The sequence below is a fragment of the Macrobrachium rosenbergii genome, chromosome 25, assembly GCF_040412425.1.
Source record: "Macrobrachium rosenbergii isolate ZJJX-2024 chromosome 25, ASM4041242v1, whole genome shotgun sequence".
In the NCBI taxonomy this organism is placed as follows: domain Eukaryota; kingdom Metazoa; phylum Arthropoda; class Malacostraca; order Decapoda; family Palaemonidae; genus Macrobrachium; species Macrobrachium rosenbergii.
The window spans coordinates 1,626,997-1,688,375 of record NC_089765.1 but is presented as its reverse complement, the minus strand read 5'-3'; the positions used below and the strand labels follow the sequence as shown (position 1 = coordinate 1,688,375).

Sequence of the window (61,379 nt, the reverse complement as noted above, 5' to 3'; positions counted from 1 at the left end):
AATCGTAGGAGTGATACAATTTCAACCAGGAAATTGTGCCTTGATGAAAAGGCTACTACAAAGAGGGAAATTTTGCGATCCATTGCATCTAATTATGATGTTTTCAACATAAATGGTCCTCTTCTTAACAGAGCTAGACTTTTTATGCAGGACTTGCAATGTGAGAGAACGCTCGGATGGGATGCACAACTTAGAGACTTTCAACAAAAGGAATGGAGAAATATTGCAAACCAAGTAAATTCTGCTCCTGTTTTTGAGCTTCAGAGATGTGTTGGTGAAAGGACAGATGAATATAAACTTGAGGCTTATGTTGATGCTAGCAAAAGAGTTTATGGAGTTGTTGTATATTTATGCAATATGAGAAGTGGTGAAAGAAGCTTTGTATTAGCGAAAAACAGACTCATTGGATCCAAATTGCATGAAAAGTCCATTCCTTCACTCGAATTACAGGCTATATGTTTGGGTACAGAGGTTTTGTTGATACCTATAATGAACTGAGTGGCACACAGTGCCTGGTGCCCATCAAAATAGTTGACTTGGGGCTATTCTCAGATAGTTTTGTTGCCCTGTCGTGGCTTAAGTCCTTTTCTCATAAGTTTGATAAAATGCAGAAAAGGTCAGTGTTCGTAATGAACAAACTGAATCATATAACAAAGCTATGTGAGGGGAGAAGTGTTGGATTCTCATTCGTGAGTGGAATGGACAACCCAGCTGACAAAATTACACGATGTCTGTCATTCAAAAGCTTAATGAAGTCTAATTACCATAAGGGTCCCAATATACATGATCTCGATCAAGCTAGTAAAAGTGACATTTTAGGTTTCAAGGTACCAATGGTCGAGATTTTAGAAATCATTGAGGCATATAGTGCATCAACCAGTATAAAAGAAAGCCAAACTGTAAAACTAGAGCACTTAATACCTCTAGATAGATATTCAAATATGGATAAGTTGATATCTATACTTGCGAAAGTTCTGGAATGCTGGGATCGATGGAAAGGGTTTATAAACAAGTCACATGGCTTTGATAAGAAGGACCTCCGCTCTAAGGCTTTGACTCAAATCATCTCTAGGGATCAACAAATAAATTTTCCAGATGTTATTGACTATTTAAGTAGCAACTCTAAAACCAAGATGGCTATGCCTAATTTGATATCACAGTTGAATTTGTATCCAGACACTCATAATTTAATAAGAGTGAATTGTAAATTTAATGAGAAGCGCAGTGTAACCAACCAAACTTATCCTATTCTTTTATCAAGAGAGAGTACTCTAACAAAACTTATTATATTGGATGAACATTTGCTTTTGAAACATGCTGGTTGCTATGCCCTTTTGACAGAATTACGCAGGAAATTCTGGATACCAAAATTCTTCTCTACAGTTAAGAGGATTCTGAAGGAATGTGTTGTATGTCGGAGATATAACCAAAGACCTGTCAAACTTAATCAATCAGCCTATAGGGAATTTAGATTGAGTCCATCTGATAAACCGTTTGTAATGTATATCTTGATTATTGTGGTCCATTTTATGTGAGACAAGGGAAAGATAAAGTCAAGATTTGGATCCTTGTTATTTCATGCATCTTCACACGAGCAATTAATCTTAAGATCTGTATGGATATGACAGTTGAAGAATTTTTGCGTGCTTTGTCACTGCATTCTTTTGAATATGGAGTTCCTCAGTTTATAGTAAGTGATTTGGGTACGCAAATAGTAGCAGGAGCCAATATTGTTCAGGATTTCCTGAAGGATGCTGAGACTGTTCAGTATTTAACTGATAATAATGTTGAGAATGTCCATTTTCAGCCGTACTATAAGGGTTGCAGTCAGCTTGGAGGATTCGTTGAGAGCGTAGTCAAAATGACCAAGCATATGATACGGAAGTCAATCAGAAATAATGTCATTGAATTTAGGGATTTTGAATATCTTGTTTGTCATGCTGTACATTTGATCAATAGAAGGCCTATTGCATTCAAGGAAGCATTAAGAGATTGTTCTAATAATGTACCAACCCCTATAACGCCAGAGGAACTTATTCATGGATATTCATTGGTCTCTTTGAATATTATTCCTGCATTACAAGCTGACCCTGATACTGATGAGGATTTTCAGGTTGATTTTGATGCTGTACATAAAATTAAAACATCTTATGAGAAGCTGAAACATGTTAGAACTAACTTGCTGGAAATCTATCATCGGGAATTCATGAACACTTTAATTAAACAAGCTACTGATAAGAAGGATAGATATGCTCCTGTAAACCATAAACAAATCAGTATCGGCGATATTGTGCTGATTAAGGATGATGGATATAAACCTGTTAATTATCATATGGGAATTGTCAAAGAAGTTTTCAAGAATATCAACGGAGAGGTAACTGCTGCAAAAGTTCTGAAGGGTAAAACCAATGAAAAACCAACTTCTTTAATAAATAAGTCTGAAATGCTGGCATGTTATGAGGATGCTTTGATGAATATGCTGTAGCATCACTTGATGATGAGGATGCTGTAGTCACATGATGATGGATGCTGTAGCATCATGATGATGATGAGGATGCTGTAGCATCGAAAGAAGAGACTCGGGCATGGACGTTTCTAGAAAACGTCCACTGAGAAAAGCTGCTGAGATATCACGGCAAAAATTCAAAAGCATTCTAAACGATGATATTTCAGACTAAATATATTTTTTTTTTCTTTATTTAATCAAATTTACATAATCCTTATGTAAAATTTGATTTCTTCCCCAGGAGTGTTGAAAAATAACACTAAGTTATTTTTTGTTTTCTGTTTCTTTTTTATAATATGGTAATTTGGTAAGTTTGTAAATGATTGTTTTAATTTTGACTTGCATTTTAAGTATTTAAATATTTTTGTTTACATAAAATGATGACAATTCCTTAATAACCTGTTAAAAATTAAGATGGTTTGGGTCGTTGAAGAGATTTGCTGCTCGTTATACATTTCTTACAGAAAGGAGAAGTGGACGGCTTTTAATGAAAATTAATGTAGTTCTTAGCCATCTTCACCAGTGACAACATTGGATTTATTTACCTCTTTATCGTCATGGTGAAAAAATAAGTGATTGGTACCATGGATCCGCATCTTACGTTGCCTTCTGCTTGGAAGCCTTATCAAGAGCCAGCACAGCAATTGTGATTTGTTGCATTTACAAACAGCATACACGGACAGTATGGGTTGTGAGGTGGTTATTCGTTCGGCCTTACTGTAATTTTGGCTTGTTGTATACAAGTAATATACTTAATACGCAAAGTGGACCATTGCCTTTAGGGGTTCTTGAAAATGGTAATTGGAAGTTGGAGATGCTTGACCATCGCTTTGACCTCCATTTAAGGCGATCATCTTCGACAGCAGCAACAACAGCATTGGTTTTAATTTGAGCAACAATACATGAAACCATTTTATTATATCTTATTCAATTTCTTAGTTGTTCTTTAATTAAAATTTTTAAAGTTCATAATTTTATGAAGGTTTCATTAAATTAAGAAAATTGCTCTTTGTGTTAATTTTCCAATTACGTAGTAAATTTTTCGAGAATATATATATATATATATATATATATATATATATATATATATTGTATATATACATATATATATATATATATATATATATATATATATATATATATATATATATATATATATATATATATATATATATATATATATATATATATATATATATATATATATATATATATACATATATATATACTGTATATATATATATATATATATATATATATATATATATATATATATATATATATATATATATATATATATATATATATATATATATATATATATATGTATACAGGGTGTTTCAAAATTAGAGGCCCCCCTCTACAGCATAAACTAAAATTGATATGGACAAAAACAAAAGTAATTCAGAACAGGTATTAATTATTTAAGTTTCTCTCTGAGTATTTAATATTTCGTGTGGCCTTCATCTGCCTGTAACACAGCCTGCATTCTTGAGGGGTATGATTTCAGCAAATTGCAAAAAAGCTGAGACTCAAACTCCATTTCCCTGAGCACTTCAGTCACCTCTCTTCGCAGGTCGTCGAGGCTTGGTATACCATCATAGTTCACTGTGTGCGCTTCAACACCATCCTTTAAGATACTACCAATGTTTTCACACACATTAAGGTCAGGGGAGCTACCTGGAAATTCAGTTGACGAGAAGAAATCAATACCACTGTTTCAAAGCAGCTCCTGTGTCTGAAGAGCCTTGAAACATGGTGCCTTATCATGCAAAAATGTGACTTCTTCAACAGATAACACATTTTCAGGATCTTTGAGGAAAGGAAATACTCCACCAGTAAGCACAGTTTCTCTGAAATATTTGTCATTCCATGACTGTCCTTTTTCGTTGATGATCCACATTAACCGTTTGGCTGTGAAACAGAGAAAAACTCCCAAACATTCAGGAAATTTCACAACTTGGCGATAGCGCACGTCATCACTGATATCCAACTTTGTGGCCCAAATGATGTCATTTTTATGATTTGGCTTCCTGACTGTGTAAATGAAGAATTCATCTGATGCAGCAACATGGAGAAAGTCACCTTCATGCCAATCTTTAAGAAATGAACCACAAAACCATGCACGGTCTTCTCTCTGTTGCTGAGTGATGTTGGGTTTGCTGATAACATGCAATGGCTTGATACCAGATTTTTAAACTCATGATATATAGTACTATAACTTCTCTTCTCTCCCCTTTTTGTTTCTAGTTCAAGCGCCAATTTACGTAAAGACTTTCTTGGTCTACCCACTGCCTCAGCTATGATGTCTTTTGACTCCTGAGAAAGAACTTCAGGCCTTCCAAGATTCTCACTTTTTTTGCGATGACAGGCTATGGATTTTTGTTCCAGTTCCTTTTAACAAAGGATTCATCTATTTTAATGTATTAAGCTATCCAGGAACGTGAAATGAAGGATGCGCCAGCATCTCTGGCCTCTCTGAAGGTTATAGCCTGGATTCGGTCAATCCATCTGATTTCCTCCGAGTCATTAGCCATGGCTGTATCTAACTCCGTCACTCAGCCTGAAAATACAAGAAATGTAAAATGAAAAATAGCTTAATAGAAACTTAAAATAATGTACTTGGAGATAGGTTATAGCAGAAAACTTCATAACTTTCCATTTGTTCTGTGGAGGAGGGCTCTAATTTGAAACACCTGGTGTATATATATATATATATATATATATATATATATATATATATATATATATATATATATATATATATATATATATATATATACATATATATATACATATATATATACATATATATATACATATATATATATATATATATATATATGTATATATATATATATATATATATATATATATATATATATATATATATATATATATATATATATATATATATATATATATATATATATATATATATATATATATATATATATATGTATATTATATATATATGTATATCATATATATATTTTTTTTTATGTATTTCCCTGGGTTTATGGTATTTTACAGGCCGGCAACGGAAACTTTATTTAATTGGCCTTGGAGTTCTGACTCGCGTAAAGGGAAATCGTAAAAAAATGAGAAAAAGGGGAGAATTTAGGAGCTGAAGGCTCTTACTACTGAAGGAAAATATTACGTAAACACGTGGGCAAACTTATAGGAGTGTATTTACATAAATAACATTAGTACGGGAAAGAGTAGATTATTGATCCTGAAGGGGATTCCTACGGGGGGAATGAAACTGGGGGGATTCCAGACACAGTCCAAGAAGATTCCACAATATAGGGTCCCTCTGAAATGAGAGATATGCCCATTATATGCCAGTAACGAAAACAAACAAAAGAATAATGAATTCGAAGCTGCACTGAGGGTGCCAAGGGGCTTCGATGAATTAATAATGGCTTAGCACTGCCGACACTCGAGGAGCATGGACATTTGACAAAAGATTCGGTGATTACTGGCACTCAAATTAAGTAAATGTTACGAGGAAAAGTGTGACTGAATGGGTGTCTTTACAGAGCACTTTACCGTAAGGCAGATTTGGTTCCAGCGCAGAAGGCGGTCCGTGGATGACTTGCGATTTCCGAGTGCGAGTGCGATCTTCCATGTGGTAGGATGCAGGGGCTTCAACGTAAAGGGCAAGACGATGGGAACTTCACGAAATGCTAAGCAAATGGAGTGGGTCCTCAGTCAGGCCAGCGTTGAAGGGAACACGTGGTTGGTGGTTGGAGTGTACGGAGGAAAAGTATACTTTGAAAATCAGAAATTATCTACTTAAAGGGAGTGGCCTACAATCTGTTTTAATCCCTTGTATTCTGACCATGCAAAATATCGATCGGCAGGCAAGAAGCAAAAGAAAAGGGAGCAATTTTCTAGCGAATTCTTGCTATTCTTAATAGCTCCCCACACAAGATGGTGTACACACCTTCATTCGGGTGTGAACATCGAAATACGCAAGAATGCGTGGAAAATTCTTTACTTTACTCTACATTCTGCCTTGCAATGGGCTTACTACTAAGGTATTTATAAAACTCTGGGTCACTACTGTGGATACCATACTGGAACAAATTACTTTAACAAGACATAAGAAAATTGTCAACACTTGCAAAGAGTAATTACTTTGGATTTGGTTACACATTGATAACTTCATAAAGTGACACGAACAATATGAATTAATTAGGATTATAAGACCACGGTATGTGAGGCTTGTGGCAAACAAATGAGAAGAAAGGTTAATGTTCAAGAATTAGAATACATGGTTACTTAATTCTAGATATCCCCTAAATGCATGTGGTTAGTTTGCCCTTTAACCCAACCCTTACTCTGGGGTGTTTTGACAGCTGTAGGTGAGCGAGAGTATTCGTGAGTTTTAATTCGCTAACCTTAAACTTTGCTAATTTTATGCGTCCACAGCTCACACTCGGGTACGAGCTATAAATAGACACTCAATGTTATGATGGGGTGAGCAGACAAAAGACGTGGGTCTAGGACAAACAGAGTTCTTAGAAGGAAGGGAAGGGGAAAAAGAAAAAAATAATAATAATAACAAAAGGAAAAATTAACTGGATGTTACGAAGGAAAACGTTACCGCATATGAAGGGCGGACACGTCTCTCGGAGCTTACGAAAGGGGCATTTAAAATCACAAGGGCAAGAGTCTATGACTCGTGATTCATGAAAAGATTAAGATAAATAAATAACTAAAAGAGTAATTGATATTGGCAGAATAGCTAAGGAAATAAAGTGAGGGTTTTATTGTGTTAGGCGAGAATTTATCGTCCTTCGCCTATAAATTAGGGCCCGGACTATCACTTCAGCCCCAGGGCGAGAAAAGTGCACCCAAAGGGCGCGACTCCTTCAGGAAGAGCTGACACGCACGCCCGGGTGCCAAGGTATGGGCGCAAGGGCGTGCCACTTCCCACTCTTATTCTTAATGATTTATACATCTGCGAGGAATGGTATCTCATACTTAATTGCCTCTTGTGGGGATAATTTAAGAAAAGGATTAAATAGGAAATAATAAGGGATAGAAGTTCCTGAGGAATGGAAGAAGATACTGGAGAGCCTGACATCCCCTTCTGGATTAGAGGTGCCAAGACCTTCGAAAAATGAAATGGTGGCACAGGTGCCAGGGGAGCTCCAGAGCTCTTTGTAAACTGCCTGGAAATTCCCACGCCTGTGGTAATTTCGCCTGAAACCTTTCTTAATGGGACAGTCGTCCTTGGCTGGGAAAGCAGATGGCCCGAGACCGGAGGGCGGCACGGAGTGCGACCTGGGCCTGCTGCTGCAACAGCTGACGCAGGAGGTTTCCGTGCTGGTCTTCCATGATCCGTCACAACTCTTGTGGTTCATCTGCCAAGCGAGAGATGGCAGAATCCTGACTTGCAATTGCGTCAGTGACAGACTGAGGCAGAGAGGAGGCGGTCGGGGGCGGCGTGAGCGGCTCGCAGGTATCAATGACCAGCTCAGGCATGGGTTGCGATGCCGCACCTTTAGGTGAGCTTCGGCGTTGGTCGAGAGGAACCATCTCTCTTACCGACGCTGGTAGCGGTGCCAGGCCAGGAGAGGAGAGGGGGTCCTGAGTTGGATCCCTTGAATGGAGATCATAGTAGTGCTCTGGTGCTGGCATTAGGGCAGAGTCAGGCACTATCAGAGGTTTCTTGGGCTCGTTGGTCAGGACGGACAAAGCTTGGCACTGCTCGGTGCATGCAAGTGGCACCAGCAGGAATTTGGCATCTCCGGGAGGGAGATCTGATTGGGGCCCTAGCACTGGCACTGAGGCAGGGTCGGGCACTGGAAAAGGATCGGAAACCGATCGAGGGGGCCACTGTACATCGTACTCAGATGGCACTGGTAGGGACTGCACGTCCTCCTGGTACCCAGGGGGCACCAGTCTTGACTGAGGGAGTAGTGGGGGAGGATTACTCGCGCCTGAGGAATGAGTTGGGGGATGTGGACCCCTAGATTTTCGTGATTTCTGTGGGGACTGAAAGTCCTGTCCTAGGATGACATCATAGCCTCCGGGGAGATGGCTTGCTACTGCAAGATTGCAAATTGTTGATTGGTGAGGTCTTGTGACTCTCAATTGGACCGTAGGGAGTATCATTTTAAACTGGTTTACTCCCTCGATCGTGACGAATTTTCGTCTATTGACGATAGCTCCATAGGGAACTCTGTCCCTTCGGATGAGGGAGATTTGCACGCCCGAGTCCTCAAATGCTGTGACTTGGCGCGCGGGGTAGCTGCTTCGTAGAGGGGCCACATATATGGGCCCTTCGGCGGGAGGGCCCAGTGACTTGGGGTCTGTGACGGCCAAGGCGACGGCAGGAATATTTGATTTATTATTGTTCAGGCATTTCACCCATGCGGGAGAATGGCCATAAACCTTGCACGCCGTGCAAAAGGTCTGGCTTAAGTCTTTCCGCGCTGCCCCTGTGGAGGGCGCAAGCGAGTTATTGGATGGTTTTCCGGGAGAGAGAGGTGCCGGTTTCTTGCTCCGGCACTGTTCGGAGGAATGCCCCGTTTTCTTGCAATAATGGCAAGTTAGGGGCTTGCCTGAGTTCCCATTCTTGTGGGAATTTGATCCTCCGAGGAGGGACGGGGATTTATCTTCCGCCCCATGGATCCTTCTTGAGGGTGGTGATTTTCCCACGTCTGCTATCTGGCAACACTCGGTGAGTGTTGCTGGGGCCTTTTCCACTACATGAGTGGCGAGGGCAGGAGGGGCGTAGCGCAGGAAATGCTGGAATTTAAATTTTTTGAGTACCTCGGCGGCGCTCATGGCTCCTTCGGACTCGAGCCATTTTCCTAACGCCAGCTCCGAATGGTACGCCCAATCAGACCAAGTCTGGCCTGCTTCTCTTGGCTGCTCTCTCCAACGTCTCCTCCACTGCTCGGGGGTAATCTCGTATGCCTTCGTAACCGCTTGGCGTACGGCTTCCCAGTTTCCCCTATCTTCTGCCGAAAGGGCGTGGTAGGCAACGAGGGCCTTTCTGCCCAGGAATTTAGTGAGAACAAGGGAGAGTTCCGTGGGGGAGGGGTCACAGCATTCCAGGACTTGTTCAGCCCTTTCAAGCCATACTTCAGGCTCGGACTCCGTCCATTTTGGCATGAACGAGTGAGCTTGGCTGAGGGCACTCATTCCCACTGCAGGAGGTGGGGTGGCGTTCTGTCGTTCTAACATCTAAGATTCCACGATATAGGGTCCCTCTGAAATGAGAGATATGCACATTATACGCCAGTAACGAAAACAGACAAAAGAATAATGAATTCTAAGCTGCACTGAGGGTGCCAAGGGGCTTCGATGAATTAATAATGGCTTAGCACTGCCGACACTCGAGGAGCACGGACATTTGACAAGAGATTCGGTGATTACTGGCACTCAAATTAAGTAAATGTTACGAGGAAAAGCGTGACTGAATGGATGTCTTTACAGAGAACTTTACCGTAAGGCAGATTTGGTTCCAGCGCAGAAGGCGGTCTGTGAATGACTTGCGATTTCCGAGTGCTAGTGCGATCTTCCACGTGGTATGATGCAGGGGCTTCAACGTAAAGGGCAAGACGATGGGAACTTCACAAAACACCAAGCAAATGGAGTGGGTCCTCGGTCAGGCCAGCGTTGAAGGGAACACGTGGTTGGCGGTTGGAGTGCACGGAGGAAAAGTATACTTTGAAAGGCCACGCGGTTAGGAGCTAAGGGCATCGTTGGGCCAGGCCATGGCGGTGATTGTGGTGTCGTCCTTACACCATCTCGTCCAGCGCGTGTCTGAGAGCGAGCCCTGGGCTGGTTGTTGCTTTTATCTCCTCCTATGGGGCAGGGGGGCACGTCCAGCACATAGGGAGTTGAGTCATGTTCAGCTGATGCCCGCAGGGGGGGGTTTGCCTGTAAAGAACAGCCAGACAGATTCACTTTTGCCTCGAAAACCAGAAATTATCTACTTAAAAGGAGTGGCCTACAATCGGTTTTAATCCCTTGTATTCTGACCGTGCGAAATATCGATCGGCAGGCAAGAAGCAAAAGAAAAGGGAGCAATTTTCTCATGAATTCTTGCTATTCTTAATATATATATATATATATATATATATATATATATATATATATATATATATATATATATATATTTCTATATTTCTAGAGAATTCTTGCTATTCTTAATATATATATATATATATATATATATATATATATATATATATATATATATATATATATAATCTTCATTTTAACATCCTTTTTTCCCATTTTTATATGGGGTAAGCACGATGCCTTCTTTTGAAGGGCTTTGATTTGGCGGTGGGGTAGGCCGTAGCCTCGATCGGCTGCCCTGCCTGACATCGCTAGACCCTGGTAACGAATATGTACAGTACATGTATTGTACCAAATCCCCAGCTCATATATATATATATATATATATATATATATATATATATATATATATATATATATATATATATATATACTGTATATATGCAGTTGTTTAATATGAACATCAGTTGATGTTTAGTAACCAAGTCTGGACTGACGCATTTGTTTAATATGAACATCAGTTGATGTTTAGTAACCAAGTCTGGACTGACCTACTTTTCTGTCTTTATAAAATGAGTAATTCATTTACCCTTACCTTTAAGAAAACGAGATCTACATAATGTATTCTGTGCTGTATGGCTACATCAACAGTACATGCAGTATAGTTAATCTGGGTTTTCTCATCCATGTGCATGTGTGATCATACAAGTAAATAGTTCAGATAATAATGAATACAATATGATCTGATAACACTTTAATTTTATACTGTGAATATAAGTAAGTAGCCTCTAGACAGTAGTGTAGCTGGCATACCATTAGTGGGAGGCCTAGGTGGGGCCAAGATCATTTTTTCTTAGGGAGACCAAAGAAAATTACACAACACTAATGTACCAATTCTGTAATTAGTAAAATATACTATTCTCGAAGGAATATATCCGTATGAATGAAGGAAAATAATAGAATTAGTAAACCTGTATTTGAAATTGTAGAGCTCTGTTTTCAATTAATTTTCAACTCTTACTATACGCAAATGTATCAAATATTGTAAGTGTTAAAGTTTAGCTACAGAGGAAATTTCAACTGGGGCGGGCAAGCATCTGACCCCGGGGGGCCAGGCCCCACTGGCCCCCCATAGCAACGCCAGTGCCTCTAGAATTCTTACCATCTTAGCCTTTCTCCATAATGATTGCTCAGAAATTGGTACTTTCTAATTATTATTATTATTCAGACGATGAACCCTATTAATGTGAGACAAACCCACAGAAGGGGCCATTGACTTGAAATTTAAGCTTCTAAAGAATATGGTGTTCACTAGAAAGAAACAACAAAAGTTAATGAGTGAATACAGAAAGAAGAGATCACTTATTAAAAAAGAAATAATAAATTAAAAAAAATTAGTAGATAAAATTAAGTAAATTACAAAAATACAAGAATTGTATTACGGGGATAATTCATTAACAACATTAACAGTAGTTATTTCTATAAGTATTAAATTGGGGTGAGAATGATCTCCCTGTATTAAGAACTGCAAAGGAGAATGGTTTATTGTTATCAAAGGCTTTTATCAGTTTCTGATCAAGTAACGCCATTATTTATTATTATTATCAAGATGAGCCCTATTCATATGGAACAACCCCACGAAAGTGGCCACTGACTTGAAATTTGAGCTTCCAAAGAATATAGTTCATTAAAAAAATATCTTAATAGTAAACCTAACATAGACTGAATATTTTGTTTCTGAAAGTATATATAATGTTCCATTCACGATCAAAAGTTGGAATGAAGCGAGGAAACTGAGGAAGGATAAGTTATGGATATTTTTTCTTTATAGTTACCCATAAGACATTACGTATTTAATGTCCGTTTTCTTTGTCAAGAAGTTATACAGAAAATTGTATGTTTATTTTGCATAATCAACCATAATGAGGAATATAGCTATCATTTCTTTTACCCATCTATAATATTTTTGGTAATTAAGACTTCTCACTTGTCAACACTTTCTTTTTAATGAAAATACCAACTTAAAAGATTGCATTCCTTTGACTGGAAGACAGTCTATTACGAAAATCGACTGCTGGGGAAAAATTACAATAGGTAAAGTATTTTTTGTATTAGATCAAGTGGTATTTCTTATTAGAATTAACAATTCTAGTATTATGTTTCAAATTTTTTGAAGAAAAATCTATAATATTGCATAGTTGTCCTCGCACCTAGCATTTAAACAGATTAGATAGAGCTTGGTGTCCATTTGTTCTCATTCGTCCAGTTTCTTATCGGGCTTAAGGCCGTATTAATAATTTTGTCGAGTCCAGTATTCGTTTGAATGCTGCTCCAATTGATTGCGATGGCGGGAACTACATTCGATTGAGTGATAGCCTTTAGATATAATTACGATAATAATTATAACACTGACATCCTTTATTTCAGCTTAAGGCCATATACATGGAATATACAAAGTAGAGACGATTAAATACACAATCTAGAAACACGAGATAACATGAAAAAAATTATAATTGGCAATATCCCCACAGTTGCTGGAGAAATATAAAAAAACAGTATTCGTAATAATGGTAATGACAGTAATCATATTAAGCATGATAGTAAAAAATAAAAAAAAAAAAAGATTCCATACAATTAATTTCCAGCTGGGGACCTTACGTGGTTGCAGAAGTCAGGTCCAGAAGGCTAAATACGAAAAGTGAAAAAAATAAAAACTCAATAATAATAATAACCACAGGAATAATAAAAATAATATTAATGAACGTAGAAATACACTAATACAGAGTCTCAGGCTACCTCTGTGTGAAGTGAGATAACGCCATTTATTGAACAGACGCCTCATTATCCCATCTTTCCCACAATTTAGATCTTGCCTCACTGCTTCGGATTCATCGCATACTGAAATTGCTGCTGTTTCCCAGGCAGATGATCAGAGTGGACATCATACACCCAACAATGATTTTCAAATGATCCAGGCGGTTTTCTGTGAACATCTGCGTGGTTGAGTGGTAGCGAGGTATGTTGGTGAGGCATCTCAGAATGTCCTTGTGAAGAACGGTGATATGTCTCATGGCTGATGTAAACAGAAAGCGCTAGGATCGCGCGCCAAGGGCACTGCTGCCAATGTGGGGCACCTTGAACATAGGGGCACATTGAGCCATTGGACTTTTCAGGCATAATTTTCTATTTGGCCACTAGATGTCACCCATGCAAGAACCCTCTGTTGATGACTCACTTTATCACCAGTATGGTGGTAGCCTACTTGGAGTGACCACGTGCCACAGGACATTTCTTGGATTTTTAACCTCCTATGTGAATATTCAGAGGTGAGTAACAATCCTCCTCATAGTATCGCTTTACCAGACAATTTCAGTCACATGACTGGTATATCTAATGGATGGGATAATGCTTCTTGTGAGATATTTGTTAGGTATCATTAGGCCTATACCAGTGGTTGATGTTCATGTTTTTCTAATGATTGAAAATGGGGCACGTTGAACCATTAAAAATGGGGCACATTGCACATATGGTTCAATGTACCTGCACTATGGTTCAAAGTACCCCATGCAATTTTTATAGTAAACTTGCTATAAAACTGGTTTTTATTCTATATAAATAAGTATAAGTGAATTATAAGACTAGTATAAGCTTGCAGATATTAAAATTGGTACCATTCTCCAACAGATGAAAACACATCTTCTAGTCACAGTTGTGATATAAATATTGGTGAAAGAGAGTTAAATCCATCAGATGAACCAGTAATGAACCATGACTTGTCGCAGCAGCATCAGACTAGCTTTGAAGAGTTAGTCGATTTAAGACCTATTCCTAAACGGAAATTGACGAATCTGTCAACAAGAAAAGTTTGCAAGAGGAAATCAGTTGGCACAAAGTTGATCACAAGCACTCCAGAAAAAGAGGAGGCAATGAGAAGGGAAAAGGAAAAATTGTTGAAGCAAAAAAACCTACCCATTACAGAAGAAAGTTCAGACGAGACAGGCGATGAAGATATGTCTCTTCATGGAGAATCAAGTGAATATGAAGAAGATTTTGATGAGGATTTGGCAGAACAATCAAGAAAGGAACCAGAGTCAGGAGATTTTGTGTTGGTCAAATTCAAGCCAGTTAATTCAAAGAATAAATGGCTATTCTACGTTGGTCAGATTGGTGATAAATTTACAGATAATGATGAAAAATGCTATGAAGTAGATTTTTACCGTCAATCAAAAAAATGTCCTGGCAAATTCATTAAGCCACCTTGTGAGGACAAGGCCAAAGTTTTGAGAAGTGATATACTGATGTGTCTCCCAAATCCAGTCAGCAGTGGTGGTACAAAAAGGATGCAGTCCATGATACACTTTAATGTGGACTTGGAGCAGTACAAATGTCAATAAGTTATTACAATGGCTTTTCTTTTATTTTCTTTTATTCTTTTTTAAATCTATATTTTAATTTGCTTTACTTTTCAGATTCTTTCTTTAATTTCAGATGAAATTGTGTCTCTCTGATGGATAGATAATTACTTTTGTACCATAATTGTTTAGTGATTTATCTCAAATGAGATTCATGAGCCAATTATTGCAGCTTCATGCCAAAGATTTGAGATTTATAAATCCCATTATAACATTTCATGCCAAAGACGGCATATTTAGCGAGCTCAATTATTGTAGAATGGCTTATCCATTAGGAACTAGCTTAATGAAGCCAAAGATAGTTATGTTAAGATTCTGTAAAACCAAAGAGGATATTTTATTTTCTATTTTCATATGAGGATCGAATTAATAGGCTTACTATATACAAATAAACAAACTATGTTTCAAATGAATAAAATTTGATATATTTCCTAACATCTTTGTTTATATTTCCTTTCATAAGTAACATGGATCAAGCTGCCCCTTTGCTATGTTCAATGTACCCCACCTATGGGGCAGATTGAACCAATATGGAAATTTTCGTTAACCTCAAATTACACCCCCAAAAAATTATCAGAACCCCATGTGCTTTACAGAACAATTAGTGTAATGGTTGAACTTTATGATGGTAAGTACAGGACCAAAGTGTTCCAGAAAAATTTTTGTAGAGAGAGAGAATTCCAAAAATATGTTCAACGTGCCCCACTCTCCCCTACATATATTTCTCTCTATAATAAATATAAGTCTGCTGTAGTCATTCAGGCTCTTATTCAGACAACAACATATTTCAACATGGTGGCAGCTTTACATTTACATGTCAGAGGATATATGCCAGGAACTTCTCCAGAAGATAAATGATGATTCCAGGATACCTGTTGTGAAAAGTTACACCTTTCACCACCTTGCTGGGCCCCTGGGTGCCAAAAACCACATGTTGTCTTTCCTGATTAGTGCAGCAGATTGCTGTAAAAATCGTTCAGATAGTGAAACAAGCATGAAATTTGGCACAAACATTCCTAAGACTACGCTCTCTTAGAAAAGGGCGCTGGCCACCTGAAAATCCAAGATGGCGGCTATTTTTCAAAATGGCCGCCATCTATGTTGAGATTCACTGGTTTGGGAGCATCTATTGGATGGAATATGCCAGTTTTTTTTTTTAAACCTCGACTTTTAGGTTATAAAAATGTTCCATACCACACATTTTATTGAAAACCCTTACTAAATGAATTGTAACCAAGATGGCGTACAAAATGGTTGCCATAAAAGTTTTTTTTTCTATCCACAGCGCTAGCAGACATAGAGACCAACTGTTTTTATTTAATGGTATATTCATGTGATCAGACAGTTTAACTAATATGCTATTTTCAACTGAAATAGTAATGGTATGGTCACATACAACATTGTGTCTAAGACTGTAACCATAAAAAGAAAAGAAGAGAAATACGGACTAAACACAACCAATCTATGTATAGGTCTCTCAACCTTGCTGACTCTCTCCAAGAATGTCTTCTGCGCATGAGGTGTTTGTTCATGGTGTGTTGTCTGCTCATTAGACTCCTTACTTTGAACCTCTGTTTCGTATGCAGACACCAAGCGGATGATCTCTGGGCCAGCCACCATCCATCTTCTGAGTGCTGACGGATCTTCAGTCAGCCCAATGGCTCCGCCATCAGCCTTTATAAAGGCATTGGTCTGCTCATGAGCTTGGTCAAGAGCCATTGCTGAGAACTGGCGACTGGTCTTGTGCACAACAAAGTTGCCAGCCTTGAACTCCTTGTGCAACTCTGGGTGTGAACTCTCTAGGGTAAGCATGTCCCTGAGGTGAATAGGCAGCCAACGAGCATAGTTTGTATTATTGTTGGAAAAGAAGTAGGGTATCAGCTCATGCAATGCCTGGCAGTAGAGGACAAAATTGGCCTCACGGAAGGACCTGATCAGTAGGAATATCACAAGTTCCATAGACAACACCATGTGCCAGAAGTGGAACTGTGGACTCTGCTGTCTTCGAAGGTCACACCACTCCTCAAACTCTAATGCCTGCTCATTGTTGTTTGCTTTCTCAGCACAGTAGTCAGTGTATGCTGTCCTCAGGAGTTTGTACAAACTAGAGGCTGTAACCTGGTGCATCTGCCGTGTCCTGGTTACACTTGCAGCTGACAGGAAGGATTCTGCAGTTCCAGATGAAGCAACTCCTGCCTCCACCAGAGCTCCTGTCCAACCACTGCCATGAAGAAGAGTACCAAGAGATGTCATTGCCGCCATCTCAATGTGCAGACCACCAAACATTACCAGATACTTGTCTTCGCCATACTGATCAGGCCACTGCCACTGCACCTGCTTTGCTACGGCATAGATTGGCTGATCAGCTGTGATTATGGGTATCTGGCCAGGGTTCAGAAAATCAGTGACATCCTGCACTTTCTGCATCACGTGTTTGATCGTAGCAACAGAATGAGCCTGATCACGCAGGAGAGGAAGCAATGAAGTTATGGTTACTTCAAATTCTGGGCTTCTCTTCATTGAAGCGTGATGAGCTGACCACGTCAGATTCACTGCATCATCTATTTCCTGGGTGACTATGACCTTGTCTAGCCACTGATACTCCAGTGCAAGCTGTGGCCCCAAGATATCTGTGGGTGGCTTTGGTATTGCAGTGTTTGGTGGCACAGGGTTCTTTGTTTGAAAGGAAGCTGGTGAGATGTTTGTGAATGTGTCCAGCAATTCAGGCACCGACCTCACTTTCTCAGGTGCAAACTTTAGTTGCTGTCTTTCCTGTCCAGTGTTCTCCTTGGTGGGGTGCTGAAATATGGAGATGCTAGTTCCATGGAAGGAGGTAGTGGCAGTAGTTGCAGATGGGTTGTGGTCGATGTTGTCCATCACTGCAGTGGTGAACAACCCTTTTCGCAGTACTGGGGGACAGACCACACCCTCCTCCACATATTTGCTAACTGTGGCATCTCCTAACTGTGCAGAGACCTCCAGTACTCTGTCATAAGAGATACTGAGGCCATTTCAACCAGGTTTCTCTTCCTGGTTTTGGCATAGACTGAGAGTCCCATGTAGACTGGGAATGGTGTTTCTCTGTCTTTGGAGTGTCTATGAGTTGTTGCTCCCTCTTTGTATCGGGAGTAGCAGTTGAACTGCATGAGCTGTGCAATGGCCTGGTCTGACTTTGATGCTCCAAATCGTAACTGTGACTTGATGTCAGCCCCATGCTCAACCATCCCTACAAACTGGAGCAGGAGAGGAGGCACAGAATTTCGTACACAAGCCTCAGAAAATGTGCCATCAAACCGTGACTGATGATCAAGTATAGACTTTCTGAGAATATTTGCTGCTTTAGCAATGATAACTGCCTCTGAAAGATCAGATGATTGAGCAAGTGCTTTTCCCACATCCTTTTGAAATGCAAGTAATACATCTCTGCCAGATTTATGAGCCTCAAGTTCTGGAATTTCTGCCAGAAGTTTGTCTTTGAGTCTCGTGGAATTTACACTTGGTGACTCTACACCTAATTGTTCCAGACGTTGTTGGTAGAGGTGGCAAATATCTGCCAGCCGAAATGTGACTGGATCATCTGAACAAAGGTTGTTTTCAACAATGTATGTCATCAGTTCTGACAGAACTAGTGGATACACATCTGATTCTGACTCAGTGCTACCTTGGTCTTTCTCAAGGCTCCTCAGGTAGGACCTTTTCTGTTGTACAGGGCACAAAGACAGGCATGGTGATACTTAAACTCCTGTGCAATGACATCCCCACCAGTCAACTTAGCAAGGAGCTTGCCATCACTAAGTATCTCTGCACATTCACGCAATTTCAAGTCAAGGCCCTTAGTACTAGCCTGTCTGAGATCAGATGCAGGTGCCACTTTCTCACAGAAAATGCAAACTTCATTGTCATGACTGGTTCGGCGCAGTTTTGCACGACTAGTCTCAGTGTTGCTGGTCTGGTCATTGGATTGTCGCTTTCTTGCACGGTCCAGTTTAGTGTTGTTAAACAACAAGCGACAGTTCACATGGTATTTTGCTGCATTTTTCCTGAGAGTGGCCTCTATGCCATCACCTTCATCCAGCCTTGCTGGATCCATTATCAGTGGCATTTCATTAATTTCACTGAACATGGGAATGTTCCTTGCCAGCATTGTGTACCCATCATGGTCTAGGACATGATGACTTGGAGGTGATGTCAAGTGCTCACCTCTTTTGTCCTTCTGACAAAGACAACACAAACTCCAGTTTGTTTTTCTACTGCTCAATATTGGATTGGCATCACATTCTGCCATGATTTCACTTTTGATTAAGGCCGAGGGTTATCCTTTTACCACCTTAAACAAAGCACACATTCCTGTATGGGATTCAACTAGGTTCGGTCTCCCTACACCTAGCCCGATCATTCATCCAGTGCCATTTAAGTCCCGTGTGATCTGTACACCATCCGGTAAGTACATGAACCATCATGTACAGCCCCCATACCCTTGGCTCGGCTCTCCGCCGCTGGCACATCCTGTCTATTCAGGTGCGGCTATCTAACTATAGCTGGTCTGGGGCTGTTAGAAAGCATTTGGGACACTAAACTAAACTATACTACAACTACTAGTCTAAGACTACAGGATTAGTAAAGCTGGATTAGCTGGCACTGAACCCCATGCTGAGTTACACAGCAGTGATGTCACCAGTGTGCCCTGGTTGTGTGCAGACATACACTCTTTTACATTTATTAATTTTCCTTCAAAATTGATGAGTTATTCGAAAGAGATGGCCTCATTAGGATCTAAAACCACAGAAACCAAGATCCATGCTTAAAACGATAATTGTTGAACGGGCATTATTTCTCATTATAATTATTGTTTCTACCTTTTCTTGGCAGCCATATAGCCCCCATATTTAAAGGTAAACTGTACTGGGAAGCTACAGAAACATAATATTCACAAGAAATAGTATGGAAGAGCTTTACCATATTGCTAGAAGCAAATACATGCCATTCTAGTGAAAAATTAGCCAAAATCTGTCGATACTGGCCGCCATCTTGGAATTTGGCCGCCATATTAAATTTTTTGCGTGGCCAGCGCCCTTTTCTGATAGAGGGAACTTTAAAGAGCACTTGTGCAAAATTTCATGCTTGTTTCACTATCTGAACGATTCTTATGAAATATGCAATTATCTGCTGCACTAGACGGGGCTAATGCGCGATGGGACATGTGCAGCGCGGGAAAGTAGCAATTACACATCATTGAATGCTAATTAATGAAGCACCTGTGAGGGTGAATCTCATTTTTTCTAAGTAATGTCATTACTAATAAGTAAGTATGTGTAAATTGAGCCTTTTTGGATAAGGCATTCTAATACACAAATTGGTACAGCTGGAGAACTTTCCCGCCCTCCTCGAATGACTATAAAGAGTGGGAGCACGCTCAGAAAGCGGCTCTTTCGATCCAGAATAGCGTATGACGAGTTGTGGGTAACAAGCACTGGAAATTCTTTGTTAACATCACTCGACCTATGACACAGCAAGTGAGGTAGGACAAGTGATTGAGATTTGTAAATGTGTCCACCAAGGTTCAGTTCCTAAATTATCTTAAACTTGTAGTAAATACTTGTATGTAAATAATAGTTGTAAATAAATTAGTTTTTAAGTCAACATTTTGTCTCTTTGAGCCTTCCCTAGTTTGTAGACGTCCTCATCATCCTTTGCAATCCTTTAGCTAATTACAACATCAGCAAAGAAACATTGCATTGTGGATGAAAATTCACATTTTTTGGTCCTTCGAACCCGACTGCAAGGACGAGGGCGATCTTCAACGGTAGTGCTAGTGATGCTATGGTATTTAACGTGTTAGTCTTGGGGCATTCATTCACAACTGCCCAATAGAACCCTAGATGTTGAAGGGGCTGAAATTGAGTTAAGTAGGAAACCCGGTGGACTACTGAGTCATTTTGAATCTGATAGCCTACCCTTTTGGAGACGTGGATATTATTTAGTAATTCTGTACGTAGGCGTAATGACTTGGCAAATGAACCAGTGCCCATCAACCTTGTAAGACAACGATATCAGATGAGTCGTGCTTGACAGCTGCAGTCAGGGAATTGAAAGATGAAGGCGAACTTGCAGAGCTGGGAGAACTATGGCACATAGAGGGGAGTAAGGTTTCGTTTACTTATATGTTAAATGTAATGCACAATGTATTGAAATTTGTTGGTTCAGATGCTGACCCCTTTCTTAAACTTGTCTTTTTAGAACAGTGGCATCACCTGCTGTCTGTCTGTGCTTATTTAGAATCAGGAGTGGAAGTTCCCAGTCACATAAGTAACTTTGTAAAGCAGTTGAACTCAACTATCTGTAATCAAATAATTTACACCTGGTCCAGGATTGCTGGTGCAGTAGGATGCAAAGCTAAACTGTTGTTATTGCCAGCCAAGAGTCAGTTAGTTAAATTATATCTTAATCACTTGCATGCACCACACGCCCACTGTTGTGTCAATGTATTAATCGTACTTTTCTGCCAGGAATGCTGGATGCCTGGATTGAGAACTTTAGCTAAGGGTGTGATCTGAGCAAGCAGTGTGAGTAAGATGACCTTCCAGCCTCCGCTACAACTCCCACCACCTCTGCAACTTCCTGCTGCAAGAACCACCTTGAACAGACCCTTCTAATGTGTGGGACTGGACCACACTGGACCTATCAACACTGACACCGGAGTGGTTTACTTACTGCCGATCACCTGTATGGCCAGCTGAGCTGTTTATTTGGACATCTGCGACACATTAAAGCGGAAGTGTTTATACTTATGCTAAGAAGATTTGCGGCGTTGCGTGGCATGCCCTCGAGAATATATAGTGGCAATGTCACCACCTTTAAGGCAGAGGACACCTTCCTCAGGGAAATCTATCATCAAGAGGAGACCCAGCAATACCTGTGGAATACAGGTATTAGATGGCACTTCCAAACCCTCTTTTCTCCTTGGAAGGGAGGCTTCTTCGAGAGAATGATTGGTATGGTAAAACGCACCTTAGAGATAACACTCCGCAGGAACGTTTTTGACCCAGAACAGGTTCGAACATTTGTAAAGGAAGCAGAGGCTGTTATCAACAATCGCCCCCTGATGTACTCGGGTAATGAGAGAGACGATGGAGTCATTACGCCTTCTCACCTTATACAAGGGGATGTAATTCGACTTTTGCCACCCGTTACGCCCCACGAAGGGATGTGGGACACCCTAACAACGAAGCAACTTCGTCATTGTTATTTTTGTCTGACAACTGCCCTCAGCAAATTCAAGGATTATCGGAGAGATGGCTACTTATGGGCGCTACAGGAGTGCCATGATTCAAGGGAAGCAGCAGTTACGCCTCTTAAGACAGGCGATGTCGTCCTGATCAAGATTGAATCCAGATAACGCAGAGAATGGCCACTTGGGAGGGTCCTTACAGTGTATACTGACCCCCAGGGTGTGGCGCGATCAGCTAAGGTCCTTTATGAAGGAGAGGCGCACTTGTGCGCAATTAATCACATTGTTCCTTTGGAAATGTCCGACAAAGAAGACGACCCAGATGCCAAGAGAGCAGCAGAGGAAGGAATTACGGACGACCCAATTGATTTAAGTGTGCGTGATAGTCAAGAGACAGAAGGACTCGATGGGAATGTGTTCGATGTTGTAAGTAATGATAGTAGCGAGCTTGCTGAAGAGCAAGCGCGGGGATGTGAAGGGGAAAGTACTGGACAAGCCAGGCTGCACAGAAAAGCAGCCCTTGCACAGCGAGAAAGAATAGCTCAGTGGATGCGGGAAGGGACAGTGTAGGACAGAAAAAATTGTGAGTGAGGTGAACTATATACAAGTGTGAGTCGTAAGGGAGCTTTGAAGGAGAGAGTTGAGTAGCGTGCACTTCTCGAGTTCCTGATGAATCGGTACTCTGAGTGCAGAGCTACGGTGAAGAATGTATAGTGTTCAAGGATGATGTAAACTCATTGCTAATGATCATATTTGTTCCCTTTTTCAGTTGAAATGCTGACCATGTAAGGTATTGAATATTGTAGTAAGGTAGTGCTTTATTGTATTGAAGAATGTCTCAACAGGATTGAGGCAATTGAGTTGATAATTGTTGTTGCATAGATTAAGAGTGACCACTCAAACTTTTTTTTTTTATTGCTGTTTGTTGTCACATTTGACCCAGCTTCAACAGAGCCTGTTTGGAGTTGGGCCAAGCGTGAAAACCCCCTTTTTTTCTTCATTGAGAGTTAGTAGTTAGGGCATATAGGTTTAGTGCCTGTCGTGTGAGCCCTCCACTTTGTAGGTGGGAGGATGTTGTGAAAAGTTACATTTTTCATCACCTTGCTGGGCCCCTGGGCGCCAAAAACCACATGTTGTCTTTCCCGATTGCACATAAAACCGGACGAACATACCTCGATCTCCTCTGGATGGGGCTAATGCGCAATGGGACGTGTCCGGCGTGGGATAGTAACAATTACGCATCATTGAATGCTAATTAACGAAGCACCTGTGAGGGTGAATCTCATTTTTTCTAAGTAACGTCATTACTAATAAGTAAGTATGTGAAAATTGAGTCTTGTTGGATACGGCATTCTGATACACAAATTGGCACAGCTGGAGAACTTTCCCGCCCTCCTCGAACGACTATAAAGAGTGGGAGCACGTTCAGATAGACAGCTCTTCCGGTCCAGAATAGCATAGGACAAATTGTTGGTAATAAGCACTGAAAAGTTCTTTGTTAACATCACCCGACCTATGACACAGCAAGTGAGGTAGGACAAGTGATTGAGATTTGTAAATGTGTCCACCGAGGTTCAGTTCCTAAATTATTTTAAACTTGTAGTAAATATTTTGCTAATTAATATTTGATTAATGTAATGAAGCCTGCATCAGCTTCAAGTGCAATGTGGGATTCGTTTATTTGAGATATAATTTGGGAAAATTCCTTTATTCATGCATTTAGTGATGAGTACTTGTATGTAAATAATAGTTGTAAGTAAATTAGTTTTTAAGTCAACATTTTAAAACTATGGTCTCATTGAGCCTTCTGTAGTTTGTAGACGTCCTCATCATCCTTTGCAATCCTTTATCTAACAACATCAGCAAAGAAACAGTGCATTGTGGATGAAAATTCACAACAGCACCCCAGTCATAAATGTGCATGTGGATTTTAACTATGTTCTCCAATTTACATGTGGACTGATGATGTTCTTCAGCCCACCAAAATTGTGAGCAAGGATGAACAAAAGTGAAAATATTAAAAGGTATGCTTTTTACTCTACAATTAAAGGGAAATCCCTGATACTGGCTGCTGTGCAGTGTATGTTCTTCAAGTAACGGTATCCAGAATCATGTCTTGTGTATAAGATAACCTATGACCCTTGTAGTCAAAAAAGTTCTCAGACTGTGTCAGTTAGTTGCCAGTGAATTATCCTTTAGGTAATTTTCTGTAACATACAGGCCTAGTAATCAGCCTGCACTGTGTAAAGTTTATGTGTAATACCTCAGTGATAGGAATTTTTGCTGTGCTTTCATAAAAAAAAGGTTAAGGATAGTAGCATATGTACAGTACAAATATGTCCTCTGAGAATATCCCAAGAATGGACTGGATGTCCAATAACCAGGCCAAATCTTTCAAATTGTTTAGGTAAAGACTGTCATTATATTTTGATGTGGAAAAAAGAGAGCGGCTACAGTTTACCGGGGCAACCCTATCTTCAGCCAATTTTCTAGTCAGAACCTACTGCTAGATGGCAGTAAGCTCTGACAAGAAAATTGGCAGAGGGACACACAATAAAAATGGTGATGAGACAAAAACTAATATTTATTACAAAATTTTAGTGATAATTATTTGCACATTTCTGATTTCAGTTTCGCCTTATCTGCATTTTGAAAGATTCTTGGTAAGCACGTATGTTCTGGCAAGCAGTAATTTTGCGCTGTGCTCGCTTGCCACGGGTTAGAGGGGACGAAATTTTACATCTAACCTTTAGTTATCGATGATTTACTATCCTAACCAAGAGAATCCTACTGTACCCCCTTATATTATTATATATATAATAAACACACGTATTTGAAATCGGAATTCCCGGACATAATTTAACCAAATCAGTAATAGTGACCAGATTTGCAGTGGCAAATTGAATGTAAGATGGATGGGAAGACGCCATGTTAACAGTTTGAATTCTGTGCTAGAATGAATGCGGTCTGGTCGGGTCGAGGTCGAACTACTTACCTATGCGGAGGGATTTGGTTGTTGCACGGTTGCCCCTGTAAACTATCCCAAAAAAGAATACCAGGTATCACACATTTTATTGCAAGTTGGTGATGAAGGGCTGCATAGATATAATGCATGGACATTAAATGATGAGGAGAGGAAGGATTCAGATGTTATTTTTAACAAATTTACTGAACAATTAGAACCTTCAGAAAATCTTCGTGTATGCAGATTAAAGCTCATGCAGTATAGACTAAGTAGATGAATCCCTTGATGATTTTGTAAATTGCTGTAAGCTTCTTGCACTGAAATGTGACTTTTCAGAAAGTGAATTAAACAAGAGGCTACTTGAGTTGATTATTGCAGATACGCAGATGGCAGGTTAACAAAAAGAGCTTTTGCTCAAAGGTAAAGGTTATAAATTGTCAGAAGCAGTGAAGCTTGGCAGGGCTTATGAAGCAACTGCATGTAATGTGAAGGAAATTCAGAGTATGTTTCCTAAAGAAAATGTTAGTGTTATTCAAAGGGACAACAAGCTTAATATTCCTAAGGGCAAATCCCAGAGAGAGAATTTGTGCTTTAAGTGTGGTAGAACCCATTCTTTTAAGAAAAAATAATTTTGTCCTGCATATGGCACTGGATGTAGCATTTGTGGCAGACTCAATCATTGGGCAAATGTTTGCAAGCTTAAGCACACTAGTAAAATGCAAAATAGAAAACTCGGTGTTCACCGTAGGAATAGATCACATTCTCGAAATGGGTATCAGAATAATCATAGTAATAAATTCAAACCCTCAGGAAATAAGGTAAATTTAAAAAATTTACATGAAATGTGTGAAGATGTAGTTCATGTTGCATCTAATGATTGCAGTAATTGTATTGACACTTGTAATTCACAATCCTTTGAACTACTTTAGAACTGTGCGTGTTTCTGATTTATGCATAGGGGAGAGCGGTGATGATTCGGACAGTGGGATGGTCCGGACAGTACATTTCCTGGAAAATGTAAGGGGCCCTCAGCTCTGAGAAATCACGTGAAATCACGAGAGTTTGTTCGCCATTGGCACATGGACTTTGGTTGCGAAGGGTTGTTTACTTTAGGATTGAAGGTAATTTTTGTGATTTTTCTCATTTCCTATGTAATTTTTTGCGTCTGAATCATAAGCTTTGGTGTAGTGAATATGATAAGGAAGCTGATTATGAGCTTTGGGTGTGAATTTGTACTATATGACGAAGATGTTGTAGCTATTACCCGCCTGTAATCTGCAAGGATTTGAAGTTGAGGGTGTCATCAAATGGTTATGATATGTGGGGGATGATTCGGACGTGTCCGAATCATCCCTCCTAGCAAACCTTTACTAATTATGAATTCCAACAAAGAAACAAAAGATTTTCACTAACATTAAGTTATATTTTGTGTATATGCATTCATTGGCCCCTCATTACCTTTACCTTATAAAGCACTTCATAAACCCATCATAGAACCCCCTAATTACAAATTAAAATGAGAATATCAAATCTGGATTCCATTCCATTGGCATTCACCCATATTACACTGATGTTTTTCAAGAAAGTCACTTTGCCAGGGCTTTTGTGACTGATAGGCCAAAGCCAAATACACCACCTAAAAGCACAACAACCTCACATGAGTACCTCAAGAACATTAAAAAGCAAGAAAAATACAAAAAGTTAGATACAGAGGCCCAGACCAGTGATGAAGACCTTCATCATCTTGAAGATCTCTTGACAGCCGATCTTAACAATAACTCTTCTGACATCTCAGAGGAGGAGATAGAAGACACAGAAGTGGGTTTTATTGATAAAGTCCCAGAGGAGGGAGATTTTGTTCTTGTTGGGATAGATCCAGTAAAAGGTAGCAAAGTCTATTATGTAGGCAAATTAATCAGCAATTTAGACGAGGGTGATGAATTTCAGGTTTCTTATTTAAGAAAATCACAGAAATTTTCTGCTAATAGTTTTAAATTTCCAGAAACTGAGGATGAAGCAACTATTGGTAAAGAGGCAGTAACTGGAGTGCTTCCAAACCCAGTTCAGCAGAGTATGAAAAGAAAGCGGGGGTATTTCAAATTTTGCTTTCTTTTGCAGGATACAATATTTGTTAGGCCAACTTTAATATTTAGGCACAACAAATTTCAAGTATTTGAGTTACGATTTATGTTTGTTTTTTACTCATGGGGAGAATAATTTCAAGTAAATTTTGGTCATTTAAGAATTTGGTGGCAAGGATATTTCAAGTTTAGTTTTTGTTTTGAAGGTTACAATATTCTTTAAGACTACTATAACATTTATTCTCGGCAAACATCGTAGATTTTCTGTCTGCCATTCACCAAGGGAGAGAATAAACTTTTAAGTTGATTATGATTATTTCAATAAAACACTTCGCATGGTATTTCTGTTTCATTTATTATCTGACTTGAAGGTAAATGTCAATTATAATAATTGTCTGAATCATCCCATGCTCTTGTCCGAATCATCACCATGGGTAGGGATGATTCGGACATTTTGAAAACTTGTACTTGAAGATAAATAGCTTCAAGTATAGTAAAGTATATGACTTGCTACATTTACTGGTAAATGTAGGATGATGAGGCTACACATTGACATGCCAAGGATATCACTGCTCCTTAAACTCTGACTTCTAGAGAGAAATTTAAAAAAAATGTCCGAACCATCACCACTCTCCCCTAATTAGTGTAGCTCGTGATGGAGCATTTGTTAATTTGAACAAAAAACTTCCAAACAGGCCTGGTGTTTATAATTTCAAATTGAAGGTTGATACAGGTGCACAAGCTAATAGTTTACCCTTAAGAAGATTTAGGCATATGCTTCCTGAAGAGTTGACTGCTGAAGGATATCCCAAGACTGAAATTTGCAACACAGCAACAAATGTAAGATTAACAGCATATAATGAAACTAAGATTGACTGTTATGGAAGTAATAAACATTTCTTGTAAAAATCAGACCTCAGATTGGGTTGATAGTACATTTTACATTGTAGATGTTAATGGACCTCCAACCTATAAATATGATGATTTAAAGAATTTGCACCCCAATCAGTTTGATAGGACAGGTCACTTTCCAGGTAAAGCAAAACTGATTGTAGGTAAGAAATTTGTTCCAAGAGTTAATGCTCCTTGTAAAACTTCAATTGCTTTAAAAGACAAGATTAAATGTGAATTAGACTACATGGAAAATAATGGAATACTTTTTAAAGTAATAGAACCTACAGATTGGGTATCAAGCCTTGCTTACTGTATCTGTCAGTAGACAGCTATGTAAGACTTTGTGAGAAGCATCACCAACTTGTGATGGGTGGCCTCTTCTTAGTGCTAAGAAACACCATCATCTTATGATGGGTGTCTTTCTTGAAAAGAGCCCGCTTGTTTGAGAGAAGCGGCTTGGTTAGGGGAAGACTGGAAGAGTGAACGCCATGAAGGGCCCAATTTGTGGTAAAATATTCTCTTATTATTGTTTGTAAACTCATTTGTATTCATCAGTTGTTTATACCAACTCCGTACTGAAACATAAGCTCTCAAAGTTGTCTATTTTTGTTCCTACAGTTATCTTCACTCATGGGCCATTGTTAGACATAATAAAGATGAGAACAACGAACTGTGTCTCTTTGGACCATGAAGTATAATACATAAGGCAACATCATGGCACAATAGAAGGCAGATGGCTGAAAACAAAGTCAAAGGTCTCCATCACGCCACCACACAGTAACACAAATTGCTCTGCAATGTCTCAGAATAACAAGAAAGTCAGAAAACATTGTATTGCCAAGATCTCCAAGACAACAACCCCTCTCATCATTCACAGCGGGTTATATATATATCCTTAAAAGTTAACTCTTCATGTAAGTACAATAGTTACTTGGCTGTGTTCATGAATTTTGATCCAAATTGTAAGATATGTCAGTAGATATAACCAAAGCCACAGGTAGCCTAAGTATGGAAGGTGAGTGCATTGGTCCCGAAGGCTTAGGCAGTGGTAGCCTAGATGAGGGAGATGAATGTATAGGTGCTGAAGGCATAGGCAGTGGTATAAGGACTTGGCAGGGGAAAACAATATGAATTAGTCTTAGCACTTAGCTTGTAAAGATGTCAGAAATCTCTTCATTTTGCATCAATCACGTTCATGCATCACACTTATTAACATGTCAAGAATCTCGTAAATATTCATATGTAGAGTTTCCTGGCCTTTCTGCCGATATATATTTTATCATTGTATGTATGTTATGTCTCTTAAAATTTCCATTTGTTTTGACTGTCAACAAGCACAAATTGCTCAGAGTGCGGGTCACGGCAATTGGAGGTTGGGCACCACGTTTCCGTCTGCACTCTTCCATGTATACCTGAGAACAGATGAATAAATCAGTTAATACCCAGTTTGACCTTTTGTCCTCACAACTGGTGACCCGAGGAGTGACAGTAAACACAGTGGTTTTGGCTTCGCTTTTAACGGACTCACTATGGCCGCTTTGCCTTCAGAGAGCCTTTAATTGAACCACATGGCAAAAAAAGTTTAGGCCTCTGAAAGCTCCTAATGGACTAATTACGGCGTACCCCTCCAGGTACGTTCTGGCCTGCCCAAACAGTTTGGCCCCTCCACTTATGATTGACATTGACCGTACTCAGAAGTCATTAACAGAACCACACGGCATATAGTTTTGACTTCTGACAAGCCCCAACACCATTAACGGATTAAATACTGCGCGTATCTCGCATTTTGGTTTCAGGAACAAATGTCAGACACTGAGGTAGAAAGTCATTCCGAGGACGCACAGATCCTCTGCATCCCCCTCTCGCCTTCGAAGGCAGCAATAAGCCAGGCGATAAAACACCGCATCCTGGTTTCTGCGGGCAGATGTCCATTTCCGAGTGGCAAAAATTACAGACGAGGAGGCCAAGGCGGATGTAACCTTGACAATGCTACCAGAGGAGGTCTTCAACAAAATCACCCCATGGTTGGACTTGCAGCTGGGGAAAGTCAAGTACAGAGACCTGTGAGATAATCTCATCGACACATACTCCATGCCCGTCCCAGAAAGAGCCCAATGGCCCTCGACCTGATGACCTAGCCCCTTGGGGACTCATCACCCAGGGACACCTGGGACGAACTATGAGGTCTCCTGATGCATGCCAGGCGTCGATGCGGATGGTCGGAGGAAGATCAGCTTGTCACGAGAAATATTCATGTGGCGCCTTCACAGGAGGTGAGAGGGCAAATCACGGATGCGGACGCCCTTTCAATGGATGAATTCTTGAACGTTGCACACAAACTCCACAAAGCCACCAAGGCCTCCAACCATGCTACAACACCTGCAGCCTGTAACCTGGTAACGGAAGCCGAGGCAGAGGACACGAACGCGGTATACGGGAAGAAGGCGCCGCCGCAGCAGCAGAGGACATGGACAAACCCAGCCTGGTGTTACTTCCATCGGAGGTTCGGAAGCACTGCCAGAAACTGCAGAGCCCCCTGTTCTTTCACGGCGACAAATAACAGCAGTGGCCACAAACCTTAAGGAGCCCCGGCCAGTAGGATTCTTCATCCATGACGCCATATCGAAACAACGGATGCTGGTAGACACTGTGATTATGCAATCGGTGTATCCACCATCAAGGGAGGACTGCGACTGCACATCCAGTGCTGCAACCGCACGTCCAGCGCTGCAAGCGCACTGGTGGCTGCTATGGAACTTTGACCCTCAGAATATCCATCCTGGGCTGTAAATATGATTGGCTCTTCGTCATCACGGACATCAAGTTTCCTCTCCTAGGCGTTGATTTCCTTGCACACCATGGACTTCTGGTGGATGTCGGCCGAAAACGCCTGCTGGATACCGGAACCTGCTGCTCCCGACCGCTCTCCACCAGGGGATGCCTGCTGCCTGCTCCATCTTTTCGAACAGATACAGTGCCCTCCTCCATAAGTTCCCAGACGTCTTCAAGCCAGAGCTGCTTCAGTTGCCAGGAGCCCAGGACAAGCACGGCATCCATCACCATATCACCACAACAGGCCCGCCAACACACACCAAATTTCGCCGCTTGCCACCCAAAAAACTCCAAGACGCTAAGCGAACCCTCTGCGAGATGGAACGGATGGGAATCTGCAGGAAGGCATCGAGTCCATGGTCGTCCCCCTCCACATTGTAAGGAAACCAGATGGCTCCTGGAGGCCCTGTAGGGACCATCATCAGCTGAACCTAATAACGACACTGGGCCACTATCCCTTGCCGAACATGCAGGACCTAACAGGCGCCCTGCACAAGGCCAGAGTATTTACAAAAATGGATTTGCTCAAGTCTTATTTTCAGATACTAGTGCACCCCGACGACGTTACGAAGACAGCCATCATCACGCCATTCGGGACATATACCTTCTCCTACTCCACCTTCGGCCTCAGGAATGCTGGGGCCACATTCCAACGCCTTATGGACACCATCTTGGGGGACCTACCTTTCTGCATTTGCTGCATAGACGACATCCTGATCTTCTCCAGGTCCTTGGAGGAACACCTGCACCACGTCCAACAGTGCTGAAGCGCCTGCAGGAGAACAGTTTGGTTGTCAGGCTTGACAAGTGTACCTTTGGAGTGGAAAAGGTAGACTTCCTAGGCCACGAGATCTCTCCGGCAGGTGTCCGCCCTATGGCCTCCAAAGTGGATGCAGTGAAGAAGTTTCCAACACCAAAATCCATCAAGTCCCTGCAGGAGTTCCTTGGCATGGTCAACTACTACTGTTGCTTCGTACCGGACATCGCCCGCATCATGTATCCCCTAACTGGAGTACTGAAGGGGAAGCCAAAAGCTCTGATGGCAGCTCCGCAGCAGCAGGCGTTTGAACAGACAAAGGCAGCCCTTGCCAGAGCCACCACCTCAACACATCACTACCCCACCACCCCCCTGAGACTTACCACTGACGCCAGCAACATCGCTTGCGGAGCTGTGCTGGAGCAGGTAGTAGGCGGTTCCCCCCCACCCTCTGGAAGTTAAAGCCACTGGAGACCCGCTACAGTGCATTCAACAGGGAGCTGCTGGCAACCTACCAAGCTGTGCAGCACTTCAAGTACCTCTTGGAGGGCAGCCCTTTCACCATCCTGACAGACCACAAGCCGTTGGTGTATGCATTTACGAGGGCAGGAGACGCATGGTTGGCGAGACAGCAGTGACACCTGGCCGCTATCTCTGAGTTCGGCTGCACCATTAGTTATGTCCCTGGCAAGAACAACTCAGTGGCCGATGCCCTATCAAGAGTCGAGATAAATTCAGTCCACCTGGGCATAGACTACAAGGACCTGACGAAGGAACAAGCCGCAGACCTGGAAGCAGCAGCCTACTGCATGGCATTCACTGCACTGAGGTGGGAAGACGTGCCAACAGGTGGGTCCAGTTCAGCACTTCTCTGTGATACCAGCACTGGCCGCCTCCACCCCTGATACCCTCGGTGAGGAGACAGCAGACGTTCAACATCATCCACGGGCTGTCCCATCCATCAGGACGAACAACAGCACGCCTGATGACAGAAAAGTTTATGTGGCATGGGATCAGGAAGGATGTTCGAGAGTGGGCGAAGAGCTGCATACCGTGCCAGATGAGTAAAATCACCCAACACACAGAATCAGGCATCAATTCCCCTCAACCATGTCGGCGTTTCAGGTACATCCATGTAGACGTCGTAGGGCCTCTGCCGCAATCAGGGGGCACCAGATACCTCCTGACAGTCATAGACCATTCCACAAGATGGCCGGAAGCAACCCCGATGACAGAAGCATCAACGAGCGCCTGCGCAGAAGCCTTACTGTCAAGTTGGATAGGCCGTTTCGGTGTGCCCGACAACATAACTACAGACAGAGGCCTGGCATTCTTATCGGAGCTCTGGGTCTCCCTGTCACGCCTGATGGGTACAACTCTCCACAGTAAGACAGCATATGATGCTGCATCCAACGGCATGTGGAAAGGACCCACCATTCATTGAAGGCGGCTCTGATGGCACGTTGCACCGACAACAATTGGAAGGTGCAGCTGCCCTGGGTCCTGCTGGGTCTCTGCACCGCACCAAGGGCAAACGGCGATGAATCTCCCGCAGAGAAAGTCTACAGCAAAACACTGGCCATACCGGGAGAGTTCTTCCCAACGGAGCCCGACGTTGCAGATACGCCCCTTCCAAGGCTGATGGAAATATCAAAGAGGTTTGTGCCCAGCCGAAAGACTTTCGCGGACAGGACCCATGTCTACAGCCCAAAAAGCCTGGATTCCTGCATGCACGTCTTCATCAGGATCAATGCCCACCCTTGACCAGACCATACAGAGGCCCATACCATGTCATCAGTAGGGCATCCAAGGCCTACCTCATCAACATCCATGGGCGGGAAGACTGGGTTTCTGCCGACAGGCTAAAGCCAGACTTCCTGATGGACAGTGGAACTTGGGAGGAAATTGGCAGGCATCCCAGAATTCTTTCACAAAACAAGGCCTCTGATGAACCCATCGGCATTCTGAAACGTGGTCGAGGACGTCCTAAGGGTCGCATTAAGGAAGTCATCTGCTCGGCAAAACCCCCGGGTGATTCAGCAGTCGAAGTCGACCCACGTCCGCAAGTATCAAGAACTCGGGGCCGGCCCCTGCTCCCAAAGAGGTTCCGTGATTGATTTTCAAGAAGTCTTCCAATCATTATTTCATAATAATTATCTTGGGGGGGGGGGGAGTAATTGTAAAGACATCAGACATCTCTTCATTTCGCATCAATCACGTTCATGCATCACACTTATTAACATGTCAGGAATCTATGTAAATATTCATATGTAGAATTTCCTGGCCTTTCTGCCGATATATATTTTATCATTGTATGTATGTTATGTCTCTTAAAATTGCCGTTTGTTTGACTGTCAACAAACACATATTGCTCAGAGTGCAGGTCACAGCAATCGGAGGTCGGGTACTACGTTTCCGTTCGCACTCTGCCATGTATACCTGAGCCCAGGTGAATAAATCAGTTAATACCCAGTTCGACCTTTTTGTCCTCACAAGCTCATTTAACAAATGCAATGCCTCACTGAGTGACACACTGAAGGAAGTTGACCTTAAAATGGCAGAGTGTGATGAAGATAGAATAAAGTCCATGGTAAGTCAGCTTCAACTAAAGTTAAAGGATCTCAGTAGCATATATTCAAAGGTACTGGAGCTAAGTGATGAAGAACCACAGTTTATGACAGATGTAAACTAGGGAAAAAAAAGTTATGTGAGATGAAGTCTTCTGAACTAGAGGACCGCCTAAAGGTGCTGCATGGTGATAAAGTATCTGTTACATCCAAAAGGTCAAAGGGATCAAAACTTAGCCTATCAAACACAAGCTCTAGGTCAAGTGTAGCTAGTTCTAAAAGGGTAGAGTCGAGTGCAAAGCTAGCTAGGCTAACAACAGAAAGGAAGTATCTTGACAGTGTCGAGAAAGTTCGTGCAAACATCGAAAAGACTCGTGCAGATTTAAGAACACTAGAAATAAATAAACAGATAGAAGCGACTACTGCCGAGATAAATGCATATAATAGATGACATGGAGCCACGTTCTCCCATTCTTCACTTACCTGGAAACAATTACCCAACATCTGAACTCATACATCGGTATCTAGAAGATAGCGGATTGCCATCTCTTTCCCATTCTCAGTCAAAAGCAAACTGTGCAATTCCTCAAATTGAGTCATTAGATAATTTAGAAGTTTACTGACAATGGCCAAAGGTTGAAATTCAGGGTGAGGAGCAAGTTCACGTTAGGAAAGAGCTTAACCCACATGCAAAGGCGTTTGAACCAGAAACACAGGTAGTACATGCTGAAAGGTCTAGGATAGACTCTAACTTCCAAACTGAGCGCACATCAGACTGCCTGAATGTAAATAAAATTAGGCTAGGTCATGATTCAAGGCAAAATCCAGCGTTTACTTTACCTGATATGTCTATCTTAGGCAGGCAGTCTGAGTCTCCTTCATTCTGTGGTCAGGTTAGTAGGCTAACTCAACCAGAGATTCAAAGGGGTTATTCAGGTATGAATCAGAATCTAGAGAGGTCAGGTGAATCATCTACCAGCAAGCAGCAAAAAGATGATTTGTCTGTCAAAGAACCTGAAGTGTTTTCAAGGGACTTAATGAAATATTCCTTGTGGAAAGTATCAATCAAGACATTAACTGAAAACAGAACAGATGATGCTGTGGAAAGATTGTATTATCTGGGAAAATACACTGATGGAGAAGCAAAGGCTGCCATCAGTAATCTTATACCTTTTGGCACACAAGAAGCATATGCAAAGGCTCTAAAGATACTTCATGATAGATATGGAAACCAAATTATGGTCGCTGGCGCATTTAGGAACAAATTTGAAGGTTGACCAAAAATTGCAATAAATGATGGTCCTGGTCTCAGAGAATTTTATGATTTCTTGGAACACTGCAAAATGGCTATGAAGTCAATAAGGTATCTCTTAGTTCTTGATCCTAAAGAAAATAGAATTATGCAGCAGAAATTACCACCTCAAATTGCAGAAAGATGGAATCACATAGCAACCAAAAGAATATCATGTAATGAAAGTGACTTTCCATCTTTTAAGGAGTTTACTAGTTTCATGGGAGATGAGGCAAGCAAATCGTGTAATCCAGTACCATCAAATGGTACACTTAATAAGAAACGGGAACCGATATCAATGCCCATGTGAACTCATAAGTTTGTAAAGAGCACTTCCTTTAACACGACCTCTGTTGAAATGCCTAGCACTAATGCAGATGTTAGTTTTAAAGAGGTAAAATCTAAAAATACAACAGAGATAAAAAACAAAATATGTGTATACTGTAACCAAGGTCATGATATTGAAAAATTTTATTTATTTTTGAAACAATCTTTCTCAAAGAAATGAGTATATGTCGCAGAACAAATTATGCAAAGGTTGTTTTAGAGTTGGTCACTTTTACAGGTTTTGTAGAAGACTAAGAAAATGTACCCAATGCAAACGGTGGCATCCAACAGTATTGCATGCTGAAAGCATAGCTAAAAGATCAAGTACTATTGACAGTGAGAAGGAGACAGTTATAGTTAATAAGACTGATGTAAACAGTTATTTTTCAAATGGTTTTCATACCATGAATGCACCAGTGTTGTTAATCCATACAGATGTTAACGAAAGTGTAATTGTTTTTGTTCTTTTGGATGGTGAGTCAGATGCATGCTTTATAAACCAAATTGTCTTAACCAACATGTGTTTTCAAGGCCAAAGTACAGTCATTAGGGTGTCCACAATGCTTGGTGAGGAAGCTATTGATACAGTTAGTCCATGATCTTTCAGTTAAAGGGGTAGATGGGGTCATTGAGATAGAATTGCCATGTGTTTATTCCAGAAGTTAACAAATCCCAAGGAAAGATACAGCCTTAAAATGGCCACATTTACATATTATTATTATTAAAATAGTTTAACCAGACCACTGAGCTGACCATCAGCTCTCATAGGGCTGGCCCAAGGGATTAGGATGGAATGACAAGTCTAGGCTAGAAGCCTAGCACTGGGACCCAATAGGTCACTTGTCAATGATGATAAACGAAAATGAAAATGAAATTAAAAGCTGTAAAAAGGCATACGCTTTCATACTGGAACACACTCACACAATAAATACATTTAAACTCATGCTCCCATACATACTCACTAAAAGGTATATTAAAATTTAAAATAAATTAAGTAAAATCATAAAATTTACTTGTTTTAAAATTCATTACTGATTGATTGTTTTTTCTTATATTTTTCCAATTAATTTGCAGCTTCTCATGAACATTAAAATGGGTGCTATTGAGAACGTTGAAGATTCTGACAAAATTTCTTCTATCGGTCTATTTCCAAAATTTGATAATCGCTGCAGGTTATATTTTGGACATTCACACAGTATATGCTTAACTGTTATCAGCACATTACAATCTGGGCATTTGGGAAGAGGGCCACATGGACTGTTCATTAAGTGTCCATGTGTCAAACGAGTATGGCCTATTCGAAGACGTGTCAGAATTACTTGTGCTTGTCTCTCTCTTTGATATGACGAACTCCATTTTCCAACACTGGATTTTATCTGTTTTAATTTATTATTTTCAGGTTCTTCGTTCCATATATTTTGCCATTTTTTTACAATGACTGTTTTTATATATTTTGTATAGTCACTGATAGGGATGTCTACATTTGTTCTTGTCATGTGGACCGCTTCTTTAGCTGCTTTATCAGCCTCTTCATTTCCCTTAATCCCTACATGGGCAGGGATCCAACATATTTCAATATTTTTTCCCTTATTATACAATTTATGGAGTGAGATTTTTATATGTTGCACAATATTATTTTCGGGATTATAGCTTTGAATAGCTTCTATAGCACTTCTGGAGTCGCTATAAATTACAAAATTATTATATGAGTCGCTATAAATTACAAAATTATTATATGAGACTTCTCTAATTATTTTTATGGCCGATACTATTGCACATAACTCAGCTGTAATATACAGAGGCTTTGTCTGGGAAAGAGAACTGATACGTTTTGTTTTGGGATACCGCAGCATATCCCACTCCGTATTGTGATTTAGATCCGTCAGTGTATATTGCGTAATGTGGACCTTTTCGGATTATATGCTCTACTGCACGTTGTCTTTGGTATTCTGGAGTATATGAATGATTTTTTGATAAATATTTCAAGTGTGTACAAATTTTCATTTTATTCATTGTCCAAGGAGGAGGCAATTTTAACATTACAGGTAATTGTATATACATATTCAGCGACTCAAACAATCTTCTAGCCTAATTGGGAAAGAAGGTGGATGATTGTTTATAAACACATCTCTTAATCCAAATAATTTTTTGGTTGGAGAATCATTTGTCTGAATTCTCAGAGCACTCTTCATCGTTACTAGCTCTCTATGGAGAGACAGAGGTAGTTCACCACATTCAACTTGTAAAGATGATGTTGGTGATGATCGAAAGCTCCTGAACATATTCTAAGACCCTCATTATGAATTGGGTCTACCGTTTTCAGCACTGCATCTGATGCCGAGCCATATATTTCACTTCCATAATCAACGATAGACAGCACTGTTGCTTTATACAATAAAGTAAGGGTATGTCTATCGGCTCCCTAAAGTAGTGTTCGACAGTTTTTAATTAGGTTTAATGCTCTTTTACATTTTGATTTCATGTATGTTATGTGGGCTTTCCAGTTCATGTGAGTATCAAATACTAATCCTAAAAATTTTGCTGTTTGGCCAATTGGTATACTATGGTTTCTGATTTTTATGTCTATTTCTTCTCCTTTTTTCCATTTTTTGTTTTTATAAAACATGATTGCTTAGGTTTTATCTATGGAAAATTTAAAGCCTACAGATAAAGCCCATTCATCTGTTTTTACTATGCTTTTGTTAATGATTCATTCTGCATGTTTTATTCGAGATGCTGAATAATATATGGCAAAATCATCCATATACAGGTTACTTTTAATACCAGTAGGTAGATTTTTACTGATATCATTAATTGCTAAAGTAAACAGTGTGCCACTAAGGACGCTTCCTGTGGAACACCATTTTCAAGAGGAAATGTTCTAGACAGAACATCATCAATTCTCACCTGAAAACTGCGATTTGTCAAAAAGTTTTGTATAAACCTAGGTAAATGTCCACAGATGTTGTTGTTTTGTAAAGTTTTTAATATAGCATACCTCCATGTAGTATCGTATGCTTTTTCAATGTAAAAAAAGACAGCTACAGTAATTTGTTTTCGTTCAAAACCTCAGCGTATATGGTCTTCTAAGTTACAGAGAGAATCTAATGTAGATCTGTTACACTGTGACCCAAACTGAGTGGGAGTTAAAATTTTATTTTCTCGTATGTGCCATGTTAGTCGAGCATTTACCATTTTCTCTAGTAATTTGCACAAACAACTTGTTAAAGAAATTGGTCTGTAATTGTTTACATTACTGGGATCTTTTCCAGGTTTGGGGATTGGAATAATTATGGCTTTACGCCATTCATCAGGAAATAAATTTCTAAGCCATAAGTGGTTATAAAACTCTAATAAGTATGTCTTTGCCAAAGGTGCTAAATGGCATATCATTTCAAAACAAATATTGTCACCTCCAGGGCAGATTTATTGCTGTTCAACAGAGCAAATTCTAACTCTTCCATACTAAATTTTCTATTATAATATATATCTTCTACTGTTTCAAAATTTATTGTTATTAATTCTATATTATTTTTCTTTGTGGAAATGCTCATCTAAATTTTTGTCACTACTTACTTTTGCTAAATTTTCACCTATTACATTACTAATTTCTTTAGGATCAAGTATTCTTTTCCCATCTTTTATTATGGCATGTCTAGGTGGTTTAACATGGGTACCATTTATTTTCCTGAATTTTCCCATATTTTTGTATGGGAGTATTTTTAGAGAGATCTGATACATATTTTTTCCATGAAATGATTCTTCCTTGAATTACTTCTCTTTTAAATTTTGCAGATATTTTATTATAAAGAGGTTTTAATGTATCAATTTCTAATAATAATATAGTTAGTTTTTGTAAGGTTCCTTCTAATATCGGTAATGTTTTGTTTAATTTACTGAATTTTCTATTCAAATTATTTAGTCGTCTTCCAATTTGGTGTTTTAGTTTTATTAATTCTGTTAGTTTTTCAGACCACCATGGGACTTTGTGTTTTGTTGGATGAGATTTGGATTTTGGTATTGCTTTATCAGCTGCATTTGTAATGAAATCAACAAGAAATTTATTAGTTTCATTATGGTCTTTCAAATATTCAAATGGTGGGATATTCCTGGTGTGGAATTCATATTGCTCCCAATCTGCTTTATAAATGTTATATTGAGGGCATGTTTGGTGGGGTTATTTTGTAATAAAGAAATTAATATGGGGAAATGATCACTTGTATGCAAGTCGTCAACTGTATTCCAGTCCAATCTGTCTACTATGTTTGTTGTACATAGGGTTAAGTCGATTGAGGAAAATGTTCCATGTGTTTTAGAAAAAATGTGCTGATTTCGTTATCATTTATACAGCACATGTCATATGAATCTATGAATTCCTCTATTTTATTTCCTGCTCTATTTGATTCTGTACAATTACAGTCCCACATTGGGTTGTGGGCATTTAAAATCACCTACTATTAACGTTGGTTCCTTGGTATTATTAAGTAATTCTTTAAGTTTGTCAAAGTCATAATTTTTATTAGGTTGATTGTACAAATTATGAATTACATAATTATCATTTTTTATTCGTATTCTAATACTCGACGTTTGCAAATCAGTAAAGTTTACAGGTACTTTGTCATAACATACTTTGTTATGTACATATATAGCAGTACCTAAATTTCCTTCTTCCTCTCTAGATGAAGATGCTAAGGTATATTTACCTATCGTTAATATTGTTTTGTTGACATGTTGCAAACATAATATCATTGGTTCATATTCTTTTAATAATCGTTGTATTTCTCTAGGTGTAATCTGGTCTGTAGACCATTTACGTTCCATTGTATAATATAACTATTGAAAATATTTTTTTATAGCGGTCGGTTTTACTCTTTTTTTGTATTATCAATTTGGATTTTTTCTAATAATTTACTTACGACATTCATCTGTTTTCTTTATAATAGACTAAGTGCTCAATGCACATGCACCCTTTTTCATGGTTACTCAAATCTGTGTTTTCTTTTTTTCTATATTTCATAAAATTTCTTATAATGTTTGTTAAACCATCTTTTGTTATGCTTTTTTTGTTATTATTGCATAATTCAATGAAACAATCATTACATCCACAAGTATTATCATGTGTATTTCTTTTTTCATTTGCTCTTGTACCAATTACTGGTGATGGAGTAATCTCTTCTCCCTTGACATAATCATTATCATCTATGGTATGATTCTCTTTCACTTCTTCAGTCTTTTGGACATTTGCCTTCATAGGTTTATTATTATTTTAGGAGATAAAGGTATATTCTTAGCTTGTTTTTGTTTTTGTTCTTTCTTCATATCCTTTATCTTTGGTTTAACTGATGTTTCTCTAATAATAGTTGGTTTTGTCGTTTTGGGTGGTGTTCTCTCCAAAGGCCTTTTTTTATCTTTAATTTCCAGTCTATCTCTACCCTCTTCTGTTTACTTTACTAGCAGCATCTTCCTGTGTGTCTATTTGCATTAATATTTCAAATGAATTGGATAAAATATTATCCATCTCATTTGTACCTGTTTCTTTATTCTTTCTATTTTATTTTTATTTCTAAATTATTAATTTTTTTTCTTGAGACTTACTTGTCTGTGCTCTGTTATTTCTATCTGTTGCGTTTTTGTTTCATTTTTTGTTCTTGTTATTGAGGAATATGAATGTTTCTTAGATGGATCTTGCATTCCTCTCACTTTTAATTCCAATTTAGCCTCTCTTTACAGACATCCCTGTTCGTTCTTGTAACATTTTCAATTCTGTATTGTATATATAGTACACACATTCCTTGGATCTTGCATGATGATCCTGTCCACAGTTTACACATTTTGGTTCTCTACATTTCCATTGTGTGGCATGTTCTTCAGATCCACAATAAGCACATACAGGTTCATTTCTACAATTTTTTTCTTTGCATGTCCATATTTACTACAATTCTGACATTATAGCGGCTTTGGGAACATAAGGCCTCAGTTCTCTATTTTGGCCTAAAATTTTTATTTTTTGAGGTAGGTCTTGGCCCTCAAATTTTATTTTTGCAATTCTTAAAGCCTTTATTATTTTGTTTACTTGGTATTCATATATACCTCACAGTCTTCTTTTTGGTATATCTCTTTTTAAGAGAGTCCAACAGTATTTTTTTTCAACTGGTTCGTCATTATTTTCAGGAAGTACAATAGTACCCTGAATGCTATTCATAGTGTCATGCTTTTTTACTTTTACATTTATATTGTCAACACTTTTTATTGATAGATAGTCCTCAGATTGGTTTTTGTTGTGGCTTCTATAAGCCACGTCTTTTCTTTTATTTGTCTAAACGACATTTCTGTCGTTGAGTGTCTTTTAATAAATAATTTTTTCTAACTTTAGGGCTGAGATTTGCTGTTCTGTTTCCATGGTTAGAAACCTTGACCAACTTCCACTCCCAAAGAGAGAGTCGAAGTGAGTCAAGGTTGGGTCAAGACGATATTTACTTTTTTTTGGTTTTTGAGTACTGGAGTATAGGGTTCCAGTGTGATTACATTTGCATTCTTGTTTTGTTTTTTCCAAAGAAAGGTTGTTACAGGAGGTTCCAGTGGTCGTCATCTGTGCCAAGTCACTACCATCAATGGGCCCAGGGTACTCAATCTTTAATTTCACTTACCATAAAGATTTGAGGAGGAAATAAAAAAAAAAAAAAAAGTAAACCTGAAAACCTTAAAAGATATCATCAGCCTTTCATGGAGTTCATTCCTCCACTAATGGCACAAGTGAGAACCGACTCCCAAATGTCCGCATCCCTACCCTACCCCAAAGGGGATGGCACAACATGATTAGAGTGGCTCAAGTGTAAGCCAACCCGCTTGATAGGACTGAGAGCATTACTAGAATACAATCATCCCCACCTTAATCACATTATGGGCAAACCGGACAGAATGCCGAGAGTCCTATTCCCAGAACTAGACCCCCCTGGAATCCGTGGTCCAGTCCCGTAGAATAGTTCTGCCTGAAAACTCAGGTCCGAACATTATCGGGCAGTTGATGGTCCTGCCACGGTTCTCACTATTTAGCTTCGGATATAAACCCAATCCCAGCTATGATACCTTTTCCTATTTACCAGGTCCAAGAAATTTGTACGAAAGTGAAAATATCCACGCCATTTAAATCGAAAGGTTTGTAGGTGATCCGTCAGGGCCCGGGCTCTTATTCTTCGTAAGAACGAAGAAGAAAAGCCAGGGCCCCTTACCCCCTCACCACGTGAAGGAACCTACTTCGAGGGGCACATTTACATAAAATTGTATTAATTTTTAATGGAATACAATCCTAATGTTGAGACTGGCCTTTTCATTGGCATCAACTGTATTAAGGCAGCGAAACCTTAGAAATAATCCCTGGCCCTGACAATGAACCCTATGGATTATGAACAGCTCTAGGTTGGGGTATCATTGATAATATAAACCCTGTTACAAATGTAAATGATATAGTCCATAAAACGTAAGTGCAAGAAATGAAAATTAGTTCTAAGAAAACCAGCAACATCTTCACTGTGCCTACCAGGGTGAAAGAACTTTGTGAACCTCAACAAATAAGGGAAATGTTTGAAAGTGATTTTGTAATCAATGTTAAAGATAATGAGGTAGCTCTCTCTGCTGATGACAAAAGGTTTCTTGACATAGTCACAAGTGGCATGAACTTAAAGGGTGAAGGGCATCTCGAGATCCCATTGCCAATTAAAAGTGAGTGTGTTAAGTTCCCAAATAACTGTGCGGTAGTAAGAAAAAGATTGTTAAACCTGAAGCAAAGGCTTAAAGGGGATGTTCAGATGTCAAACAATTATGTAAGGCTCATGAATGAGTTGATGAAAAAGGGTTATGCTGAAAAGGTACCATTGTCGAAATTGAGTTTAACAGATAAGAAAGTCTGGTTCACCCCACATCATGGTGTTTATCCTAAGAAACCAGGTGTAACAATTGTTTAATAATAATGTTGTTATTACTTGTGGCTTGATATGTCAACTGTCCTAACTTATATTCGGAGGCTACCATTCATTTCATGATCTTATTTCAGACTAACCTACACATTTTTTTTCAATCTTCTAGGCTAAAAAAGTGTGATTCACTGGCCGAGGTTAATAAACCCAGTCCTACTTTTAGCTTGAACTCTACTTGAAATGACGGACAAATCTTCATTTCTGGTTAGGGTTGAGGAAAGGCAAAACTGTTGGTTTGTTTAATGTTTCTTAGTAGGAGGATACATGGTGTAAACAACTTATCCCTAGTGTTCCTTCCATAATTGTTAGAATTGGTTCCTAAACACCTACTTATACTGGTTCTTACACTGGTTCTTATAATGGTTCTTATACTGATTCCCTGTAATACGAAAAGTTCATTTAGGACAGCAATCTTGTGCCAGGCAGCATGCAGTCCTTAGCCTAGGCTATACTGTACTCATGCCCAACTTAAACTGTTACATTACACAGCCTGGCTTTCTATGCATAACACGTGGAACTTAACTTAAGAATTCACATATTCATAAAGTTATGGAAGGATATTGCACATCCTAGCCTTTGGTTGGTGGCATTGCAACCACATGCAAGCTCACCATGGTGCAACTTATGTAACATTATCGTAACAACTCTTGGTAATTTGCTGTTACATCAAGGTTAAAACACAAAAGAGCACTATTAAGTGTTATGGCAACATGTACAATAAAAACTAAGATAAGTGCATACCTTTTACAAGGCAGAAATATGGCATTTCAAATGAAAATGAGGGGATCTGCATTCCTTTCCCCTCTCAAGTCGTCGTACACGTCTTGAACAGTACGATTTGAGCCTACGCAACTACGTACTAAGTTACACTTACGCACTCATGTACGCACACTCGATCATACAAAATCTCAATTTCAAGTGGTTAATTCAACGTCTTGCTAAGATGAAAACCAATTCGTTTTTCCCGTCCACCAATTATGAAGGGTATTGTCATCAATTCAAAAGAAGGATTTCCATCATTACACTTAAATTCTCTTCAAGTTAGACAAAGATGGTCAAAATCTCAGAATAATGTACAAATTGGTGACATAGTAGTGTTAAAAGATTATAATCTACCTTGCAATCAATGGTGCTTATGTCGTGTAATAGAAGTCATGCCAGATGAGACTGGATATGTCAGAAAGGTTAAATTAGTCTGGTGAGATTCTCTTCTAGATATTAGGGGTAAACGTAACAAGGCTGCCACAGTTTTAGAAACCCTATTCACTCTGTGATATTGTTACTAGAAGGCAAATCAGGAAATATTTTCAGGAGCACCTTTTTTATATTTTATGTAATACAGTATTTCATGTAATACAGTATATGTATCCTTGTACTATTTCATGTTTATATCTCAGTAGTATAGCTTTATTATGTAAATTGCTCTCACAATTTAGGGAAGCCATTGTAGCTGTCAGTAGATACCTATGTAACACTTTGTGAGAAGCATCACCAACTTGTGATGGGTGGCTTCTTCTTAGTGTCAAGAAACATCACCATTTTGTGATGGGTGTCTTCCTTGAAAAGAAGTGATTAAGGGAAGAGTGAACTCCAAGAAGGGCCCAATTTTTTATAAGATATTCTCTTATTATTGTTTGTAAACTTGTTCGTATCCATCATTTGTTTTTACTAACTTAGTACCTAAACATTAGCACTCAAAATTGTCTATTTCTGTTCCTACAGTTATCTTCACACATGGGCCATTGTTATACAAAATAAAGATGAGAATAACAAACTGTGTCGCTTTGGACCACGAAGCATAATACATAAGGCAACATCATGGCACGCTAGAAGGCAGGTTGATGAAAACAAAGTCAAAGATCTCCATCACGCCACCACACTTACTCACACAAACAAGATGTTACCTTAAGAAATTGCCTAGACCCAAAAGACCTCATTCAAGCATTAAAGCATCCTCATTACAAGGTTCTGCTATAAACGAACTTGCTCATAAATTTAGAGGTGCTAAAGTTTTTTTCAAAACTTGATGCAAAATCAGGTTATTGGCCTGTGCAGTTAGATTCTGATTCCCAGTTATTGACTACTTTCCAATCACCATTTCGACATTATTATTTTCAACATCTTCCCTTTGGTTTATGTGTCACAAGATGTATTTCAAATGAAAATGGCTCAAATTCTGGACCAGGTGGAAGGGGTTGTAGGAGTGGCAGATGATATAGCCATCAATGCACCAAATAAAAGTGAACATTGTTAAAATGTCTAAACATTGATTCTCAGTTTTGTCTCTCTTATAATTTGTCTGATTTCAAATTTACCACCTGGCGTCAGCGAAGGCTCAAGTCGGCCGTTCGCATACCAGATTGTATAAAAACTGCCCCACAGCCATAGGGCGAGATTGTATAGACTCTGTAGCTAGTTGGATAGTTAAACCCATACAACGAAGATGTGTGTTCTTATTACTCTGACTCAAGAAGGTAGAAAGAATGTAATAGGAACATAGTAGAAGTCAAATTTACGAAGAATATCATACATAACCAAAACACACTACAAAAGGTTATGAGCCCAGGATACGCCCAGAGTGCCAAAAGTAAGCAAATGGTGAGATAAGCATTGTAAAAAATAGGGGAAAAAAATCAAGATTGCTGTGGCGATGACTACGAGTGCGGTGACACAGCGAGATACACAAAATGGTAGGCCAAAACATATAAAGAAAAAACATGAAATTCTGGATGAACTGAATTATTTCCATTGGGCAAAGAGAACTAGAGCAGTGCTCACCCAGAAAAGATGGTGGGAATGCATTGATCCAGGATACACTGAAGATCAAGACGACTGGACGCAACTACAACATCAATGAAATGATGATGTAATGATAGGTTGGAGAATATTAGTTAGGAATAGCGTAAATATAAAAAAGAGAAAAAGAAATGAGAAAGAACCATTAATAGACAAATGATAGACAGAGGAAAAGAAAGAGAAGAGGATAACGAAGCAGGAAGTGTCGTGATTACGTAGCCAAAACTTTGGCGTGAGAGTAATCTAAGCACAATTATTAAAGAATGCCTACCTGTCTCACCTGTGAGCTGACCTTTCAACTTTTGCCGGAACCTGAAGACTTCTGGTGACATCATTAGTCCCACCCACGAAGGAAGGAATTAAGCTAATTAATCACACCCAAAGGGACGCCGTTAGATAATCTCTAACCACTGAGGACGTCTACAAGGTGAAATAGAAGCAATGGTCCTCCTACTGGTGGGATGGGCATTTCATTTGAAGACCTTCAAGAAGGCAAGCAGATAAAGAGAGAGAGAGAGAGGAAGAGCCAAGAACCTTAATGGAGTGAGGTCGAGAGCCTCACCAGTTGTGGGTTAAGAAGAAGAAAGGCTCATACTTTGATTCACCTAACTTGTATAAATACTGTAAATTTTACTAGTGTGTTAATGAAGTAAGCAAACTACACTGTATCTTCCTAAGCCTCCTGGGACTCTAACAACTAACATTGTAACAACTAACATTGTTACAAATAAAGCCAGAAATGATAAAGCAACAATAAAACAATAAAACGAAAAGACCTCATGACATTTTGGTGATAGCAAAATAAGATCCGAGAAAGTGCAGTGTGAAGAACGAACAAGTACACATACAAGGACTCCATAACGTCAGCAATATGAATCGACAAGCAGAAAAAGAATTAAATAATAGACAGTGAAGTGAATCATAACATATACAAAAACATTCCCACTACAAATGTTAACGGCCAAAACAGAACGAAGTGAAGTAAGAATTATAAACATTACCACTCAGAAAACCCACAACTAAGAAATATTATTCCCTGAAGATAAAACAATGACGCCTGTGTGTTGGTGGCTATCTTAACACACCTAAACAGATTTCTATACACAATCTGTTAAAACGGATGAGTGCATTTCGTTTCTGCTGACAAAACATACGAGTTAAAAATCAACATTTGGAGATATCTTAAATTTGACGAATCCCTGATAGTTGATGAAACAAGAAAGGGTCAGTTTTAGTCAAGATTTAAAAGCCAGTAGTCACATCCTGTGTCTACAGTGAACTACAGTGTTGGTCACGAAAGGAAAGGTGAAAAAGTTCAAGAGAAAATGGTAACAATACAACAGTTAAAACCGAATCACAACAAAAATAAGTAAGTTGTTATTGGAAAGTTATTTTAATTATTCTTTCTGTCTATGAGTGTATGAAAATTTTTTTGTTGTTGTTCTCTCTCTTATAAGGTATAAAACTCTTTTAATTCTCTCTAAAATTTTTTATCTTGTTATATTTTTTTATGTTTGATAGATAGGAATCTTTAATAATATAAGATTCTTTGATGATATATTTTGTGAATACTGTTGTGTATTTGTGTATAAATTTTGTTATGATTTTTATGATACTGTTTTAATGTTCAGGATTCGTTTGACTGATTTTGGGCAACAGTTAGACACTATGCCAAGAAATCGCTCTTGAAAACTAATAAAGCAAGCAGATTCAAAGAATTCCCCAACAACAGTTATTTTTGGTCAACAAATTGTTCTGTCTAGTTTTGAAAAATGGTGTTTACAAAAAACAAAAGTTTTAAACCCATTAACAATATTGTGTGGCTCAACATGTTGAAAGAGCATGATGAACCTCCTGTTTTTAAGCCAATTTGCATTTATAAACCAATTTTTGCAGATTGATTGCAATATTAATTCCAAAAATCACTAGGGATTTCCCCATGTTTGCTCATATTAAAAAAAACGTTACATACTGAAAATAACATCCGTGGACAATTTACCTATGTTTATCCAAAACTCTTGACAAATCGCAGTTTTCAGGTGAGAAAACAGGCCTTCAAAGTTTTAGTTACATAAAAAGTAAAAGGGACTTCAAAGACTGTGTTTACAATTAATTCTATGGTTTTAATTTTTATTTTTAATTGATGATGTTCTGTCTAGAACATTTCCTTTTGAAAATGGTGTTCAGCGTCTGGTGGCACGTTGTTTACAGCAAATTTAATGATATCAGTTAATAATCTTCCTACACTTGGTATTAAAAGTAACCTGTACATATGGATGATTTCCATGACTAAATCCATATAATATTCAGCATCTCTAATAAAACATGCAGAATGAATCATTAATAATAAAAGCATAATAAAAATAGATGAAGGAATGGGCTTTATCTGTAGGCTTTAAATTTTCCATAGATAAAACCAAGCAATCATGTTTTATGAAAATAAAAAGTGGAAAAAAGGAGAAGAAATAGACTTGAAAATCAGAAACCATAGTATACCAATTGGCCAAACAGCAAAATTTTTAGGATTAGTATTTGATACTCACATGAACTGGAAAGCCCACATAACATACATGAAATCAAAATGTAAAAGAGCATTAAACCTAATTAAAAAACTATCAAACACTACTTGGGGAGCTGATAGACATACCCTTACTTTATTGTATAAAGCAACAGTGCTGTCTATCATTGATTATGGAAGTGAAATATATGGCTCGGCATCAGACGCAACGCTGAAAACGGTAGACCCAGTTCATAATGAGGACCTTAGAATATGTTCAGGAGCTTTTCGATCATCACCAACATCATCTTTACAAGTTGAATGTGGTGAACTACCTCTGTCTCTCCATAGGAGAGCTAGTAACAATGAAGAGTTCTCTGAGAATTCAGACAAATGATTCTCAACCAAAAATTATTTGGATTAAGAGATGTGTTTATAAACAATCATCCACCTTCTTTCCCAATTAGAGCTACAAGATTGTTTGAGTCGCTAAATAGCCTATACATATACAATTACCTGTAATAATAAAATTGCCTCCTCCTTGGACAATGAACAAAATGAGAATTTGTACACACTTGAAATATTTATCAAAAAATCATTCATATACTCCAGAATACCATAGACAACATGCAAGAGCATATAATCCGAAAAGGTCCACATTGGCAATATACACTGACATCTAAGTCACAATACAGAGTGGGATATGCCGTGGTATCCCAAAACAAAACGTATCAGTTCTCAATCCCAGACAAAGCCTCTGTATTTACAGCTGAGTTATGTGCAATAGTATCAGCCATAAAAATAATTAGAGAAGTCTCATATAATAATTTTGTAATTTATAGCGACTCCAGAACTGCTATAGAAGCTATTCAAAGCTATAATCAAAAAAAATAATTGTACAACATATAAAGTTCTCTTCCATAAATTGTATAATAAGGGGAAAAATATTGAAATATGTTGGATCCCTGCCCATGTAGGGATTAAGGGAAATGAAGAGGCTGATAAAGCAGCTAAAGAAGCGGTCCACATGACAAGAACAAATGTAGACATCCCTATCAGTGACTATACAAGATATATAAAAACAGTCCTTGTAAAAAAATGGCAAAATATATGGAATGAAGAACCTGAAAATAATAAATTAAAACAGATAAAATCCAGTGTTGGAAAATGGAGTTCGTCATATCAGAGAGAAAGACAAGCACAAGTAATTCTGACACGTCTTCGAATAGGCCATACTCGTTTGACACATGGACACTTAATGAACAGTCCATGTGGCCCTCTTCCCAAATGCCCAGATTGCAATGTGCTGATAACAGTTAAGCACATACTGTGTGAATGTCCAAAATATAACCTGCAGCGATTATCAAATTTTGGAAATAGACCAATAGAAGAAATTTTGTCAGAATCTTCAACGTTCTCAATAGCACCCATTTTAATGTTTATGAGAAGCTGCAAATTAATTGGAAAAATATATAAAAAAAAAACAATCAATTAGTATAATGAATTTTAAAACAAGTAAATTTTATGATTTTACCTAATTTATTTTGAATTTTTATATACCTTTTTAGTGAGTATGTATGGAAGCATGAGTTTAAATGTATTTATTGTGTGTGTGTGTTCCAGTAAGAAAGCGTATGCCTTTTTACAGCTTTTATTTTCATTTTCATTCATCATCATTGACAAGTGACCTATTAGGTCCCAGTGCTAGGCTTCTTAACCTAGACTTGTCATTTCATCCTAATCCTTCAGGCCAGCCCTATGAGAGCTGATGGTCAGCTCAGTGGTCTGGTTAAACTATTTTTTTAATAATAATAATAATTCAACACCTTGTCGGTCAGGCCTGCCACCCTGAATTGCCCCTCGACCCTGTAGAGTCACGAAACCGGGTTCTGATGGGTGAACGGTGGCTGCTTTATGCTGAGGGCCACCCTCGGTTGGTCCATCAGGAGGAGCATCATTTGGGGAGTAGGTAATGGCATGGAGGAGCACGCGGGTTTCAGCGTGGAGGAGGGCTCGAGAGGGGGTTGCGCAAGGGAGACATCTGCCTCCGAGAAGTTCGTGGTTATTTGTATGTGGGAGTGAATGTCTGTGGGAACACTTGCGTCAATACACGCTTGGGAGCATGCCATGTGGGCTCGCTAATGACGCTGGTGATTTGCCGACGAGGGTCGGTAACGCCCGAATGCTTTGTTAGAGGGCCGTAGTTAGTCTGTTAATGGCTCTGGGAACCACTCCGGGGGTTACCACTGTGAGAGGGTGCGAAAGAAAGAGCGGGTAGACAAGTACTGTTAGTTTAGGAGGAAGCGACAGCTTATAAAGCTGTGTGTGGACGTTGGCGTATACGCGGACATCAGTACAAAACTTTACAAGTGACCCGAGGTCAAAACTATTTCTCTACACAAAACAGGACAGGTACATATAGATAACAGGATGATTAACAACAGTTGATTAGACACAAAAAATACTCTGACACATATACTATGTACAAGGGTAAATAAACAGGTAATAAATGTACAAATTACAATAATGATAATAAGGCTGAGTACTGCGACCTCGGGTCAGCTGTGAAGGCACCGTAGAAAACAGGAGCTTCATCATAGAGAACCCGTTGAGCAGGGACTTTACAAACTTGGCACTGGAATTCGACAATGTCTAACTGTTGTTGGGCTTGAATTATAAGAGCGATTTCTAATAGTGTTCAAAAATTCGTCAAACGAATCCTGCATATTACAACAGTATCATAAAAATCATAACAAAATTTATACACAAATACACAACAGTATTCACAAAATATATCATCAAAGAATCTTATATTATTAAAGATTCCTATCTATCAAACATAAAAAAATATAACAAGATAAAAAATTTTAGAGAGAATTAAAAAAGTTTTATACCTTATAAGAGAGAGAACAACAACAAAAAATTTTTCATACACTCATAGACAGAGAGAATAATTAAAATAACTTTCCAATAACAACTTACTTATTTTTGTTGTGATTCGGTTTTATCTGTTGTATTGTTACCACTTTCTCTTGAACTTTTTCACCTTTCCTTTCGTGACCAACACTGTAGTTCACTGTAGACACAGGATATGACTACTGGTTTTTAAATCTTGACTAAAACTGACCCTTTCTTGTTTCATCAACTATCAGGGATTCGCCGTCTTCTTAGATATCTCCAGTAATGTTGATTTTTAACGGGTAAATGACAACGAAATCAACACATATTTTTCTAAAACACATGGAACATTTTCCTCAATCGACTTAACTCTATGTACAACAAAAATAGTAGATAGATTAGATTGGAATACAGTTGATGACCTGCATACAAGTGACCATTTCCCAATATTAATTTCATTTTTACAAAATAACCCCACCAAGCATGTCCCTCAATATAACATTTATAAAGCAGATTGGGAGCAATATGAAAAAAGAGTTTCGGGCGGCTGCCGCTAGTTGGCGTTGTTGGTGGCGTTCTTCCCATGCTTATTTAAGAGCATTTAAAGCCCACACATGCTGCTGCTGCTGTTGAAAAACAAGCCAGATTATCACATTAAATTAATAATACAGTATTTATAAACCGAATTACTGTATGTCTGTTATCATTAAATTAAGAAAAATTTCCTAAATTACGTCGGAACTCGCCAGCTTGTGGCAGATATAAACAAACCACAGCGCCGCCCTGGTGGTGTATCGCGGTACTAATTACATAAACATGCAATGTTTATGGGAAATTTCATACAGTCTACTGGAATAGTGTACAAAATCACTGTAAAACATCTTTCAGTAAATATTTACTGAAAGATGTTTTACAGTGATTTTGTACACTATTCCAGTAGACTGTATGAAATCTACCATAAGTATTGAATGTTTATGTAATTAGTACCGCGATACACCACCAGGGCGGCGCTGTGGTTTGTTTATATCTGCCACAAGCTGGCGAGTTCCGACGTAATTTAGGAAATTTTTCTTAATTTTATGATAAAAGACATACAGTAATTCGGCTTATAAATACTGTATTATTAATTTAATGTGATAATCTGGCTTGTTTTTCAACAGCAGCAGCAGCATGTGTGGGCTTTAAATGCTTTTAAATAAGCATGGGAAGAACGCCACCAACAACGCCAACTAGCGGCAGCCGCCCGAAACTCTTTTTTCTACAAACATCATATGATTCATCGGGTCGGATTCCGGTTTGTTGTTTGAGCTCCGACGCAAAATTTACTTAACATTTCGTGTTGAAATCCGATTATGTCAAGTTCTAGTACAGTCGAGGACCGAGGTTCTACTGTATATGTGTCAGAGTACTTTTTGTGTCTAATCAACTGTTGTTAATTATCCTGTTATCTATATGTACCTGTCTTGTTTTGTGTGGAGAAATAGTTTTGACCTCAGGTCACTTGTCAAGTTTTGTACTGATGTCTGCATATACGCTGACATCCGCATGCCGCTTTATAAGCAGGTCGCTTCCTCAATAAACTGGCAGTACTTGTTTACCTGCTCTTTCTTTTGCACCCTCTCACAAGTTCACGAGTATCATTAACTTAACAAAGTACTAACACTAATAACACAAATAGCAATAATAATAATACTACTTATAATACTAACATATTTCAATTTAGAATAATGGTGCAAGCAGCGATCATTTCGCAAGCCACATGATTCTGTGGAAGAGTTGAAAGTTCAAATCCTGACAAAAATAGGCTAGAATCATACTCTGTGAACCAGTGGCTAGCTGATGCAGACAGTCGCATATCTACGTGGAGAATAACAAGTGAAAGAGCTAAAATTAACGAAGCCTTGCTTCATGTTAGTTCAGAAAGTGGTGATGCACATTGAACTTTGAATTCGGTTAGATTCAGCAAAATAACCACATTATATAATATTAATAAATTCCTTACGCAGCATTGTGATGGAAAATCCATAGCAAATCTTCACACACGTTGAAGAATCGACACACAAAGTAATAGAAGACTTAAAGAAAACAAACATCACCACAGGAAATAAGAATGATTTTGGTGATGAAGATGATTTAGTTAGTTAAGATATGTTTTGAATTACTTGTCATTTGGAACGATGTATAACACACTCGGAGAAAAAGAAAAGAAAGCTTTCAAGAAAGTTAAAATTAATCCTAAAAGTGATAGCCTTACAGCTTTAATATCAATGATGCAAGAAATCCAGAAGAAAGAGATAGAATTTTCTTAGGCATTTGTAGGGGTAACAGAAAAACAAAATGAAAGGAAAGGCAGAAATACCCACGATTCATATAAAAGAAATAACAAGTATGATAATAATTCCAGACAAGTAGGGAATAGACAAAATTCCTTGCAAAGGAAACATGCACAAAATACTAGGAAAAAATGGAATACAAACCAGAAAGGAAGACAGAATCAATGGAGGAATCGACCATTCCTTGATCCACCCATAAGATATCGTAATGGTCAATATTCAAACACAAATAATTCAAAACCGGAGAATAATTCAACTCAGGAAGCTAGACCAAAAATAACATGAAAACTCCGGGTATACCAATTATTCTACTAATGAATGCAAAAAGCCTAGAATCTGTGCTGTTTGCAAAAAGATCGGGCATTTAACTGAAAACTGTTGGTTCAATAATAAGGAAGCCAATAGATAAATTATAGAGATAAGTAACAGTTGCCCAAATATAAGTAAATCATCCAGTCAGTGGCAATCAACCCCTTTACAGAGAAAGGAAAGTAAATCCCTTCAAGGTAATGAAAGAGAAAAAGGAGAAACAGATACAATGGGAAATGAAGGTTCATCCGCATTTTCCTATTTACTGTACATAGCAAAGTAGTATTTTCCATGAAAGAGGAAGAAGTAGCAAGGAAGTAGTATTTTCCATGAAAGAAGAAATAAACAGAAAGGATCTGCCTATTGTGAAGATTCCAATAAATGGAAAGACATGTACTGCACTTATTGATTCAGGTAGTACTGTAAATATAATTGATAAAATAACTTTAACCAGATGTTTAGGCATTACAGAAACTCAGATTCATGGTCAAAGTAGAGTAATAAAAGGAATAGCAGGGAAACAGATTAAAAGTCTGGGGAATGTGAACTTAGAAACAGATATTTTGTCACATAAATTTATTGAAAGTTTTCTAGTTTTAGAAGACAGATTTTTTCCTGCACAAGTATTGTTCTCATTTAATTTAATGAGGAGGTGTGTAATAATATTAGATAGTAGTGAAGGAAAGATTATCCTGAAACAGGATAATCAGAAGAGCGTATGTTTTACTCTTGACGAAGAAAAGTTTCACCCAAATCTGATCAATTTGTCTGAGACAGTTTCGACAAGCGAGACAGACATACAAGAAAAGCAGATAAGTAACCAGAAAAAGCAAGATAAAATAGAAACAGATAAAAAAAAGAGGAATTCCCACAATTACAGAATACAGAATTGTTGAAATGTGCGCATACAGATGATATATACTTGGATATAAATAATTACTCAGATATGAATAATTGTGATGACCAAAACACTGAATCTAACGAAAATCAAGGCGCCTATACCTATAACTATAGCAATGTAGTAATGAGTTGTGAAAGTGAAGGGAAAATACTAAATGAAGTATTGCTCTAGATAAAATAAAACAGATATAAGTAGTAAAATAGAAGTAGCAGAAGAAACCACTGGAGATGCAGAACTTTGCTATTTTTCAGACATAGAAGAAGAAGAAGAAATATGTTGTGTTAGCACAGCTGATGATAATAAAGTACAATTTATACTCAATGGAGCAGTAACTTTGTATCCAAAATGTTTAACAAAAATACATTTGAGATCAAAAGAGGATGTAAAGGATAAGGATATTCTGTTATTGAATGAAGAATTGCCAGATTTTGTCAGAATGGATAATTCACTAGTCCACATGAATGGTGATAACTGCGAAATTTATGTCCAAAACTGTTCAGATAACAGACTAACACTATATGCAGGCATATTCTTTTGCATAGGGATTCCTATTAACAATCCTTTACTAATGTAAGGTGTCAAAGAAACGAGCAGGTAAAGGTTACTGCTACTTTATTACAGATCCAGGCAGCTTATATTGCGGCCGACTGGCGCCGGGCCGTGAGAGACAATGGAATTGACTGTGACCTGAGGTCGAAACAATAAACAATAATATGCAGTGAACAGTACAAATTACAATACAAAACATACAGAGCTACAATATAGATACAGTCTTGATGCCTGTGAATGAAAAAACATGTGATACACAATGTGTGACATTCGTATAAATACCATAAAGTAAAAATGATTAAAATGCGTGACCTGGCACGTTTTAGGCGTGACTAATTGAGCCTGAAGAAAAACGGGAAGTCACCAAAGAAAACAAGCTCAGCGGAGACTTAATTAATGGCGCCGCGAGAAACACTATCCTATGGTGGTGACTTTACAAATACTCCCAAGACGAGGACGCGTCTGATTAATCCCCTGTACCTGGTGGGACGCTGAAGGGTGCCGCGGCTCCTTGAAGATAACTGAGAGGCCTCCCGCCTGTGAGGCTGCTGTTTGGGCGGTCCCTTCCTGAAGCGGCGCGCCCTGCGGGGTGAGGGGCGTGCTGGAGTGCGTTTGGGCGGAAGGGGTGCTGAGTCGCTGCCGGGACTCTCCGACAGGAAGGCGGGCTTTACCGGTCTATGGAAACCCAGTCGTTCTTGCCTGGGAGTGCCAGCGAACGCCTTGCTGTTCCGCTCCAGCACGCGGAAGGGTCCCCTGTAGGGCTTAGTTAGTGGTGGGACGGACGGCGTCGACTCTGACGAAGACGTGGGTGGCGGATGACAGCTGTGGCGGCATGAAGGTGGTTGCTCTGTCGATGTATGGCGCCTGCAAGGGGCGAACTTGCGGCCACGTCGCGGAGCCTCTGCAGAGATGGGGAGTGGCGATCATCCGTCACGAGCTCTCCCAGCACCACGAGGGGTTCCCCCCAGGTTTGTTCAGCTGCGGATGGGGTGCCGTCGGCTCTGGGGCGGTCCTCAACCCGAGAGGACCCACGGCAGCTGATGTTTCCAGTCCTCGGCGGTGCAGCGGGCCATGAGGGATGACTTTGGGACCTGTGGAACCGTTCAACCAGGCCGTTGGCCGCTGGGTTGTACGCTGTGGTGGTGTGGTGCGTGGTTCCCAGCAGTTGAGCCAGGGCAGACCACAACTCGGAGAAAAAGCGGGGCCCCTGTCGGTTTGTGATGTGGTCCGGGGCGCCCGGCGGCTAACCCAACTGGAGAGCAGGGCCTCAGCGCACGGCGCTGGCGGTGGCTTCTTGCATGGGCGTGGCCGGGCCACCTCGTCGAACGGTCTACCACCGTGAGGAGGTATCTGGATCCGCCTGATGGGGAAGGGCCCGGCGACGTCGATGTGGATGTGGCAAAGCGGCGCCCTGGCTGTGGGAACTCGCCTACCCCGACTGCGTGTGACGACCCACTTTACTGGTCTGGCACTGCAGGCACTGTTTTGCCCAGGCTGTGGCGTCCTTTTGCACCCGTGCCAGACGAACTTTTTGAAAGCAGTTTGGCCGTGGTCCTGCGGAGGGGTGTGAGAGGCCGTGAATGATGTCGAATACCTGGCGTGAGGCTGGAACCAAAGGGGTGGGGCTGGCCTGTGCTGATGTCACAGAGCAGGCTGGGGCCTCGAGGGGCGAGGGTCACGTCCCCGCCACTTGAGGGATGTGATGGCGGTGCGGTATGCTGGGGTTTCTGGGTCAGCGGCCTGTTCTCTGGCAAGGTCCTGGTAATCTACACCAAGTTGCACTGCGTTCAACTCGACTCTGGAGAGGGCGTCTGCTACGGGATTTTTCTTGCCGGGAGGTACCTGACGGAACAGGTAAATTCGGCTATGGCTGAGAGGTGGCGCTGCTGTCTGGAAGACCATGCGTCCCCTGCTTCGTGAAGGCGTGAACCAGTGGCTGGTGGTCTGTGAAGATTGTGAAGGGCGTCCCCCCTCCAGGAGGAACTTGAAGTGCGAATGCGGCGGTACATCGCGCAGAGTTCCCTGTCGAAGGTGCTGTAGCGGGACTCTGCGGGGACTGAACTTCTTGCTGAAGAAGGCGATGGGCTGGGGGCGCCGTTGATGATTTGCTCCAGAACAGCACCGTGGGCAACGTTACTGGCGTCTGTCGTCAGCTGGAGGGCCTTGGGATCCTGGTGTGCCAAGGCGGTTGCCTTGGTGAGGGCGGCCTTCGTCAGGGAAAAGGCCTGCTGCTGGTTGGGTCCCCAAGACAGGGACTTCGGTTGACCTTTTAGGACTTCCGTCAGGGGGCCGTGGTGTGCGCGATCCCGGGATGAACCGCCTGTAGAAGTTTACCATCCCAAGGAACTCCTGGACGGCCTTGATGGAGGTGGGTGTCGGGAACTTGGCTCACGGCTGCCACTTTCGATGTAAGAGGGCGGACGCCTGTCGGAGACACCTCGTGACCCAGGAATTCTGCTTTCTGGACCGAAGGTACACTTGTCAAAACGGACGACGAGGCCGTTTTCTTGGAGGCGCTGGAGGACTGCTTTGATGTGCCTCTGGTGTTCGCTGTGAGACCTGGAAAATATGAGAATGTAATCGACATAGCAGACGCAGAATTTTAGGTCCCCAGGATGCTGTCCATGAGCCGCTGGAAGGTGGCCCCGGCGTTCCTCAGCCCGAAGGTGGAGAAGGCGAACACATAGGACCCGAAGGGCATGATGATGGCTGTCTTTGGTATGTCCTCTGGCGCAACAGGTACCTGGAAATAAGATTTAAGAAGGTCCAATTTAGTGAATATTTTGGCCCCGTGAAAGGAGGCCGTGAGGTCTTGCATATTGGGCAGAGGGTAGTGGTCGGGCTCCGTTGCAATGTTGAGCCGCCTGTAGTCGCCAAAGGGTCTCCAGGAGCCGTCGGTTTCTGCACCATGTGGAGGGGGAGGCCCATGGACTGGAGGCTTTCCTGCAGATGCCCATCTGTTCCATCTCCGCGAATGCTTTTTCGCCTCCTGAAGGCGCTGAGGGGAAGCCTGCGGAACTTCGCATGTGTCGGGGGCCCTTTAGTCACTATATGGTGGTATATGCCGTGCTTGGCTGGGGCCCGGGGACTTGCAAAAGCTTCGGGCTTAAACACCTCAGGGAACTCCGACAGAAGGTGTGCATACTGGTGGGGCGACGGCGCTGATGGTGGGTCTGGGTCCCGCCGTTAACGGGAGAGACCGGCAGGAGTCGGTATCGAGGAGGCGCTTGCGCCCACGTCGACTAGCAGGCCGAAGTGCGCCAGAAAATCGGCCCCCAGGAGTGGGGTTCCTACGTCCGCGACGATGAAGTCCCAGGAGTAACTCTGGCCAAGGATGGAGATCGACAGGAGCCTGGTGCCGTAGGAGAGGATGGGGTTCCGTTGGCGGCCGTCAGGAAGGCGGCCGGGTCTGGTGTCTGGTTGCGGTCCTCTCTGGATGCTGGGAAGACCGACTTAAAGGCTCCTGTGTCGACCAGCATCATCCTGCCGGAGACGGTGTCGCGGACGTAAAACCTACTGTTTTTGAGGCCCTGGGTTCTTCGGCTGCCATGGCGGCCTGTCCTGCTGGCCGCCGCCACCCCGTTTTGAGCGGTTGAACGAGCAGGGCGGCAGGCAGTTTCGGGCGTCCTTTCGAACCACTTGTGGTAGCGACAGAAGCCCGGGGACCGTCTGCTGTGGTTCGGTGGACGTCTGTTGGCGATGGCGTTGACGGGCTGCTCCTAAACGTCCTCTTCAGGCTGGACGGAGCTGACCGGCTGTGTGGCCGGTTTTAGCCGCTGTGAAGCCTTGACGGAGTCTGTGAGGTGTTGTGCCGCCTCTATGAGGTCCTCGACAGGCATGGTGTAGGGGTGAGCGATCTGGTTGCGTACTTCCGGGAGGAGTTGGCGAAGGAAGATTTCCCGTGATGAAGCTTATCTCCTGCCGCTTGTTTGTGCCACCCAAGACTGGTATTGACAGGAGATCTACGACCATGCCCCAAAAGCGTCTCTTGGACTGAGGTCGTGGCGTGGATTATTGGCAAGGTCGATAGCAAAGGCGGCCCGCTCGGCGATGGGCAGGGAGCAAGCTTCGAGGAGGAACTTTTTTGTGGTGCTGTATGTGAGGGTGTGTGTTTCGGGTTTCGCGAGATGAGTTTGTTGTACACGTCCTCTGGAAGGGCGTTGAGCACTGTGTCGGCCTGTAGGATTTCGTCCGTGAGGTCCGCGATTCTGAAGTGGCTCTCCACCAGACGCGCAGCCACATCGATGGGTTCCCCTGCGTAAACGGTGACAGCTTTACGGTGAGGGCGGCCCGCGATTGTGTTGCCCGGCCGTCGTGTGTTTGGGGCGCTGGTGTGGAGTTGCGGGAGGGCCTCGATCGCGGGGCGGCACGCGGCTGTGATGGGAGGTAGGTAAACCTCGGAGTCCGCGAGGTCCGTGTTTAACTGCATGAAGGAGGATATCGGCGTCCATGCTCGCTCCTTTGACCCCTTACTGGAGTGGGGTACTTTCGCGTCAAAACGCACTTTTCGTGCGCCGTGTGGTTCCGCTAGTGACGCTGGTGGGGTCATGCGCCAGCGAGAGTCAGCACGCTCAAACGCTGGTTACAGCGCCGTGTTTAGGCCGCTAAGAGCGTTTTGGAGAAATCCTGGAGCCAAGACTGAGTCGCCGTGTGAGTCCGCTAATGGCTCCGGATACTCCGGGGTCACCACTGTAAGGTGTCAAAGAAACGAGCAGGTAAAAGGTTACTGCTACTTTATTACAGATCCAGGCAGCTTATATTGTGGCCGACTGACGCTGGGAACCGTGAGAGACAATGGAATTGACTGTGACCTGAGGTCGAAACAATAAACAATAATATGCAGTGAATGAAGTACAAATTACAATACAAAACATACAGAGCTACAATATAGATACAGTCTTGATGCCTGTGAATGAAGAAACATGTGATACACAATGTGTGACAGTTGTATAAATACCATAAAGTAAAAATGATTAAAATGCGTGACCTGGCACGTTTTTAGGCGTGACTAATTGAGCTTGAAGAAAACGGGAAGTCACCAAAGAAAACAAGCTCAGCGGAGACTTAATTAATGGCGCCGCCGAAACACTATCCTGGCGCCGAATTGGTGACTTTACACTAACAGTAGAAGAAAAAGCATTTTTCTCTATAAATGGCCAAAACTCTCAAATAAATCAAGAAGTAAATAAAACAGATTTTCCAGAAAATAAACAC

The 61,379-nt window shown here is 40.3% G+C and overlaps 3 protein-coding genes across 3 annotated transcripts; all 3 read left to right on the top strand.

Annotated features, from left to right (window-relative positions):
* Positions 1 to 1,621: 1,621 nt before the first annotated feature.
* LOC136852094 (uncharacterized) lies at positions 1,622 to 2,485 on the top strand. Its single transcript, XM_067126548.1, has one exon. The coding sequence runs from the start codon at positions 1,622 to 1,624 to the stop codon at positions 2,483 to 2,485; it is 864 nt and encodes a 287-aa protein (XP_066982649.1).
* An 11,266-nt stretch (positions 2,486 to 13,751) lies between these two features.
* On the top strand, positions 13,752 to 15,399 carry LOC136852270 (uncharacterized). The gene is made up of 2 exons (XM_067126741.1): positions 13,752 to 13,881; positions 14,240 to 15,399. Exon 2 carries the CDS (start codon positions 14,317 to 14,319, stop codon positions 14,947 to 14,949), a length of 633 nt encoding a protein of 210 aa, XP_066982842.1. The 5' UTR covers positions 13,752 to 13,881; positions 14,240 to 14,316; the 3' UTR covers positions 14,950 to 15,399.
* Positions 15,400 to 30,344: 14,945 nt separating this feature from the next.
* Positions 30,345 to 33,168, top strand: LOC136852093 (uncharacterized). The gene is made up of 4 exons (XM_067126547.1): positions 30,345 to 30,408; positions 31,510 to 32,150; positions 32,417 to 32,553; positions 32,850 to 33,168. The coding sequence occupies exons 1-4, from the start codon at positions 30,345 to 30,347 to the stop codon at positions 33,166 to 33,168; spliced, it is 1,161 nt and encodes a 386-aa protein (XP_066982648.1).
* The last annotated feature ends 28,211 nt before the right edge of the window (positions 33,169 to 61,379 follow it).

What these genes read in the sequence shown, in the direction of transcription:
- LOC136852094 (XM_067126548.1), top strand. Translation starts at nt 1,622, where the DNA reads ATGACAGTTGAAGAATTTTTGCGTGCTTTGTCACTGCATTCTTTTGAA.
- LOC136852270 (XM_067126741.1), top strand. Translation starts at nt 14,317, where the DNA reads ATGAACCATGACTTGTCGCAGCAGCATCAGACTAGCTTTGAAGAGTTA.
- LOC136852093 (XM_067126547.1), top strand. Translation starts at nt 30,345, where the DNA reads ATGCGGATGGTCGGAGGAAGATCAGCTTGTCACGAGAAATATTCATGT. An exon ending in GCGGAGCTGTGCTGGAGCAG is followed by an intron (nt 32,151 to 32,416) that starts GTAGTAGGCGGT and finishes GTCCCTGGCAAG; the next exon opens with AACAACTCAGTGGCCGATGC. An exon ending in ATGGCATTCACTGCACTGAG is followed by an intron (nt 32,554 to 32,849) that starts GTGGGAAGACGT and finishes TCGGCGTTTCAG; the next exon opens with GTACATCCATGTAGACGTCG.